Source organism: Triturus cristatus, chromosome 7, assembly GCF_964204655.1.
Source record: "Triturus cristatus chromosome 7, aTriCri1.1, whole genome shotgun sequence".
Taxonomy (NCBI): Eukaryota; Metazoa; Chordata; class Amphibia; order Caudata; family Salamandridae; genus Triturus; species Triturus cristatus.
In genome coordinates this window covers 505855344-505927432 of record NC_140590.1, presented here as the reverse complement: position 1 = coordinate 505927432, position 72089 = coordinate 505855344, and positions in this window count along the sequence as shown.

Sequence of the window (72089 nt, the reverse complement as noted above, 5' to 3'; positions counted from 1 at the left end):
CCAGCCCTCAATTAATTACCCGGCAAGGCTCGGTACTTTCATCAGATATCGACGGACCCCCAATAAAAACGGGCACCTCCTCCTCGTAAAGCAAGTCATAAAGGAAGAAACAGGGACAGGTGTGTGTAAGATTAGGCATGGTCTGTGTGTGATGAAAGGTTTTATGATATGTTGTGCCTTGATACTAATCTCATTCGGCCACTGGGAAAGGAACTGGCCGAACAGGTTTGGCTTCAGGCAGTGGAGTCAGCTTGCCCAGGTCACAGAGGAGTCAGCAAAGGTGTGTGTGTCCTTCAGACTCGTTTTTGGCCTTAGTCATTGGCCTATGTGAGGGCAATCACAAAATGGCTGCCGTTCAAATGGAACCCGAGGTTTCAGGACGGAAACTCTGATTTCAGGGTGATTTCGTCACCCGAATATGACAAAAATACTTGTGCATAGTATTCTAATCATTCTCGGTCTGCTGATACCAAAATCGTCATGATACGACGATGTTTATAACACGGGTCCAGAATTTTCAGTACCACAGACCGGTTAATATAAATATTTGTTGACACATTGTGCAGACTTCCAGTCATCGGTATGAAGAATGAAGAAACGTATTCATTGTGAGAGGTGATTAGATAACACAAAATGGCCGCCAAACATCTTCACCACATAACTTGCATTAATCATGCAGCAGCACTGTGCAGCAGCAAACCTCAGTTCTTTAAAGAGGATGCAAGCAAGGTACATATGCTAGAAAGCACTAGGAAAAACAGGGGATGTCTAATTGTAATTTGAGCCCCCTCATTTTCCATTCCTGACTGACAACAATGTATACATTTAAGGAACAGTCCGTTTTCACTGTTTAATTTGTATTTGAGAACTGGATGGATTGGCTTTTGTAATTTGATCATGAACAAGGTGTCTGAGAGCTCTTCATTCAAAAGTGAAGGCTCGCTTTGTAATATTTGGAGGAGTACCTGCTTGTTTCTGAGAAGTGCCGGTACGCTCCAATTAAAAGTATTAGGTCACTCTTGAGAAGTGCAGGTACTCTCCCTCTCAAAATAAAAAATTGCCGACACTCTGTACCGGACAGTAACGGCCCTTTTAAAGCACTGTATATATTTATATATATCACTAACAACCTACTTCCCAAAATGAGAGGGCAAGCATAAGAAGTCTGAGGAGTCCAAAGCATATCTTTATTGTCTATAGACTAGCTGCCTTTATCAATCTTAAATCTGCTTTGTTAACATTTCATTTAAATAGTGAAAGGCAGAAAACATAGACAATGCACTTCATCAATATTTGCAGTCTGCACTTCTTTAAATCAATTTAATGGTACACAAGCTGCCAGTGTTTATAACATGATAAGTCCATATGTCGATCTTAAATGTAAACATACAAAACAACTGGGCAAGGCAACGCACTATCTAGCGCGCCGTCATTATGGCGGTTGCACCAGACCCCGGCAGTGAACCGGAAGCACTTTAAGTGCTTCCGGTTCAAAAGAATGCCGGACGTTTGGGGGAGACTGGTTTAGACCAGCCTCCTGCCTGGTGGTCCCACTGCCCCCTCTTAAAAGGGGGTGGTGGGTGCAGGAATAGTCTCTTGTTCCTCGCGCCCAAACCAGGAACGCACCCGGGCCATCGGGGGCCCGTAACTTGTTTTCTCTTTTCTACTTGCAGGCTATTCGTGGTGGGAGCTGCGTCCTGGTATTCCAGAGTCAGCTGTGATCTACAAAGAGCGGTGGAGTGAATCAGCCGGAAGCAGCTGTTTTTTCCTTCTGGAGTTCGGAAGGTGCAGCAGAGGTGCATCAGCAAGACAGATCCCGAAGCTCAGCTGCTGTGGCAACACAGATCCCGAAGCTACCACGGGGAAGGTAAAGAGCACAGAAGTTTACTGACTCCTGCGCCAACAACACAATGAATTTTTCTGATTCCGTCGGTCAGGGACTGGCATTTTTCAGCACGTTTCCGACGTAGGAGGCATTTAAGATAGCCTCTCCGGATTGCATGAGTGCGCTCGTTGTCGTTATCCTTAGATAAGTCATGTGAACGAGAGACATCATGGTCTGTGGTATGGGGGGTGACTAGCACAGGGCTTTGCAAAAGAAAATTATCTGACTTCCTCATGACTGCGGGAGGCCCAGGATGGTGAGCAGGGCATGGGGGAACACACAGCGCTAAGCCATTGATGCTGGGTGTTCATAGCGGGATAACCAAATAGTTCACATTTGCCATCGCGCCTTTTTCCTGCTTTTCAGAACGCCTTGAAAAAATATTATCATGCGTGTGATTGAGGGGAAGGATGATACGCAAAACAGAAAGGCTTCATTTTACACTGACTCACAGACACTCATTTGGGGGCATTACTAAGCATTGTTTAAATTCAGGTGGTGCCGCAGGGGGTGCAAGCTGTGCCATTCTTGTGTGGATGGTGTGCACATTTGGGTTTTGGGCACGCTGTATCTGGGTCATATGAGTAGTATCAGAGGGGGGCACGTGCTGCAAAACGACCAGTTCTGTTTTCCCTCCAATCTGCAGTGATATCCGGTGGGTACCGACAACAACAGTGCATGGGCTGCGTGTCCTGCTTGCGGTAGTGAGGAGGCTTGATACTAGGTATGCGGTATGTTCACTGTTTCTTAACACTGTCAGCGCTCATCTTACAGGGTTTGGGGCAGACATGCCTTACACAAGGTATGAGCCTGTTTTTAGGCGGGGAGGTGCGGGGAATACTAACCAACAGCGGGAGTGTCTGCGCAGCATGAAGTAAGTGGAGTTTCGCGTTCTCACTTTGGCGAAGGTTCGGGACAATTCATGTCTTCCTCCGATTGTGGCCGAATTAACATTAGTGGGGACATGTACAGTATGGTGGCCTTCTAATTTTCAGGTCCCACCACGCGGAGCTTGGTAAAGTCGGGTGGTTGGGGCGGGAGATTGTCCCGCTGGGAAGTAGTCGCCAAGCCTGGGATGGCGGTAATGTGTGGGGGTACCGGAGGTTGAGGCCAAGCAGCTGATGGAGCAGAGGGTCCGATCGTCTTCGAGCGGGCCTGAAGTGTTTCCTAAGTGGGCACTCAACCGTGGTAGCCTTCCTTGTTGCGGACTCGGTCAGTTGACCTTTCCTCCAAATCAGACTCTGCCATTCTTTTAATTGCCGACAACGGGTGAATGGGCCCAGTCATTGATGTCCCCACTGGAATTCGCGTTTTGTAGTGAGGTTAGACAAAGGGCCATGTTTTCCTCGCTTGTAATTTCACTGCGCTTAAGTTGTCCTGGCGGTTTCCTGCGCCCGGCAAACGGGCACCGGCGCTGATGGTTTTTGCTGCATTGGTAGCACTGTTGGGTGATTGGTTTTAAGTAATTGCAGATGTACCTATATTTGTACAATCTAAAGTTAACATGTGGATTTGAATAAAATGCAATGCCTCGCTGCGCATATCCCCCCCGGCTCAGCTCGCTGGTCCTTGGCCGCAATCATTAGCTCTTCAGCTCTTATCTCAGTAGCTGTCCTGCTTGGAAACGACTGGCTAATGTATTAAGGGTGTTACCGTGTGGGGTGTTACCATGTGGGGTGTTACCGCATGGGTGTTTACCATTTTTTATGTTTGCCGCATTGGTGTTTTAGCGTGGGGGGGCTACCGCAGGGGTGTTAACGCGTGAACGTTACAGCAGGACTGTTACCGGGCGTTACCACGTAGGTGTTAACAAGTGGTGGTTACTGGGTAAAGTCTACCACTTAGGTCTTAACAATTGGTTGTTACCATGTATGTTTTACCACTTAGGTCTTAACAAATGGTTGTTACCGTGTAAGGTGTACCACTTAGGTCTTAACAGGTGGTTGTTACCATGTAAGGTTTACCACTTAGGTCTTAACAAGTGGTTGTTATTGTGGGGGTATTACCGTGTGCTATCACCGGGAACGCGTGTTTTGTCATCTGAGTATGAAAAATAACCCCCTTATGTAATAACGAATAGTTAATAGGGGGACAATTTATGGTGTAGCGTCTGTCTGGTTTTAGGGTAGAACGTAACCTGTAAAGGTAGTATAGGTTTGTCGGGCTTTCATTCCAGACGCTTGCAGTTGTACGCTGCATTAACTTCGGTCCCCAGATTTGATGACTTCAGAGCGTTTACTAAATAACGGAAAGGGAAGGTGTTCAGGTGCCGCAGAATATGACAGGGCGAGCACATGTTGAGTTTGCTGGCTGGAGTCACTATACATAATACGGTACTTTTAATTCACAGTGATGTAGTTACGCAGTATGTGTAAGGGCAAAGATGGTGAGCCTTGGACTAGTGACAATTGGGTTACCAGACAGCATACTGCTTGGAGGCTGCTGGTTACCAAACACGTCTCACGTTTTACCAGAACGTCTCATTTGCGGGTGTTTTTTCAATACCATGCGTCCTATCTGCCCGTCTGCATGTCTTATATGAGACTTGGAACACCTGATTTTTAAGTTAGTGCTGGTTCCGCCCGGAAAACTGAACTATTTCACGAGGGTCTTTTCCAACATTTCCACCATCGGTTTCTGCTACTGAAATGTATGCATGTTCAGCCAACTTAATGTCTTCCCAGTTGGGTTGTCATTTCCAGGTTGATTAATAGCACCTAGCTCACTCTCCTCTGTCCTCATGAGTGGAGGGTAACATTGCTGCATCAGAGTTCCAACTCGTGGCAGACTTCCTAGGATCATCAACAATGCCTACTGGCTAAACCGTAAAAAAATGCAGAGTGTGTGCCAGGCGCTCTCATTGAAAGTCACATGCAATGTTAACCATATAGGCTATGCTAAGCAGTCAGAATTGAAAGTCTGATTTCAAAAGTCTGATTTCAAATGTTCCTCAGGTAAATGCAACTGGTGCTATGCTAGGCGCTCTTAATTTGTAATATGATTTTTGATGTTCCTTCACTTAAGGCAAATGGCGCTATGCTAGGCGCTCTCATTGAAAGTCACATGCAATGTTAACCATATAGGCTATACTAAGTGTTCAGAATTGAAAGTCTGATTTCAAAAGTCTGATTTCAAATGTTCCTCAGGTAAATGCAACTGGTGCTATGCTAGGCGCTCTTAATTTGTAATATGATTTTTGATGTTCCTTCACTTAAGGCAAATGGCGCTATGCTAGGTGCTCTCATTGAAAGTCACATGCAATGTTCCCTATGTAGTCAGTTAAATGCAACAGCAGCTATGCTAGGCGCTCTTAATTTGTAATATGATTTTCAATGTTCATTCACGTAATGCAAAGGGCGCTATGCTAGGCCCTCTAATTGAAAGTCACATGCAATGTTCCTTATGTAATGGAACTGAGACTATGCTAAGTGGGCAGAATTGAAAGTCTGATGTCAATATTATGTTTTGAAAGTCCTGCTTCAGGTCAGCCAGCAAGGTATATATACGGTATATTACCCGTTATTCTTGTAGTTCCACAAACAAAGCCTTGCGAATGCGAACATATCCCTGCTTGTTAAAGTGTGCAGACAGCCTGGTTAGCTCGCTCTAATTTCATGCCACCTTTTGTGGTAGAACTTACTCGTGGGGAACGAATGTGTCTGGTCAATCTGAAGCGCGAGGAGCCCAATGCTGCACATCCATGGAAGGTCCATTATTTTGCCACGGAATGGTTAAACCATTGACGTTTTCAGGTGGAAGCATGACTGCTTGCTATGGGCATTATAATCAAGACATTTCACACCGGAGTGATGTGTGCTTACTATGGGCATTACATCAAGGCATTTCACACCGGGATGATGTCACGTCCAATACTACAAGTCTTGGATGGCAGTCTCGCGAGGTGCCTGCCTCTGTGGTCACTTACATACATTATAAGTACTTATGATGTCATTACATCCCAGACCTCGTTGTCACACCTTCGAGAGTCCCAGAGGCAAGCGGGTGATGTTACAAATATGAAATAGGAGTCTGTAGTCAAGTACTCATAGGCACGCGGGTGCAGTTACAAAATATGAATATGGGGTGTGTTGTCAAGTAGCATCTATGCACCCATCACAGGTACACATATGCATTGGAAGCTGGTTATGTCATCCTATAGCTCTACACCTGTGTGCTAGTACACGTACGCAAGTTATGCCTGTGGATTTGTCACACAGTACCTATGCACCATTTGTGCTCATATACCTATGATGAGTTATGTATTGTATCACACAATATCTCGGCACCCTTGTGCCTGAACGCTGAGGCATTGGGATGTCCGTGTCATGTCACACAGTACCTATGCACACTTTGTGCTTGTGCAATGAAGCTTTATATGCCTGGGGTTTGTCAACCCCCTTTGTGCTCGTACACTTATACTATTAATGTATAGTGCCACACAGTACCTCAGCGCCCTGGTGCCCAAACACTTATGCGGTGGATGACCGTGTTTGTGTCACGGTACATATGATTGGGCGCATTCCGGCATTAGATGCCTAGGTCATATCATACAATACCTACGCACCCTGTGTTTTTACACTTTTCGCACTAGATACGTATGGGGTGGCGCACAGTACCTATGCATCCGTTTTGTTTGCACATTCAATGTCTGCATTATCACACCGTACCTCTGCAACCTAGGGTGGGGGTGGACAAAGGAGGGTACAGTCTCATGAGGTAGTCGATGGGCCTGGCATGCACACCGCATCTTTTTCCCAAGGGCTAGTATCACTAATCATCTGCGTTTTATGTTCCTTTATGTATGGTGGATCGATGAAGTTGACACCTGCGAGGTGATCCACACCGCAAAGAAGGAAAGCTGTCAGGGCCACTTCTGCTACGTGGCGACGGGTCACGCCTCACTATCTTTCAGTTCAAGAGTCATGGGTTTCACCATCCGAGACACCGGGTTGGATTCGGCTGACTTACTGTAGCCCATTGGTTCCGTTTTATATGAATTGCAAGTTTCTTTATCCTGTAATTCAGGGAGAAGTTTGCATCAGTACACTGTTACATAGTATCATGTGCAGTAGTGTAGGTTTTTAGCCTGTCAGTGGGGCAATACACTAACAGATGTTCTACTTTCATGTTTGCCTGCAGTTTCACGAGGCTATGGTGCGTAAGTTGGGAATAAGAATAGAGTTTCATGGACAGGGCAGATTGTGCGTGGGGCAATGCAGGGACCTGGTGAGCCACGCTTTAAAAAGAAAGTAAGGGACCACCGGCAATTTGGATCCTGCTCCTAAGGGGTAACGATCCGTCTCGCCTGGGATGAAGGGTTTTTAGTTGAGTCCAGGGGCAGGCGAGTTCCAGGGCATGACCTTCCCAGTGGGCTGTGGGCGAGGACAGATAATCGGGCAACTATGCTGTCCTGTGGCGGTAAGGTCATGATTGGTAAGCATAGTCTTCGGCCCTTAGCAGCCAGCACCATGTAACTCCAGGGGCAGTGACAGCCGGTCAGTAGGCTGTTGGAGTGAGGGGGCCAGGGGAGACACTCTTTCCAGTAGGCCAGTGGCCACCCTTGCATGCGCATCAGTGCGCAAGTTTGCAGAATTGCAGACCCGTTATGGAGTTTAAGGCTTAGGGCGTAGGGGGGGCACAGGGGAAAGTATCCGTCCGATAAGCTGTATCCCCTACGCAAGCTTACTCCGGTGGAGTAGCATTTGTAGTTTACTGGGATCTGATCTGGGGCTGCCAGTCATTGACCTTGCCTTAGGCTCTAGAGGGGACACGCAGAAAGTAAAGTATATACATTTGTAGATTACGTTAGGAGTGGAATTTGTATTAGAGCATTTTAAGGTTAGACAAGTGACATGTATCTACCAATGTATCTGGACTTTCTGCGTAAAGTGTACATAATAAAAATGAATAATCAATGTTTTTAATATGTAATAAATACGGCCGGGGGGTCACTCCCCCTAACCCAAAAACAGTGTGGTTTGAAATGCTTGCCCTGGTGGGGGGAGTACCCATCCATCCGAGGGCGGATTTCGGGGTTTCTTCTTTAAAAGGGGTCTTAGGCAAGTACCAGGCCATATGAATAATGTTCAATTCACTGGCATGCTTCATGATAGATTCATTTCAGCTTCGATTTTATAAAACAGGGGCTGGATTAAATGAGGCTGCATCAGTAACATCCATCCTCGGAGTTCTTTATCTTCCAATCCCACATTGACACATAGCTAAAATTCCATAGCCCGTGCTGCCTTTAAATCTCGGCATTTGAGGCTCCCTTCAATGCACAAAAGCTTGACAACTACGCAGATTTTACTCCGTGGTGTCTGATCGGCAGCTCAGGTATCTCATTCAGTTTTCAATAAACATATTTATAAACTACCAGCCCCATCATGCATCGGTAATTTTCACCTGGGTCATTGTAATGCACCACCTCTGGCTGCACAGTTAATTGCTGTTTAGCATGTTGTGGGAGGCCTGCCCCTAAATAATAGCAGTATACAGTCCACAGACCGCACTATTTGAAGCAATACTTCTACAGTGCCCAGTCACCAGATTTCAGCTGGCCTTCTAGGTGAGGTTACCTGTCTGTGGCCGGGAAACGTGGTACCTGCGTTGAAAATCCGCAGACTATATTGTGTCAAGACCTGACCTCTTCCACAAACCACACCTCCACTGACTCTTCCCGGTGAGCAGTCTGTGGAATTGGCGATTTGGCACTTGTCATTCACACACTAGGAGTTACGTTCCCTGACACCGCAGGATCTAGCAGTGAAGATGAACACGTGCATAGAGAGGAACAGAATAGTAGAGGGCTGAATGATGAATATGTTTTTTTTTTAGAACAACAAAAAAAACAGGAGGGGGCAATTCAATGGAAAACAAGTGAGGGCCCAACCTGCACACATTCAACCTCCTCAAGAATACATACGGACCAGGAGCCAGAGATACTGGTGCTACATAAAATACCTATCATCAATTTATCTAGCAGAACCCTTAACAAAGAGGAAACAGAGGTATTAGGGAGAGCGTTTTGTTTTGTTCCTACTGCTAGGGTTAACAGGTTCCAATTGGAAAAGGATCTAAGAATGTTCTTTAGGAAGATTAGACTCAAAAGGTTCTTTGAAAATAAACCACTTAGAGAGTCAGACAATATTACTGGTTTTAAATCGAAATCAACATTCACTCCCTCTGTAGCCCAGGTGGGGAAGAATATAGATACGTTTGAAAAGACAGTAGAAATAGGCATCCACAACATTATTAAAGATAAATATCCCCCAGGAATAAAATCTCAGTAGAAGTCAAAGAATAGTTATTAGCACTTTGAAGGAGGATGTCTCAATTACTATCAAACCCGCCGACAAGTGTGGTGGAGTGGTGGTTTTTGATACTACTGATTAATGCAATAGGATTTTAAAATTATTAGAAGTGCTGGCACACTATGAGAAGGTACATGAGAGTGAACTTATGACTCCAACTAAAAAATGTGGAGATCTTTTACTGGAGGCAAAAGAGCAGAATTAGATCTGTGAAGGTGAATTTAGATGTTCGAATAATCAGGATCCTAAGATTCCAGCCTTATATGGGTTGCCAAAAATCCATAAGGATAGCATAGACACCCCGATGCAGCCCATTGTTAGCTGCTGGGGTTCCTTCCTTGAACCTTTAAGCAAGTATGCTGATTTCTTCTTCAAGCCCCGTGTTAATAAATTGAAACCTTATATCAGGGACTCCTCACATATCATAAGCCTGGTTGAAAACAAACCATTTGTGGAGGAGACTCAGTGTCTAGTCACTCTGGACATTGCGTCTCTCTACACAAACATACCTCAGCAAGCCACGGTGAAGGTTATAAAAGGAATTCTTGAAAATTAACCCTGGGCGTAGTGGGGCTACGTGGAGCATCGCGTAGTGTGGCCAAATCTACGCACACTCGCGTGCTCCGCGTAGCCCCACTATGCGCCACCCGCCTCCCACCCGCCCTCATTTTAAAATAAGTTAAAGTATTTTAAAAGTAAGTAAAATGCCTTAGCTGCGGTGCGGCGTCCCGGGGCTCCCTCTTCCTGGTTGACGGCAACTTCTTCTCACAAATGCGCATGAGCGGACGCCCGAGCATGCGCATTTCTCGTAAGTTAGTAATAAGTAATCAAACTGTATCTAATGCAGACATGTTTGTAAGTGTCTCCACTAGTCCAGATCCCAGCTGATAACTCCATTACATTAAATCTTAAAAAGAATAGATCTTTGCCACCATAAATCTGTAAGCAGATCCACTGAAATTATTCAGCTGAAGAGGACAACATTATGCGGCAGATTTGACTAAATTATGCAGCAAGAAAAGGTAAATTATGCGGCACAATGCGCCACTTTTTGTGGTTAGCATTACTTCATTATTTTGTCATTTTAATTCACGGTAACGCTGTCAGGGGAAATAATTCACCTCATTAGTACCAGTGTAGCACCCAAATACAGCAGTAAGCAACTACAAGATTACCAGTCAATCTTTACAAAGGGCCTCCCACTGCTCCGGAACACTTTGTCACGCTTTAAGTAACTTTTGTTCCATTTGAGCTAGAATCAAGATTTTTTGTTGAAATCTGCAGATTATGTAGCAAATGCAGTAAACTGATAATTATGTGGAAAACTCTGCTGCTGCTGCAGAAACTCATAATTCCATGGTTTCTTTTTTAACTTTGTACACTACCACCCACACTTCGATTTTAGGCAGAGGCATCTCAAAGTCAGTATTAACCATTCAGGGGCAGTTTTTTTGTGACAGCTAGGTCCATGGGGTGGCAGGTAGAAGGCCAGCAGGGTTGCATTCAGATGCATAGTCCTAATCTTCTCGATCCCTGGGGCCTCACAGTAATGATCTAGGAGACAGAGGAAAGGAGCGAGATTCATAGATATTGTCAAAGAGAGGCCCAGAATAGGGAGCACTGTATGCGGACTCATTTTTATGTTTACAAATGGTCAGAGACCCCTTCTTCAGAGAGATGCCCCAAAGAAGTGGACAATATAAGTGTTTTTTTTTTTTTTTTAAAGGACAGTCATTAGTGAAGCTGGTACTGCTGCCAAGTGTGTAAGTGGCTACTGCTGGTTATCATAAAGGAGCAGATGCAGCAGGACTGGGGCCCAGGGATTTTGGGGGGCCCACTGCATCACAATTATGACTGTCTACCTTTAAAAAAAGGGGCATCAGCTCGGTGAACAACCTTTACAACGCAACTGTTACAACGCACTACACTTACAACGAAATTTTTACAACGCAACATCCACTACAACGCATTCCATTACATAGCATGACACTACAACGCATGTTTAAAAACTACCTTTACAACGCATTCCATTACATCGCATACTACCTTTACAGCGCATACCATTACAACGCAATCCAACACTTACCCTACTGTTGCACCCCCTGGAGTTAGAATAGTAATTTTTACCCCTATGCTATGCGTTGTAATGGTATGCGTTGTAAAGGTAGTATGCGATGTAATGGAATGCGTTGTAAAGGTAGTTTTTAAACATGCGTTGTAGTGTCATGCTATGTAATGGAATGCGTTGTAGTGGATGTTGCGTTGTAAAAAATGCGTTGTAAGTGCATGCGTTGTAAAAGTGTGCGTTGTAACGACATACATCCCATCAGAGCTTATTGTCCTTTCAAGTATTAGGACAGAGGTGATGATCCATCCTGGAGGGGAAGAGGTAAAAGAGGCAGAGGAGATAGCCTGCTACTCAGGACTGTAGTTATCATTAGTGCAGCAGGTATAGTTGCATTGAGTCAAAGAGTGTGAGGGGCTCACACAACCCCAATTAGATGGAGCAGTTTGTTTGGGATATCAGTTTTTGTTTGATGCTTTTGCTGTGTATAAGTCTCATATTTGGTGCAATTCATAAGCTATAGAAAAAATATTCCTGAAATCATCTAATAAGCCCTGCTCCTTGCACGCAGCCATGTCCCTCCCGCTCCCTCAATCCTTGTCATAAAGTTTTGGAGGGGGGCCCGACCTCAAAACATTTTGCTTAGGGGGGCTCAGAGTAAAAAAGTTTGAAGACCTCTGTTCTAGAGACTGTTAGCATGTGTAAAATGTCATTATAATAAACTATCAGAAAATATACTGTATTACGCTGCAGCCTTTTCTTTCCTGCATAATTTAGTCAACGCTGTGGCATAATTTTGTCCTCCTTTGCTGCATAATTCCAGTGGCCCCAAAGCAGGCAGCACATTTTAAAAGTGCTTGTACATGAAGCAGAGAGACTGTGAAGTTTGCAAACTTAGGGCCATATTATCAAGGTAATATGCCCTTGATAATTCCAATAGAAGCCCAGGTTCTGGTGTTAAGGACATCAAACCTGGGTTTCTATTGGAATTCTCAAGGGTATATTATCAAGCCCCTTATAGCCCCTTTAGCGGCAGTTTCCTGCCGCTAAATCGGCGATAATGTTATTGCCGTTCTTGATAATATGGCCCTTAGTTTGGTGTGCATGCAAATCCTGCATTGCCAATCCCTGGTGATTTGCAGCTACAACTGAAACAAGGCCAATGGAGGTACCAATGGGTGAGGCGAACTGGCCTCAAGGGCAGGGCCAGCTTTAGCGTTGATGGCGCCCTGTGCAACAATGTTTGTTGGTGCCCCCCAATGACCACCTTAGCCACGGATTCCCTCACTATCACCCTTTAACAGTGCCCCTCAAGTCTCCAAAACTGCACTCTCAGATGTATTTAGTTTGATTAACAGCGCAGCTCATACCAGTGTAGGGTGTCGGAGCACTTTACATCACACACATTACACAGAGACAATCAATGATACGTGTGTAAATCACTGTATAGGAAATGTTACACAAGACAAAGGACTACAAGATGTAGGAGTCACATGACAACCATACTAGTAGGCAATATAGTTTAATAGTGATTGGTCTGGAGAAACACAAACTGAGAATTTAAAACGTAATACCATGGTTGGGGCGTTGTTGTAACATTAGGATAATCAAAGACTGGGGGGGGGACATAACACTCTAATTTATACCTTGCAGTTTTCATGCAGCTCTTAAATGACAGTTTATTTCACGGTTCTATGTTAGGATTTCAACTTATAAACTGCAAGTAACAAAAGGATCTCTCTGACAAAAGCAGTAACCCACTGACCTATTTACATTATGTGCACTTTGTGATCTGCATGGTGCATGTTCTTTGCAGCAGGCCCATTAACCCTCTGCACTACCTTTCCATGAGTCAAAACTTCCTCTAGACAAAACTCTGATCTCTCTCTCTCTCTCTCTCTCACTGTCTCTCTCTAGGAAGTACATTAATCACCAGAGTTATCATGATATTTTTATTGTTTTAGAAAATTGCTGGAGGCCAGACAGGAAGCAGCAGGTGCTTTTAAATCCATGATATACTTGCAAATACGATGCACCCACTGAAAGTCAGCGCCCGGTGCGGTCACACCGGTCGCACCACCTTACAGCCGGCCCTTCTCAGGGGTCCTGTCCTGTGACCTCAGTGACAAAGTCACTGTTGCTCTAGGGTGTGCAGCTTCATTGACCTGCCCGCGAGACTTGAGGTGAACTTCAGTATGGATTGTGGTGGACAGGCCATCAAGATTAACCCACACTTGCCACTGCTAGTGTCCACCTGCAGGTGCTAAGACACCAAGGCTTCTAAGGTCATTAATATTCATGAGGCAGGCCGCAATTTGCAACCCCATTGGGAGTGGCCAGCACTCACAGGGATGGTGACCTGCTAGGGTCAGCAGACCACCATGTCTGTGACTGCTTTTAAATAAAGCAGTTTTTTTAAAAAATACAGCCCATTTTCCTTAAAGGAAAACTGGATGCATTTAAAAAAGAAACATCAAACGTTTGTTTCATTTTAAGAGTAGGCAGTGTTCTGAGGGACCACTGCCTGCTTGTAAAAAATATTCTCACTGCTAGTCACAAAGGGGAAGGCTCCCTTGGGGACCCCTTCCTGTTTGCGAGTGGCTTACCACCTCCTTGAAGTAGGTGGTAAACTACGAGTGTTTTGCTACCGCAATTGCGGTTGCAAAACAATCGTACAAAGAAGTGCCAATCGCTGTTAGGAAGGGACACCCTTGGCACGTCCCTTTCTAATAGCAAGTCGCAAACCCTATTTTGTGAGTTGGTAATAGATTACTGACTCGCAAAATAGGGTTTGTTCATTGCACAGAGCTATTTAGTGGTCGCAAAAGGGCCGATTTCCTGTTTGCAACTGCTAAAAAAGGTTGTACATCTGGCCATTATTTCACTTAGGAGTTATGCTTCAAAACTATCACTTGTTAGTATTTCATAGTGCAGTGGTGTGAGAGAGATTTTACATGATGTTTGTTATATGATTTACATATCAAGCATTCTCAGTGCTTGGCTCATGCTACAGGCCCTGTCACGCTTGATGCACCTCTGAGAAGCATACACCCTGAGTGCCAGCACTGGGCCTAGCTTCAAAAACATAACAATAGAAATGTTTCTGATGCTAGGCCCTGCTGGCACACAGCGTGTATATTGCTCAGAGGTGCGTGACACTGGCAGGGCCTAGCTTCAGAAACATTTCTATCTACATGTTGTTATATAACATCCCTTTATTAATGTAATAACTGCACTTTCACAATTGCTTTATTAGCCTTCTTGCTTCTCAAATTTGCTTGAAAATGCACCATTTACCCACTCTTTTTTCTAAATTTTCTCAGGGGGGGAACCCCCCTGAGCCCGCCTAAAGCTGTTTGGGCTCGCTCGCTATGCTCGCTCTCCACGCTGCACTCTGACAGAAAGTTTACAGCTCACCACTTTCAAATGTCACCAGCCACCACTGCCTGTGATCCATTTTGTGTTACGCCTGACCCGTTTCATGTTACACATTATTCAGGTCTTTCCACCCACGCATATTTCTCCCTCTTATCGAAGTTGAAATGTTGGCATGTATGCTTTAGTGTCCCACTTTTTGGAGTGTGGACATAGAGAGACAGATTTCGCATGGTTTGTTTTGGAAAGAGTTAATATAAACAAAAGAGGTGGCATCATGGAGGAGAAGCGAAAAGCAAGTGAACAATGATACAGATCTGTCCTTAATACTATAAGATGCAAGAGAATAGTGGGAAAAACTGGTTAAATAATGATATTAAATTTTGTTTTAAACGTTACTTCACAACATGAGAGAATAAAACAGCTTGTTCGTTTTGCTGATGCCATTGTTTAATGATATATTTCAGTAATTCAGTGTACTTCAAAAAACGAATCATGCAAGAACCATTGCGAATATCTATACAATGATCACTATCATGAAGAGGCAATTCACCATGTATTTGTTTGTAATAGAATCGGAATAGAAACGGGATTTATGGGGTAATTTCTGCATTTTGAGTGAGTTAAGAAGTGTTTATAATGCGAGGTTGTCTATTTGTCCCAAATATTTGCACATTCACTAGAATGGCATGATTTACCTAAACTAATTGTACTGAGGTTTCGACCATTGTAATGTTTGGTTACTAACCCACCACAAGATGGCAACCACTATATATGTGTTTCCGTCAACTATGTTTACACAAAGCGGGAAGTGGGCTTGAGGTTAATTAAGCCACTACAAGATGGCAGCCGCTATAAAGGTGTTGCCGTCAACTCTGTTTACACAAAGTTGGAATTGACTAAGAGGGATGAAGTAGGAAGATCCTGCACTTTCCCCACACTGAGATGGCAGCCACGGGTGATTAACTCAAGTCCTACTTTGACTTTATAACTCCAATTTGGCACACTTCTGTTGATACCGGAAGGCTTTTAAATGGCCTCGGAAATAGATTAATAAACAAAGTAAACATAGCACGCACTGAGATTTTTGAGTCCCGGTAAGATGTATGATGGGAGTGCGTTTTTAAACATATGCAATGGTTGCAATGCATTGTCGTGCAATAACCACTCCACGCTGTTAGTTTAGCGTAAAAGGCAATTTATTAGGACAGGGTTGAACAACATATACACAACATCAATAACCCCCAACAATCCCCAACCTCATGTCTCTCATTCCTCCATTCACTCCCACACTCCAATTACTCATTCCCACATCACCCAGCGCCCTCTTCACTTATCCCATTCGCTTCCTCAATTCTCTTTCAACCACCTCCATCATCTCCAGCCATCGCACTACTGCATGACGCACCCCCACCTTGCACCTGTATCCCCCTCCCCAGAAGGGTGAGTATGCCTGTCATGGACCACCCCCCTCCCAAGTACCGCCAACCAGGAAACCCCCGAAGGGCGGTTACATGCCCCACACTTCTCAAGTGCACCTTTTGTCCTCAAATCCGTAGACACCAAATGGACTCGTTCCACAATTTACTGATGACATCCCTCAATCCCATCATTTAATACCCATTACTCATGTACGAAAGGTGCACTCCATCATCGCAAAAAAGAAGGGGCTCCTCGAGCCGTAACCCTGTGTGATCAATAACTTTGATATCATTGTGACCGCAAAAAACTCTCACTGCCCTATTCAGCTTTCGCCGTGCTCTTTCAACAGCTGCGGGCTTCAACGCCCCCCGCCAGATCCGGTACGAATTCAGTCCAAACAATACAGGTGCCAGCCAGATTGCTTCGCATTGCTTCCAAGTCCCATTGCATCAAATGTAAAAGAGACACTCCCAATTGTTTCACCAAGTCATTTTCCCCCAGGTGGATAACAAGCATGTCTAGGCAACCCCTCTGCGACACCTTTTTTGTCAGCCAGGGCAACAAGGCTCCCCAGCCCATCCCACTCTTGCCCCACCAGTGTACCTCATGGTGGCTGCTCCGCAGGCCAAGGTTACGAGCGTACACCTGCCTGTCCGCGTATTTTGATGCCCAATGAACAAAGGAATGTCTTAGCTCCTGGACCCCCAACGCAACCTATGAAAGAAAAAGAGATTAGTACCAACGAATCAACCACCAACGCACCAGCAGCCCCGCAGCCTGCCCCAACACGCACAGCAGCCGTCATTTACGCACATAACGCTCACAACAACGAGACCGCCACCTCCCAATCCGCCTGATCTTATCCCAGGACCACCCCAGCCGTGCTGCTGCCGTCGCCGGCCCAATCCGAAAATAATGCATCCCATACTTTGCTGGGTCCCTACCTACTAGTCTCAAAGCCATCCGCAAAACTGCCAGCAGCTGAAACGCCGTCACCTCCGAGAGTCATGGCAAAAAATTTCCCCTACCGGCGTCCGTGCCTGCTGACAAACACCTTCCACTCCCGTACCAGGCAAGCCCTTGCCCAACCACTCTCACACAGCCACACCCATGTGCCTCTTCCCCCCTGGTCCGTCTTGGAATGCCCCAACCAAATACCCAAACAGAGCCCATCTAATCTCACATCCTCAAACCGTATGCCAGCTGCGCCCCTGGCCTTAAGTAACTCAGACACCCGAAAAGCCCCCAAAAACATCCAAATCATGCATAAGGGGAACAAAGCCAACTCAAAAACATCATAACAACACTGCGGCAACTCCGCCAACAATTCAACCAACAAATCAAATGTGATTGCCTCCCTCAAAATCTCTCCACCAACCTCCCCCCTCTCTGTCCCCCAGCCCTTTAACATTCTGCTCAACAATTCACTCTTATCTGGGTCAAACCCCAAATACATCGTGCTGTAGAAAGAAATCCCCGCCAGTTTCCCTGCAATCGTAACCTGCAACCAACCTCTGTACATACAGTCCAAAACAAAGTGCACCACTCCCTGTTCACAACTGTTCCGGGACATGCGCCTTTTCCCCCTAGATCACCCCAGAAACGCGCCGAACTCCTACCATGCCAAACGGTAGGAGCGCCTTGTGAAATCAGCTATAGAATTCTCTACCTGACCCACGACTCTCACTCCCCCTAGGCCCAGATACCCTCTGGCACCTTGGTCTTGCAAGCCTCCACTCCGATGCCAGGCTCCTGAAACGCTGTCACTGCGAACGAGACAATGCATCCGCGATGTAATTGCTAGCGCCAAGAACATGTCGCGTGCGGAACAGCACATTGAATCGCAAACATAGCAGCATAAAACTTCGCAGCAGGCACAGCACTCGCAGGTCCCTTGCTTTCTGGTGGTTCACCAGGTCAACCACCGTCCTGTTGTGCACATGAAACAAGACTGGTCTGTTATGAAACTCCCTGCCCCATACCTCCAGAGCAACCAGCAAAGGAAAAAATTCCAGAAAGTCCATGCTCCTGCCCTACTGTAACCAGTTCTCCGGAAACTGCTCTGCACACCACCTCCCGTCCCAGAAAACACTGAACCCCTTAGCACCAGCTTCATCCGAAAAAATCTGTACCTGCCATACCATCTTGTCATCCACGAAATCCAAAGACACACCATTGAAATCGGCCAGAATACAATGCCAAATTCTCAAGTCCACCCACACCCCCATCGAAATACTGACTCTGTGATGGGGGAGCACTGCCCCAGACATAGCCATGCCCAGACGATGGCAAAAGGTCCTCCCAGCCCGCACCACTCGACACGCAAAATTCAACCAACCCAACAGCCACTGCATCGTCCGCAAATCAATTCTCTGCTCCCCCATCACGTGCAGCAAAAATTCCTGCATCTTTAGCTCCGGTAAACGTGCCGCTCATGCCACGGAGTCCAATTCAATACCCAGAAATGTCAAACAACAACTAGGTGTAAAAAACATGGGAGGGACCCCACTGCCCAAGAGACAGGGTACCACAAGTATATAAAAAAGAGAGATTCTCTTGGGTGTGTAATTCTATAAGACCACCTAAGCCACAACCATATCAAGTTCACTCCGATCATGCAAACCAACTCTACTACGGGTATAAAGTACCCACAACAATAGCCGCATATATCTCAAAGACAAAGAACCCAAAAAATTTTTTTTTAAATTTATATTGAGATTTATTAATAACAATTTGTCCACATCTCAGTGATTATGCACTCAAATTCATATAAACGGTCAGAAAAGAGGAAAACATAAACAATGTCTAAAAAACATAAAAGTTAGAGAGCAAAGATACAATGTGAAATCAATACATTCATCACAGAATGGTATAATTCCAGTTTACATTCATATATATATATATATATATATATATATGTATCACAGGTCTATTTCTGATGTAGTAGATCCAAATGTGAGACAATTTCTGGATTTTACACTAATTCTGGGTAATACAGGCGTCAACGCGTTTCGGTGGTAAGTTCTAATTAAAATCCACCTTCTTCAGGACAAAGATAAAAGCTCTCCAATATTTTAGAACAATTTAAAAACCTATCAGAACAATAAAGAAAAAGCCTTATTTAAAATCATAGGGGCAATTTGTCATTTTTATAACCACAATAATAATAATGGTTCCACTATTATAAATCATGAACATTATTACATACATTGCAAAGTGTTTAACAAAAAATTCAAAACTATTTTTAATACACAGCGGTATGTCTCATGTGTTACTCTATAGAGACTGGAATCTCGCTATTGATTATACTTCTATCGGGCAAGGAGCCCCGAAAAGTATTTGTCAATGAGTACATGCGGCTACCGGTGACTAGTTCACCGAATCTCTAATTCACGTCAATCCCAGTTATACAAATATCATGCATGCTACTTATGGTTCAGGTACCCAGCCCAAAAAGTACCAAAAGGTGCTTCAGGGTTAACCAGTGGAACCATAATCTCCATTCGTGCACTACAATCCTTGTTATGTATCAAACAACAATAATAATAATCCGTACATACCCCTATTACGGGTGCAGTCCATTCCAGAACAGATATATGAAAGTTATCTGTTGCAAGAAAATTCTTGATGTAGTCCTCAAAGAGTCCCAATTTATTCAGACTCAGGATCTAATGGGAAATATATATATATATGAATTTGAGTGCATAATCACTGAGATGTGGACAAATTGTTATTAATAAATCTCAATATAAATTTAAAAAAATTGTTTTTTGGTTCTTTGTCTTTGAGATATATGCGGCTATTGTTGTGGGTACTTTATACCCGTAGTAGAGTTGGTTTGCATGATCGGAGTGAACTTGATATGGTTGTGGCTTAGGTGGTCTTATAGAATTACACACCCAAGAGAATCTCTCTTTTTTATAAACAACAACTGGGCCCAGCCAACTTCTCCGGCGCCAATGGGACCCCAAAATCGCGGGCCAGTCGCTGAAACTGCCCCAGAGCCCTCTCGCATTCCCCCATCTGACCCCGTCCCAAAAACAAAAAATCATCCAAGTAGTGAGACACCAGCCGGTGCCCACTCCTGTCCGTGAAGGCCTATTGGAGAAAGGAACTGAAAGTTTCAAATAGAGCACATGAGATCGCGCAGCCCATGGGCAAGACCTTATCCACAAAGATCGCCCCTCCAAATTTCATCCCCAACAAGGAGAAATCCGCTGGGTGAATAGGAAGGAGGTGAAATGCCGATTTGATGTCACACTTTGCCAACTCTGCCCCCCGGCCGCAAGCCTGCACCAAACCGATCGCATCATCCACTGACGCATACAGCACCTTGGAATCTTCCAACGCAATGAAATCATTCACTGACGTCCCCTCCGGCCAAGACAAATGATGGATCAATCTAAACTCCCCCTGTTCCTTCCTGGGCACTACCCCCAGCGGGGAGACAATGAGATCCGGCAGCGGCCATGTGTCAAAAGGACCCACGATCCTGCCCTCCAGTACCTCCTTCCTCAATTTGGCCTCCACCACCCCTGGCAATTCCTTCGTTGACCTCAAATTCTCCGCCCATCGCCGCTCCCGAAGACCCTGATAACCCACACGAAACCCCTCTGCAAAACCCCAATGAGTTTTCAACGCCACCTCCCTATCAGGGTATAGAGAGAGCCAAGGACCCATCGCCTCCACATCAACCAGCGTAGGAGCCCTTAGGCCCAGCCTGTCCCCGTCCCGTAGTGATTCGCCACTGCTCGGAGGGTGTGGCCAGCGTGAAACATTGCGTGACCGGGTGGCGACCGCCGCACTTGGAGCACTTGTGCTTGAATTTACAAGGGTGCCGCGTGCAGAATCCTTTATTGAAATTCCAACAGGCCCCTGTGCTAACCCCCCCAGGTTTAGGTGACTGTCCCGTAGTCCCTGTGGGAAAGGTCTGACCTCCCACCCCCCCTGAAACACTTTCCCCCCGCCCCAGACTGGGCGGGACGCGGCTGAAATGCCCGATAAGAAACTGGAAGCCCACTGGCCGTGTGTGTAGATGCCGCCGACTGGGTAGAGGACATCCATTGAACACACAGCTCCTGATCCACCTCCCCCCAAGGCTTGTCCGGGTTAACGCTGATCCTAGCCCTGAACTCCTCGCCGTAACTAAGCCATGCAAAGCCGCCGAAATGCATCTGGGCTTTGCGGATAATATCCATATACTTCAGCAGCGCTATGGCCCTATCCAGGTGCTTCTCACAATATATGCTAGCGTAGATCAAAAACGCTGACGTCCAATTCTCCATGTTCACTGGCACTCTCGGCCGCCTAGTCAACTCCAATTCCTCCTCTTTTGAACCCTCCTTAGCCTGAATCTCCCTGTGCAAGAGCTTGAAAACGTCCGGGTATTTGTGTTTCCAGATCCTAGACCTCATTTTCTCCGATAAATGGGACCCCAAAGGCATAGCCAAGCCCATGTACGGCAACTTATTGCGATGCTTATCCCCAGATTCCTCCTTCCCTTCCACCTCCCCCGGCTTGTCAGTCTGAACACTGGCCCCTACCAACTGTTTCACCCTCCTGCCGTCTCCGCCACCTTGGCCGGCGCTCCCACCTCCCGCACAGAACCATCCCCAACACCCACCGACCGGCAGGCCTTCTTCCATCCCCCTCTACCACCGTCTTCCCACGCATCCCAACAGGCACTCTCACCTGTAAGCTTCACTGGCACCGCACGCTCCTGTCCGCCTGCCACAGACGACTTCAGGGTCTCCTTCCGGGTCCCACTGCAGCTGGCCTTCGCTGCCTGCAAAACACCAATCCATCCCTTTGCCGCCTTCTCCCGTCCCCCAGACACATCACGCACCTCACCATCCTCCAACTCTTCACTGTCAGAATCATAGTCCAATTGCTCCTCATACACCTCCTCCACAGGCACCTTCCTCACCTCACTCACCACTCTCTTTGCACCTTTCCCTTTCATGCCAGGCACAAACTCGCACTCCGGCACCGATGATGCCCGCTCCCTCGATGGAGGGCATGCCGCCACGGACCCCCCTGCTGCTTCACCCCGGCGTTTGGAGGCCTTCTTGTGCCCCGCCGGCCCATCCTTGCCTCTACCAGCTTCCACCGCTGGCTTCCACCCCCCCAGACCGTCGAAGCCTGAGGGGGCCCCAGCACCATCAGGTCTCTGCATCGCCAAGGCAGTCATCCACCCTTATCCACCCATACCCAATGGCCTCAAGCCCTAGAATGCCCCCTGCCCTGTCCTCACCCTGGCAATAAGTCAGCCTGCCGTACCGGGGGGCAGACCCCCCCTGGCGCAACCCCCCCCTGCCTGTCTCCCTAGCTGCGCACATCGCCTGCCACCTGAGCTCAGTCTCCTCAATAATCCGCCGCTGGTCGCATATGCACTCCTCCAATGTCATGGAATCCCACCTATCGGACCTACCCCGACCCTCCACTGCACTGCGGCCTGGCCTCCCACCCCTAGAAGGGCCGGGGGCATCGCATCTTAGCACCACCTTCACCCCTTGCGCTAACGCCACCTTCACAGGGCCTTTCCCCTTGCCCCCCGCTCCCACCTTGGGCCCCTCCAAGAGATCGATGGGCTGCTCCCCTCAACCCCCTGCTTCCCCCCACAGAATCGCTGCCTGATAGCTCAAACACAAACTCATCCCCAGCCTGGACTTGGCCATCACTCTCCCTCTCCCCCTCCCCCTCCAACTTACTGGCCTCACTTAGAGCAGCACTGAGACCTTCCAGCACCACCATGTCCCCTTTCGCTCTTTCCCCTGATGCCTGCAGCTTCCCCCCTTTATTCCCTACCACAGCCTCAACAAACGCGCTCTGCGCGCCGACCGCAGCTTCTCCCCCTCCCCCCACGCCCCCGCAGCATCGATCGCTACCTCATCTTCCTGAACACGCACAGGGAGGCTCAGACGCCGTCCCCGTGCTTACCGCCTCCGCCTGCCTCCGTCCCCGCCCACACGCAGCCATACCTGATCTCTGCGGTGGTGGCTCATCCTGGCACGCCACCACCACTGCCGCCACACCTGCCAATGCCGACCGGGGCGTCCGGGTGATTCCGACCCACACCTGGTCGAGCACGCCGCGCCGCAGGAGATCGGTTCTCCCGGCGCGGCCTATCACCAGTAAAGCGGCACGTACGGCCGCCGCATCAGGCTCTGCCATTCCCCCGCCTTCCGCTGCCAATCTGCCTCCACCGCCGAAGGTCCCCTCACCACGTCTGCCAACAGCCCTCCGGCCTAATGCACACCAGGACCCCAGTGGCACAAGATCAAGTTCCCTAAACCCAGCCGGCAGACCAGGCCGAACTACGCTACAACTTTAACTTTCCCTAACCCTCCATAAGGCGCTGGGGACAGGAAGAGGAAGAGCTTCCTCTCCTGCCCCCTTTTAACCCTTTCCTAAGACCCCAACCCCTAACCTCAACTAAACCCCCTGTCCTTGGTCTTGCGCAAATTCCCCAGGGGAAGACTGGTCTGCCGACCTTACTTCCCCTGGGGGCCGCAATTTGAAAATAGGGTGGGGATAGATAATATCGCATGGATTGCTACTCAATGTGAAGAAGTCCTGTGGGTTAATTCTTTGGGACCTTAGCGGGCCTTCAGGGTGACTGTAATATCGTTGCCCACTTTATGTAAAAGTAAAGAGGATTGCATCTTGATAACCTGAGAAACGAAGCGGTCCGATTTAATATCAGCGTAGAGCTTGATTTGAAGTGAGGGCAATTTAAATAGTTTAAAAAACAAACTAAAAAATGAATAGTACGAATGGAAAGGATAACATAAACGTGTACTATGCTTTTATTTTTAGGCATCTTGGCCACATAATTTATTGTGGTGGCAGAAACGGCAATAAAAGCTACAATAGTAGCGCAGTATAGGAACGAGCCTACCTTCTTAATCAAGCAGACTATCCAAACAGAACAAGGTGCCTGTGATCATCAACAAAGGTAATTTCGTAAAATTGTTCTAATAATACAAATGCTGTACTCTCTTTGAAGGTCAGATATGAATGAATATGGCATAATCACCACACATTGATAGATATTTGTTTTATTGTTAACTTTAGGACATTATTGTTGGGATGGTTTTTGCTATCTTTTCGAATATAGCACGTGGACCATATCCCTTACAGGATTTATGATTTGAAGGGATAAGCAGCAATATACCGTGACAGATATTTTTGTCACAATTTTGGCTATGTAGTTTTCTCTTGCTATGTTTATAGCGATAAGATATTTTGAGCATAAGTTGATAACTGTTCCACAATGGCGTTATTTTTGTTTATTTTAGAAGAGTGGTGAGATTCCCCTTTCAACTCTTTGATTTTACGCCTGTGGAGAATAGATATCTGGAGGAAATTATTCCCAGTTAGACAGCCTATACGTTCAGATTGTGGTAGGTACTTTTTCCATAACTATCTTTATAGTCTGGTTAAGAGGTTATTAGGACTGTGAAATGACAAGTGCAAGTTTGTATGCACTGGAGATAACTATTTGGTCAGAGCTATTCTTATAGCCTGGAGATTAATGAGAGATATACTCCTTTGGTGAATGAACGTATATGAGTTATGGTACTGTAGAGAACCACCTTTTGGTGAATGAATGTGTATGAGTTGTGGGATGGTAGAGAATCACTGGACAGAGCCAATAGTCTAATATGGGTGTTTTCTGAGGTCGATGTACTAAATGCATTGTTATATAGATACAATGAAAATATTTTTCAAGTTAATTTTAACATTCTGAGTGGTACCTTTTAACATTTTTTATTTATTTATTGTTTTTAAACTATGGTATAAGTTTATTAAATAAACATTTCCATATTGGGATTTTTGGCTACTGTTATACTCTCTAGGTGATTGGTTGTTTTTGAATGTGGTGAGTGAAGATTCTGGTATGCTGCTGAGGTACCCCAAAGGGAATCTATTTTAGACTTACTTGTCATACACATATGCACATGCACCCACACACACACACCCACGCACACACACACACACACACACACACACACACACATGCACACATATATATATATTTTGTTTCACTTACCTGGTATATATATATACATTTTTGTTGTAAAGGCATGAGTTATAAAGGGTATGAGTGGCAAAGACTTGAGTGGTAAAGATCATGTGGTAAATGTTGTTTACCATAATATGCAAGTTTGAGGAACTGGCTGTGGTGTTCCTAAACTCCTTGTTGTTCGTCAATGGACTTTATAGAGTCCAATGTAGAGTCCATTTCCATAGCCGGTCTTGATGTCACGAATGGCAGCGATCCCTCAATCCTTTGTAAAAACCTCAGGTAGGGGTAAATTCTCCATAGAATTCTTATAATGAAAAATTAGACTCATATCACCTTGTTCAATTTTGATTGAAGAAAGAAATTGGTGTCCACAATCACTCAAAGATTTGCACGGGAGTTGAAGTGGTAGATTGCTGCATACATGGCTATAGTTTTGCCATTATCCATAGGTGAGTATTTCTATTTTTGAGGAGTTGGTTTTGAGAGGGTTCCTCCACAGTTTCATACCTAATAGGCACTCAGTGAATCGTGCTCTCACTTTTCATACATGTTCATTTCCAATCTACACACCTCAGGTTTCACTTGTGATCCCATAATTACTTTCACAGCTTACCAGAAGTCTCAGAACAATTGCGAGACAATCAAATACATCAATAGTTGACAAGAGGCTATCACTACTGTGAGGGGATATTTAAAGTGTTGCATGCTTGAGGACATTAGTCATTGAATCAGCTCCTAAATCAGGACTGTGATGAGACAAGCTTATGTCAAGGAATCTCCTTATCTATTTAGCTAATTGTGTTATATAGCTCTCCTCTAGCATAAGGCAGACGTAGACTTTACAATAAACTATAAAGGGTATGAAAACACAGCTAAAAAATATAAATTTTATATTAGTTAGAAGAGCCATATCATAGTTTCTACAACATACTTTTATTAGCTGATTCAGACTCTTATTTGCAAAAGAAACTGCTGCCAAAAACTGTGGCAGGCATTCATAATGAAATACTTAGTACTCCACAACTCCAATAACAAAATGCACCGTTTCGTCACATAACTTAATATAATATAAGATAAGATAACAAAATATATGCAATCCTATTTTTGGTTCCAGCTTGGATTTGTCTTCTGAAAAATTAGAGTGGCAGATTTATGGGTTCTGACATTAGCTAATCAGCTTCAAGGAGGCGTCATATTACTTGGAAATAAAATGATGGCTGGAATACTTGAATTAATCTCAGCCACTGGCATTACTTATTATAGCCTTTTAGCCTACCGTAGCAGGCTATACCGGCAGTTAAAGACGCGCTACAGCGTTAAATGCCTGAACTGAAGGCGAGGGACTTTAACAAGGGAGAGGGACTTTAATAGCCTGTATAGCCCTGCTACGAAGAGCTATAACGCTATTAGAACATTCTGCCACCAGAGGGCAGAATGTTCCAACAAATAAAACAAAGGCCTCTCGGAGTTCGAGGGGTTTAAATTCCCTCGGGCTACGAGCGCCCTTTGAAAACTACATTGGAATGTTGCTTTGCGGGCCTTTACCGGCCCGTAAAAGCATGGAGCACTCCATTGTCTGCAATGGAGCTCCCAACATTCCAATGTTCTAATCTTCTTTAAAAACAGTTCATTCTAAACTGGCGGGCCAGGTCCCCTTTATACAGGAGTCAAGAAACCCCATACTGATTCAATCTTTGGGACTTTATCACTGAGGTGCATTTTGAATCCTGCACCAGTGAGCTGGGGAGCCATGTCTGAGCACATCCTCTGCAAAAGGAGAATCTCACTGATGAAACAAACAAGCATTTGCAGTGCAATAGGTCTCGCATTCATGCGAGTTTGAGCTATTGACATTGTAAATGACAATGCATTTTATTTATGTTTCGGGTTTTAAAACATAAATAAAAGGCATTGTCATTTACAATACTAATAGCTTAAACTCTTGCAAATGCAAGACCTATTGCATTACAATAAAGGGCTTTCTCGACCGCTTGTTAGATTGTAAATATCAGAAATAGAGACCGGCCTGTGACGCCTTCAAAGTAGTGATAAATAGTGCAGTGAATAAGCTATGTAAGTGTTCTAAATCACACAGACCCAAATTTTGAAGTGCGAGCTACATATGATCAAAGCTATAAACACTACCAAAGCGCGCCAACACCTTTCGCTCTGTGATTACACTGTCGCGGTTCAGGAGGAAGAGTGGGGGGGCTAGTTCCTGCCATCTCCGTAATTTGAGTGTGCAGTGTGGCATTGCGTAATGTCATTGCTATCTTTGGCCTGATAAAAACACTGCAGCTGTAGTAGGGCCTTGGCTTCACCTCCTGGTGCAGAGCGGACTGTGCTTTATGACAGGCATGGAGGGAGGAAGGGATGGTTTTGGCTGCAGTGAAGGGCATGGAGATGGTGGTATTTGTATTGGTGGTGGTGGTATTGGTTGTGGTGGTGGTGGTGGTATTGGTATTGGTGGTGGTGGTATTGCTGGTGGTGGCATTGGTGGTATTGATGACAGTGGTGGTATTGGTGATGGTGGTGGTATTGGTTGTGGTGGTATTGGTGGTGGTGGTAGTATTAGTATTGGTGGTAATAATATTGGTGGTCGTACTGGTATTGGTGGTGGTGGTATTGGTGATGGAGGTATTGGTATTGCTGGTGTTGGTATTGGTGGTGGTGGTATTGGTGATACTGGTATTGGTGGTGGTATTAGGGGCAATGGTGCTGGCGGTGGTATTGGTGCTAGTGGTGGTATTGGTGGTGGGGTTTTGGTGGTGGTATTGGTGGTGTTAGTATTGTTGGTGGTGGTATTGGTGGTGGCAGTGGTATTGGTGGTGGTATTGGTACTGGTGGTATTGGTGGTGGTGGTATTGGTGGTGGTATTGTTATTGGTGGTATTGTTGGTGGTAGTGGTGGTGGTATTGGTGATGGTTGTATTGGTGGTGGTGGTAATGTTGGTTGTATTGGTGGTGGTGGTATTGTTGGTGTTGATGGTAGTGGTGTTGGTGGTGGTGGTATTGGTGGTGGTGGTTGTATTGGCGGTGGTGGTGGTATTGGTGGTGGTGGTATTGGTGGCATTGGTGGTAGTGGTATTGGTGGAGGTGGTGGTATTAATGGTTGTGTTGTTAATAAAACAGGCTTTTGAAAACAACCGGTCAGGTGGCTTTAATACAGATGATATGTAACACAGATGTGCTGTTGTGAGCTTCATCCCATTAGAACAGGATTATGTGCTACCTGGAATTCACATGACTTAATTCCCTAATCATTTCTAAATCCATTTTACTTGGGGGGTTGAAACAGACACGACATAATGCGTGGTTAAAGCGATTGAAAGCAGGCGCCAGTTTTACGGGGTCGGCTGTGCTGCTTAAAAAACACACAAGCGGTTTCAGCTGAAGCAGCCCATGTCCGGCCTGCAGTAAGAGAAACTCATTAAAGTAAGTAGTGCTTACAGACTAAATAACCCGTGCAACAAGTGAAGTAAATGGGCTAGTCACCTTGGGAGGGTACACTTGAAGACAAGGCCATTCTAATGAGTGACTAACAAGCCAATCAACGAATCCGAAGGCAGCATTTACAAAAGACAATGATACAAGGGAATAAAAAATATGGGAGGAGAGTGGGCGTGTCTTCTTTCCCATACTCTACGAAAGCAGTCTCTCAGAGCGAGAAGCGCATGTGAGCTGCTGCAAGGCTCGAACTAAAAAGTGTTGGGTGAAATACGTAAAGCTCACACTACAATCCCAGGTACTATTAGTAGTGTGCAAATCGATTTACCAAGGCGACGTCACAATGGGCCACATACACCCACAGGACGGACAGCCACAGCTCGCCCAAATGAGATAGCTGCTTTCCTTTAATTTAAATTAGTAGAGCTGTGGGATTCCTGCTTTTCTTTTGTTTAATATAAATTATCAGAGCTGCAGGATTACATCATTTGGAAAGAATCGCAGGTCGTTGAGCTGGCACGAAGGTTTGAACCCTAGATCCCCAGGTCGAAGTCAGCAGCTCTGACGCTGCACTACACTGTACTCCACTAAGGGTTAGCCATCAACACTAGTTAGAGTTCACTGTTTCCATTACCTACTCAATGTTGAGAGCGCTTAAAAGTACATATTACATTTGCATTACTAAAAAATCCGTAGGTAAATAACATTAGGATTCCCTTGCCCCTTGCATCTGGTGACTAGCGATGACTTTACAGAAAACGTGAGCCACAGAAACCACACATGTGGTCTGTAAACACATTTGAGGGTCAGGTAGCTCTGCATGTAGTTCATGAATTATGTATAGTTCTCACTTGCACAACGATGTCCAGTCAGATCTATATAAACTACCCAAGTTTTACATAGAGAATATGTGGCGTAAGGGCCAGACCTCCAGACCTTGAAACTGGGAATCCAGGCTCAAGTCCCACTGTCAGCTTAACATTGCAAATCATTTAATCTCCCCAAACCTACCAAATAGAAATGTTCTCTTTTTGAGAAAATGCATTGTTTTTGTTTAGGTTTTCACTTTCTCCGGCCATTTTATGTGATATTTAATGTTATGTTATGTTATGTTACAATGTATTATAAAGCGCTCGTACACCGAGTGGTTTCTTGGCGCTGAACTTAAGAATTTTCAATGGGTCCTCATGTGTTAGTTGTCAATAGAGTCTAGTTAAAAGCTTGTGTAAATAGCCAGGTCTTAAGAAGTCTACGGAATCTAAAAAATTCAGTGCAAGTTCTTATATCTAAAGGGAGAGTATTCCAGAAACTGGGGGCCAGTACTGCAAACCTGCAGCCTCCTATTCATTTCCATTTGTAGGAAGGAATGATTAGAAGGTTCTTATGGGCAGAGCATAAGCTCCGTGTAGGTAGGTATTTCTGGACAAGTATGGATAAAAATTTAGGGCTAGCACCATGCAAGGTTTTAAAAATGAGGCAGCCAACTTTAAACACACATCTTTGTGGGATGGGAAGCCAATGTAGCTCTTTCATAGTGGGGGATATATGTTCCCATCTGCATTGTTGGGATATCAATCTTGCTGCCTGGTTCTGAACCATCTGCAGTCGCTTGGTGAGATAGAGCGGAATGCCAAAATATAGAGAGTTGGTATAGTCCAGGTGTGATATCACCATAGCTAGGACTACCTGGATTAGGGCGTGAGTAATCTCGAGTTAATGGAACATATGTTCATGTAGCCCATCTCTGGGGGGCTGTGGCTAACCGCCAAGCATGGCGGATGCACCTTAGACAAGCTCTGGCCCGGGCCCTGCATCCTGCCCTAATCCTTGCCGCTAACCAGCCACCAAACTTCCATCTCTGCCTGGTGGACCCCCCGGTGACCCCTCTGCGCTGCTTTTGAGGGTCGAGGAGCCCAGGACCCGTCTGGCTGCCAAGCACCAGCGTTGGGGCCAAGCAGTAGCTGTTATCCCGGTGGAGTGCGCCCGGACCGCGCTGTGCCGCTCCTGCGTGTGGCCATCGGTGCCCAGCCGCCGCCCAACTGAGCGGAGTACCGACCCAGCGACGACCTCGGATGACATTGGTCGACTGGTGGTGGTTTTCATATTGGCGACCTCCCGGGGCCCAAGCCAATGCGGTTGAGTGGGGACGCCGCTTCCGGCACTGAAGAGTTGCGGAGTGTACCGGCCCGCTCTGCCTGCGTACAGAAGGAGCTGTGAGTTGTGCCTGCATCCTGTGGGGTGATCGTATCCCTCCCAGGTACCCCTGTGAGAGCTTCCTGTTGGTGTGTGGACGCGATCGCCCCTGACTTAATGCGGAGTGCCTTATGTCCCCAGACCGGTGCTGGAGATGCGCGAACACCGATCCACTGACTGTGGTGTGGCAGAGGGGCCTTGTCGGATCTCACCCACGCGCAGCGGGAGCAGCATACTTGAACCAGTGTCCCAGGCGCTGTGCCCGCTCCTCCTGAATACAAAGGTGAGCGTGACCTACTCGAGTGTCTGCAGTGGGCGAGAATCTGTAAGTAAGTTTGTAAGTTTCTAAGTCTTCTTTATTGGTTCCAAGTCAAGTGGTATCAATCAAGCCACCATTCCTTTAGCAGTAGATAAATCCAGGAAGTGGTAGGGTGAAAGTCAGTCCATTCATACCCTAACATACAGACCATACCTGTGGTCAAAACCATGAAGTAAGTTCAGGCTGGACACACACGTTTGTTGGGGCCGTCCGATGACAGGACACTGGTGGGGCTGGCTTGCCTTTTACTCCATTCTGCTTCAGGTATTTTTCTTTCTCTTTCCCAGTCTCTGGGTTTCTGTACAATCCATAAGCACGCTTGGGTCCAGGTCCGCTCGTCACCAAAATTATGTTGTGCTCTGTACATGAAGACACTGGTAGCCATGTTGTAAGTTTCTAAGTCTTCTTTATTGGTTCAAAGTCAAGTGGTATCAATCAAGGATCAGCCATGTACCAGCTCCTACACCAGACCCACCAGGAGCAGCCTGTCTAGCTGCTCAGCCCATCTCCAACTGTCACCACTCATCCACACAGGCACTCAGGCATTCCATTCATCACAGTCACACCAACATTCCATTACCATCTCTCACTCTTGCTGAGCAGCTAGGAGGACCTAGGCTGATTACAATTAAATGTAATACTCAGGATATAACATTAAGCACAAATTGTTTTCCTGCAGGAAACACATTTGACACACTCTGAGCCACTTAAACTCCGGAAAAAATGGCGGGGCAGTTGTTTAGTACATCTTATTCAGTCTTTGCTAGAGGTGCTGCTATATGGATCAGGAGCGGGACTCCGTTTGTGGTCTTAGAGTGGAGGATAGATGAGCATGGAAGATATGTGATTCTTCATGGCACTTTGGACGGAGAACCACTTATTTTGGACAGTGTCTATTCCCCCAATACGGATTAAGACAAGTTTCTAGAGACACTAAATGCAGCACTCATGGGCTGGGAGGTTCACCCCTGGGTTGTTGGAGGAGACTTTAATGCCACTCTGAGTGTAGAACTTGATGATTCTCATCCACCTCTAGTGGGTGCAATTGGCCGCAAGCAAGCTGAAGCATTGTCTAGTTGGGCGAAGGGATGGTTACTAGAAGATGCATGGCGGATACATAACCCGTGAAGCAGGGAACACTCCTATTATTCACATACACATTTGTAATACACACGTATAGATAGGGTGTTCTGCTCTATTTCATTGCTGGGTAGTATCTCCCTTGCAACATACCTTGGGAAAACCCTCTCAGACCACAATTCATTAGAAATGCTGATAGAATGGGGCAGGAGTCCTGCCCCGGTCTTGACTTGACAATTGCAACAAATCTCACTGGAGGACCCTGTATACCGTGATGCTCTTTCTACAATGATAACACAATATTTTGCCGAAAACGCCAACACTGCCAGTACAGGACAATTAGAGTGGGAGGCGTTTAAAACAGTTATCCAAGGGGTTGCTATTGGTACTAAAGTAGGAGCCCGAGCCATGGTGGATAGGGAGCTGCAAGACTTAGAAAACAGGCTGGGTACCTTGGATTCTGCTGCAGCTTTAGATGAAACACAAAAGGAGGCTCTACAGGAGGCGCACATTAAACACGCAGAGCTACTGGAACAGTTGCGGACAATAGACCGCACATACACGCAACGTCAACAGGCGGAAGCAGACAGGGCTAGTGCTTTACTAGCTAGAATAATGCACGATGCCTCTAGTAGTATTCCTATAGCCGAGATCACTACGAGAGAGGGAACCCTAGCTACCACACAACTCGACATTAACATGGCGTTTCAACAATACTATGAGTTACTACATGCTGCCCCGCTGGCGCTATCACTGGAGGAGCTAATTGGCTTCCTGGAGGGCCTAGAATTCTCACAGCTTACCAAGGCGCAGATACACGACTTGGCGGTCCCAATCTCAAAGGCAGAAATACGTTCCGTGATTAAAGACCTACCCCGAAACAAAACACCAGGCCTGGATTGTCTACCCGTGGAATTCTACGAGACCTTCTTGACTCAATTAGCCCCTCACCTTGAAAAGTTATATCACGCAGCTCTGGAAACTGGAGCATTACCTTTGACCACGAGTCACGCATTGGTGACATCTCTGCAGAAGCCAGGTAGAGACCCCAAAGATATGGCGGGCTATCGGCCCCTTTCCCTTCTAAACACTGATTATAAAATCCTCAGTAAGGTTTTGGCTCGTAGGCTACAGCAATATCTACCACACTTAATGCACATAGACCAGTGCAGATTCGTACCGGGTAGGAGCACTTCCCTTAACATTAGGTACCTACACCACATAATCTCCTTGACACCACCAGAAACTACATCTGCCGGTTGCATCTCCTTGGACCTGACACAGGCATTTGATACGCTTCACCGGGACTATATGCTATGAGCTCTTTCCTTATTTGGCATTCCCCAGGGCTATATCCAGTGGGTGCAGCTCCTGTACACAAATCCTATGGCCCACGCCAGAACCGGGGCGTATATATCACGGCCATATGTCGTGGCCAGAGGCACACTCCAGGGATGCCCTTTATCGCCCCTGCTTTTTGTACTGGTGCTGGAGCTGCTTGCCATTAAGGTGCGAACGGCGGCGGGTGATAGGGGTATCAAAATGGGGATCGAGATGCAAATTCTCTCAGCCAATGCTGATGATATTATTTTGTACCTCAATGATGTACGCAGACCCCATGATCCACTCCCTGATATATTTAAGCACTTTCAAACATTGTCTGGCCTTGCTATTAATAAATCCAAATCAACTGCTTTTTTCTTTCACGACTCCGATTCTGTAGACCCAGTCAGATTTGGCCACTGGTCATTTTCTATGGCTCCCGTTACATTTAAATACCTGGGTATCCAAATTTACAGGCAGCCCCATGACTTATTGGATGGTAACCTAACCCATGCACTTAAATCACTCAAATCACAAATCTCCTTTCGGATTTCGCTGCCACTCTCCGTGGCAGGGAGAGTGGCCATTTGTAAAATGGTTATGCTACCCAGACTGCTATATTTTTTCACTGATATACCGGTAGTTATACCGGCTCACATATTTAAAACGCTAAACACACTACTTACTGATTTGATCTGGGGTAAGGGACGAAGGAGAGTGGGGCTTGCTAAGCTACAGTTCAGCACTACTCAGGGAGGTTTGGGAGTCCCGGATTTCCGGGCATACTGCTATGCCAGTCAACTGCAGTGGTTGTCCTACTGGACTGCCGGCCGCCACCTGCAGGAGATAGGCATGAAGCAGATAGCATGGGAGAAGGGAGCACTACATACGCTGTTACTCCCCAAGCGCGGGCCACCCCGTTCCGCACCCCCATTACTCAAGGTGGCCATGACGTATTGGAAAAAAGCCATTCAGTACACCAAAGGGCTCAACCCGTACTCCCCTAATATCCCACTGATGGGGCTCCCCACACGGACCAGTATCATTTCGGCTAGGCAATTGTCTAAGTGGACTGAGGAAGGTGTACCAATTGTAGGCATGTTATTCACAGACAACCTGCTCCTGGATCATAATGCTTTTATTAGAGAGCAAGGAGTCCCCAAATCACTCTATATATTCAATGCTAGGATACGTAGATACATTAGAAGCACCTGGGTGCCGGATGATACCGAGCCCCAAACAAATGCATTGGTTCACATGACATATCTTTTGGGGACGGGGGACACCTGACCAGATGGCTATATAGAAGTATCCGTGCGCATGCTTCGGTCACACTTCAGAATCTCCGGGATAAATTGTCAGCAGACCTAATGTAGTAGTCTCCTATATATATATTGACAATTGTATTATTTGCATGTGCTTCTCCATGGTCACTGTCATGTCAGTGCCATGGTGATGGAGTGTTATACTTTGAATCTCCAGGCTGACCAGTTGGTTCCTGGGAGCTGTGGAGACAGACAGACATTAAACCTTTCTGCTTCATGTATACTGTCTGCAGAGTGATTACTACAAAATTGGCGACGAGGATGGTTCCATGGATGTGTTCCATGGATGTCTGAATGTGTAGTACCTTGACTTTATCTTATAATTATCTATAATTTCGTAAACTGTCATTTAATACCACAAAAAAAAAGAGGAAAAGAGGGGATGAAGGTTATGGGTGTTCATTTGATTTAAAGTTGTATAGCGAATAAGCTTCTTTAGACCTGTAAATCTGGTCAAGTTCATTTGTTGTGCGTGGTTTTGAAATAAGGCAATATGCAAAATGTACAAGCTCCTCCTCCTTTTTTACAGCTTCCAGGAGATCCCCCAGTTAAGTGGAAAATTTGGCACAGAGCTTTTGAAAAGTATCTTGGGGCAATTGGGGGTTCGAGATTCAGCGCTGAGAGGAAGAGATTTATTCTCGAACACAATTTAGGATTTGAAGGACAAGCTGTACTTGAACATTTACCTCCGATACCTGTAGTAGTAGGTGAAGAAGCTTTGAATGAATACGATCAAGCGTTAAGAATGTTAGAAATACAGTTTGATGTGGAGAGCAGTTTAGTAGTATCCAGGCATAAGTTCTTTACCAGGGAACAAGGAAGTGGAGAAAGTATAGTTTCTTATGTAGCAGCACTACGCATATTAGCGTCTGAGTGTGAATTTGAACATTTTTGTTCACAGTTAATACGTGATCAAATTGTAGTTCATTGCCGTGAAAGGAAAGTACAACAGAAATTACTCACACTAAAGAATCCTTCCCTAGAAGAGACAGTTGGAATTGTGAAAAGTATAGAATTGTCTGAGAAATCTTCTAATGAACTCAAACCTGAGAAAAGTACAGTAAGTGTTGTAAAAGAACACAATGAGGACAAAGGGTCAAAAGATTTGAGAGAAAGTAGTGATAAAATTAGAGTCAGAAACGATCAGAGAGGTGTTAGATTTCCTCAGAATAAGTTTGCGTCAAGAAAATTAGGGAAGAAAAGTAATTATGCGAGGAACCTGTGTAATAAGTGTGGCTTCCCTTCGCATTTTCCTGATGCACGGGTGTGTCCAGCCAAGAATGCTATGTGTCGTAAGTGTGGGAAACCAGGTCATTTCGCCAAAATGTGTATCTCTCGTGGGAGTGTCAATGTAGTTTATGCAGAAGGTACGAGACAAGATGTTTGTGATGAGGTTATTAGTTCTTTAACAGATTTTGTGGTGGTTGTGAAGGATGATTTGGAAGATTGTGTTGATCCTGTGATTGATATTTTGGTTGCTGGTAAGTGTCTTAAATTATTGGTCGACTCAGGGGCAAGAATGACTATGATAACAGAGGAACTTTTTGAGGAAGTTTGGGGAGATAAGCCTCTGAATCCACCGGACAGAAGCCCCGTTTCGTATGAAGGGAGACGTATTGATTTGAAAGGGTTTTTTGATGCTTCGTTGGTTTTCGAGGACAAATGCATTCAAGGGAAAGTCTATGTAGCAAGTCGTCTTTGTGGTTGAGTCCCTTGGTTGTGGCCAGGAAGAAAAATGGCAGTCTCAGGGTCTGCATTGACTTGCGCAGCCTCAATAGAGAGATTTGGGTGGATTCTCATCCTCTTCCCCGGATTGATGATATTCTTTCTAAGTTCGCTGGAGCTAAGTGGTTCTCTCAGATAGACTTAGCTTCAGCTTATCACCAGATTGAACTGGATCAGAACTCCAAACATCTAACTGCTTTTGTGTCTCCACTTGGGACTTTTCAGTTCCGGAGGATGCCCTTTGGATTGGCTTCGGCGGCGTCCGTTTTTCAACGGGTTATGGAAAAAGTATTAGATGGGGTCCCAAACACAGTAGTGTTTCAGGATGATATTTTGGTGGCTGGCAAAGACAAAATTGAACATGATGAGAATGTGTGTAGGGTTCTAAAACGGCTAGAAATCAAAGGGATAGTAGCGAATAAGCTCAAATGTACGTTTGGAGTGCAGTCAATAGAGTATTTGGGGCATCGTATTTCAGGCGAGGGTATAGTACCTAGGGAAGGTTTGATTGATGCAATATCCAATGCACCTTGTCCTGGATCTAGAGATCAGGTATCTTCATTTTTGGGGATGTGCGAGTTTTATGCCAAGTTTACTCCGAATTTTGCAGGGAAGACGGCCAACATGAGAGAGTTATTGAGGAAAAAGACAGTTTTTTGTTGGAGTGCTGAGTGTCAGAATGAGTTCGAGCAAGTAAAAAAAGAATTGGCTACTTGTCAAATTCTTACCCCTTTTGATCCGTTGTTGCAGTGCACAGTATCGGTGGATGCTAGCCTTGATGGTTTGGGTGGCATGATATCTCAGATCAAAGAAGGGAAGGAGTATACTGTGGGGTTTGCGTCCAGAGCTTTAAGACCAAGTGAAAAGAATTATTCAGTCATCGAGCGTGAACTGTTGGCGTGTTGCTGGGCGGTCGAGCGTTTTAAGTGTTTCATCTGGGGGAAAACGTTTAGACTACTGACGGATCATAAACCATTAATTCCTATATTAGAAGGGAAAGTAGTAAAAGACCACACGCCTAAGATTGCTAGGTTGAGTGCGAAATTGTTGCAGTACAACTTTCTTGTTGCACATATTTCGGGTGGCAAGAACACAAGGGCTGACTATTTGTCGAGATCACCTTTACCTCTAAAAAATGATGAATGTGATGTAGACATAATGGATGAGTGTATCATTGCAGCTGTTGATGCTTGTTGTATTGGTACTTTTTCTGAAAGTGATTGGTTTCGTGGGATGGAGTCTGATAACCTTCTCAAGAGAGTAAAAGAACTCATAGAGTTGGGGTGGCCTAAAGAAAAACATCTAGATCCTGATCTTCATCCTTTTGCAAAGGTTGCTGATGAACTTTCAGTAGAAGAAGGTGGTATGATCATGCGGGGAGACAAGTGTGATGGATCCTTTCCCCCGGTCCCCAATCCCTCACGCCCACCGCCCGGATTACCTCCTCTCCAGCGCTATCCCTTCCAGGACCCACAAAACCGAAGGATCACCAAAGCGTCCGTGACAACGGAGTCCCCGCCCCTCTCTCTCTTTCAGGGTCCAATCAGGAGTGACGAAGGAGCGGAAGGACTCGCCCGGTGCCCCGGAAGTCCCGCCCACCTACAACCAGACGACCACAGAAAAGGCGGATCCGAAGAGACTGGAGTCGTCGAAAGATCGTGGCAGGAACTCTCGGCTGGCGATAACGCGGAAAACGAAGACGGAAGCGGAGAACTCGAGGAGTGGTCGGAAGACTGGTGGAGTCCCACGGAGGTAGCTGAAGAGCGGCCGTAACTCGGAGGAGAGTTACGGTGGAGCGCGTGAGTACCTTCCACCATACCCTCAGTCTGTTACAGTGCTCTATGTACATACGAAACCCCCCCTTGTATATAGCGTCTCTCTCTCTTCACAATCACATCCAGCCACCTTGTAAATTGTATACAGCACCCTGCACCGTGTACATAGCTTTTTCTCACGACCCTTTCCGAGCATCCTTCCTGTACCAATCCCTTGCCTTTCCCCTTCTTACCCCTTTTCCCACACGGTCTGCTTCCTCCTCTTCACCTTTTGGTCTCGGAGACAGTGTCTTCATCTGAGTCCCTGCAGGACTAACGGCTCCTCTTTCTTTCTCTTCCGGTCCTCCGAGGAGCACCTGCCCTGTCTACCGTCGCCGGTTGCAACCAAGAACGGAGACGTCCCGGAAGTACCGACCCCGACGACCGCGACGAGGGAGTCTTCCCCAACTACCTCTAAACCCTCACCCCCATGTAAACGGAACTTCTGTTCAATAAAACTACACTATAGCCCACTATATCTGGCCTCCTCGTCTGACTTTCCGGCCCGCAACACCCACACGCCGACAGGTGGTGTCAGAAGTGGGATCAGCTGGAGACATGGAGGCCGTACTACAAAGGATGGCTGCCTCCCAAGAACAATTAGGGACATTGATGGAGCGCTTCCTGAAAACCGCCAAAAACGACCGTGGACAGCTCCACGATGTCCTGAAAGGCCAGGGAGACACCTACGAACAAGCCATGGGAAAACTGACCACGGTCCTGGAGCAACAGAGACCCACAACCTCATTACCCTCGGTGGTCCTCCAGAAGTTCGTGCCGGAAGAAGACCCGGATTTCTTCTTTACGAATTTTGAGAGGTTAGCCCAGGCTGCGTCATGGCCTATCGACCGTTGGGGCCATTACCTGGGGCCATTACTGACTGGCGACTTACAGGCTGCTTACCAACAAGCCAACGTACAAGGCACCACTCCGTATGCGGATATCAAGACGTGCATACTGGAACGCTTGGGCATCGATGCAGAGGCCTACAGGGTGAGGTTACGTCAGGTCAAAGAAAGACCACAAGAGACTCCCCGAACCCTGTCATTCCGAATCAAGGACCTGACCTCTCGGTGGCTGAAACCCGAAACGTCCACTAAGGAGGAGATCCTAGAAAAGATACACCTAGAACAATTTCTCTCCTCGCTACACCCCGATACCCAACGGTGGGTACGTCAGCACGCCCACCCATCCTTGGATACCGCCGTGGAAATAGCAAGTGCCTACAGTCGAGCACAGGAGACCCCACGAGGCAAGGAGGAACATCCCCAGAAACCCCCTCTCACCACTGGCATCAGACCTCTCCGCCCTCTTCTACCTAAAAGACCAGTAATGACCCCTTTGTTTCCTACACCGATGCCCACGCGACCTACCAACCCTGGACCCCAATGTTACGGGTGCGGAGGCTTTGGTCACATCGCTCGAATGTGCCCCCACAAAGAAGAACCCATGGAGATTGGCCTGGCCAGGAACTATGTTTGTTCCGTACCCGGTTCTGACCCGCTCTCCTTCCACCGACCCGTGAACATAAACGGACAAACCCTCACAGCTCTGGCAGACTCTGGATGTCGACAGAGCGTTCTCCGGCCCCAGGTCCTGCAGACCCCAGTCGAACCCCCCTCAGGAACGGTCGCCATTCAATGTGTGCATGGCGATACGAAGAGATATCCAACCACCCAAGTCCAAGTCCAACATCCAAAGGGTCCGGGAACCACTCTCACCGTAGGGCTTATTCCCTCGCTTCCAGAAGAAGCCATATTGGGGAGTGACTATCACGGTTTAACCGGGCTTCTTCAGGACTCCACGGATTCCCTCAACCAATGGTGGGAAGAAGCCCCCTTTCCTCAGGGGCTATCCTTTCCAACAACTCAACCCAAGCTCCCGAAAACCAAAGCACAGAAAAAGAAGGAGAAAAGGGACTATGTCGACGTCTTCCCAGCGATCCCGGACGAACATCCCTGGCAGATAGACCAAGAATTTAGAGCAGCTCAACAAGAAGACCCCGTCCTGCAGGAAGCCTGGGCTAAGGCGTTAGAACACGAGGATCCTCTTACCGTAGGTCCCTACTTCTACAAAAAACAGGGGTTATTATACCGAAAGGGAGGGGCACAACAAAAGGCCCAACTGTTGATCCCCGGCCCTTTCTGCGAGAAGGTCCTGTTTCTCGCCCATAGCCATCTCCTGGGCGGACATTTTGGTGACGAAAAAACCAGCCAAACCATTCTGGAGAGATTCTACTGGCCCGGGGTCCACCAACAAGTAAAAACATACTGCCGGGAGTGCCCGGTGTGTCAAAAAAACAGCAGGTATCGACCCCCTCGGGTACCCCTACAACCTCTCCCTATCATTGACATCCCGTTTAGTAGAGTAGGGATGGACATCATAGGCCCCTTGTTGCCCTCTCTTAGCGGCTGTCGATATGCCCTGGTCCTCGTGGACTACGCCACACGCTTCCCGGAGGCTTTGCCCCTACGACAACCTACTACCCAGAACATAGCGAAAGCCCTCATCTCCGTATTCTCTCGGGTAGGATTTCCCCGAGAGATCCTAACCGATCAGGGCACCCCCTTTGTATCGGCCTTAATGAAACAGGTCTGTTCACAACTGGGGATCAAACAAATCCGGACTTCGGCATACCACCCACAGACCGATGGGCTGGTGGAGCGTTATAATGCTACCTTGAAACAAACGCTGAAGAAGTTATTGGGGTTGGAATCCAAAAGGTGGGAAGATATGCTGCCCCTAGCGGTGTTCGCTATACGTTGCAAAACCCAGAGTAGCACCGGCTATTCGCCCTATGAGTTGCTATATGGCCGGCCCCCACGTACCCTGTTAGACATGGCCCAGGAAGCCTGGGAAGCCGAACCCAACCGCACTCGCCCCCTCCCAGAATACATAACCAACCTGCAAACCCACTTGGCAATGATGAGAGACATCGTACACCAAAACCTGGAAAACGCCCAGAATAAACAGTACAGTATGACAAGGGGACAAAAACCCGGAACTTCTCCGTGGGGGATTTGGTACTGTTGATGATGCCATCCTCCGATCATAAACTCCTAGGGCAGTGGCAGGGCCCGTATTCCGTGCTTCGACAGAAAACCCCTGTCACTTATGAGATAGAACTCGATCCTACACGAGCCACCAAACATATCTTTCACGTGAATCTGCTAAAAAATTGGGAAGGCCCCCGTCCCGTCCTCTCTACCACCGTAAAACAGGTACCCCTTTCCTTTGCCACCTGTATAAACTCGGAGCTACCACCCCAACACTGTCACGACCTCAAAAATCGCCTATACCCCTTACGTCACGTGTTCTCCTCGGTACCGGGTCATACGACCATCACCGAACACACCATACCCACGATACCCGGGAAGGTGGTCAGACAAAGGCCATACCGAGTCCCTGAAGCCCGTCGGGCGATTATAAAAGAAGAAACCGAACTAATGCTGCAGATGGGCATAATAGAACCCTCAGTAAGCGACTGGAACTCTCCAATCGTCCTCGTTCCCAAACCTGACGGGTCAGTCAGATTTTGCATTGACTTCCGGGAAGTCAACAAAATTTCATCCTTTGACACGTATCCCCTGCCGCGCGTTGACGAGATGATCGAACGCATAGGGAAGGCACAATTCATCTCCACGCTAGACCTCTGTAAAGGGTATTGGCAGATACCCCTCAGGCAAGAGGACAGGAAGAAAACAGCGTTTTCCACCCCTGAGGGGTTGTACCAATTCCTTGTTCTCCCGTTCGGCCTTCACGGGGCCCCCGCCAAATTTCAACGAGCCATGAACCACGTCTTAAGACCCCACACCCAGTATGCGGGGGCATACCTAGACGACATAATCATCTATAGTGATAGCTGGGAACAGCACTTGGACCACCTTCACAAGGTCATCACCTCCCTGGGGTCATATGGCTTCACAATCAATCCCGCCAAAACCACCCTGGCTGCACAAACAGTACAATATCTGGGATACCTCCTGGGAGAGGGCCTCATCCGACCCCAATATACCAAAACCGAAGCCATTCGTTCCCTCCCCTTCCCGAAAACGAAAAAAGACCTCCGTGCATTCCTAGGGCTCCTAGGGTATTATCGGAGGTTTGTTCCCAATTTTTCACAAAGAGCAGCCCCTCTCACAGACCTGTCAAAAAACTCCGCAGCCACGGAGACATTGCTCCGAAACCCAACACCCTTGTTATGGGAGGCCTTTTCCGACCCCAAACATGCTTTGACCTCTGGTCCCGTACTTGTGAGCCCTGATTACACACGGCCCTTCCTTTTGCAGACAGACGCCTCAGAACAGGGGTTGGGGGCAGTATTATCCCAAAAGGACCCGTTTGGTAACGAGAAACCCATTCTCTACCTCAGCCGGAAGTTATTTCCCCGAGAACGCAATTATGCTGTGGTAGAAAAAGAAGCCCTGACTATTAAGTGGGCAGTAGAAAGTCTCCGCTACTACTTAGAGGGTCGTGTATTCACCATATACACCGACCATGCCCCTCTGGAATGGATGGCCCGAAACAAAGGACATAACGACCGGGTCCTTCGCTGGTTCCTTGCCCTACAACCCTATCGCTTCACCACAGTACACCGAAAAGGGGCAGACCAAGAAAACACGGACTACCTGTCCCGTTATCCCATGTCCTCAACCGGTACACGAAAGACACCTAGGGGAAGGGGATGTGATGGATCCTTTCCCCCGGTCCCCAATCCCTCACGCCCACCGCCCGGATTACCTCCTCTCCAGCGCTATCCCTTCCAGGACCCACAAAACCGAAGGATCACCAAAGCGTCCATGACAACGGAGTCCCCGCCCCTCTCTCTCTTTCAGGGTCCAATCAGGAGTGACGAAGGAGCGGAAGGACTCGCCCGGTGCCCCGGAAGTCCCGCCCACCTACAACCAGACGACCACAGAAAAGGCGGATCCGAAGAGACTGGAGTCGTCGAAAGATCGTGGCAGGAACTCTCGGCTGGCGATAACGCGGAAAACGAAGACGGAAGCGGAGAACTCGAGGAGTGGTCGGCAGACTGGTGGAGTCCCACGGAGGTAGCTGAAGAGCGACCGTAACTCGGAGGAGAGTTACGGCGGAGCGCGTGAGTACCTTCCACCATACCCTCAGTCTGTTACAGTGCTCTATGTACATACGAAACCCCCCCTTGTATATAGCGTCTCTCTCTCTTCACAATCACATCCAGCCACCTTGTAAATTGTATACAGCACCCTGCACAGTGTACATAGCTTTTTCTCACGACCCTTTCCGAGCATCCTTCCTGTACCAACCCCTTGCCTTTCCCTTCTTACCCCTTTTCCCACACGGTCTGCTTCCTCCTCTTCACCTTTTGGTCTCGGAGACAGTGTCTTCATCTGAGTCCCTGCAGGACTAACGGCTCCTCTTTCTTTCTCTTCCGGTCCTCCGAGGAGCACCCGCCCTGTCTACCGTCGCCGGTTGCAACCAAGAACGGAGACGTCCCGGAAGTACCGACCCCGACGACCGCGACGAGGGAGTCTTCCCCAACTACCTCTAAACCCTCACCCCCGTGTAAACGGAACTTCTGTTCAATAAAACTACACTATAGCCCACTATATCTGGCCTCCTCGTCTGACTTTCCGGCCCGCAACACCCACACGCCGACAACAAGTTTGTGCCCCCAGTGTCTATTAGGAATCGTGTAGATGAGTATGGTCATGAAGGACATTTGGGTCAGACCAACACAAAGAGAAGGATTAGGGCGGTATATTGGTGGCCTTCCATGGATCAACAGATAAATGATGTTGTTGAAACGTGTTTGACGTGCTGTACGAGAGACAAAGTAATAAAAGTGTCATCACCGCCGGTACAGCATATTGAGAGGCCTGATGGTCCTTGGTTAAAATTGGCCATAGATTTTGTTGGTCCATTCACCATTTTGCCTAATAAATATAAGTTTGCCCTGGTGGTAGCTGATTATTTCAGCAAGTGGTGGGATGTACATTTTATGACGGATCCAAATTCTAGAGAGGTTATTAAGTTTCTTCAGGCTCTTTTTGGTAGAGAAGGATTTCCTAAGGAAATAATTTCGGACAATGGAGTACAATTTACATCGAAAGAGATGTCAGATTTTTTGTCTCAGTCAGGTATTACCCATCGACGAGTGGCGTTATATCATCCTCAAGCCAATGGGTTCATTGAACGCAATAACAGGGTGTTGGTGGAATGTATTCAGTGGGCTGTCTCGGGTAAGGTGGACATCATGGAGGCGGTCCAGAGCATGTTGTGGGCTCATCGAACGACTCCCAACCCATCAACTGGGTCTAGTCCCTTCGCTTTATTGCAAGGGAGGGAGGCTTCGTTTTATATGTGCCCAGCTTGGATGAAAAAGTGGGAAGTGTTGTCCAAGAATTGTGGAAGTGGTGTTAACAAGGAAGGTGTACGTGGTCCTGTTGCTGAATCTGAAAGAGATTGTGAAGTTTACTCCAAACCTAGGATTAAGATAGGGGATTGGGTTAGGATTAAATCTCCTTTGCATATTCCCAAGGGTTTGTCTAAGTTTGGTTCACCAGTTAAAGTAGATGCAGTGTCACGTTTTGCCATAAGAGTGAATGGGAAAAATTGGTGGAATCTTTCTAGAGTCTATAAGGTACCAGTGAAAGTGGTAACACGTTTGGGTTTAGGGTCAGATGATTTGAGCCAAGCTCAACCACAAGTGGGGGAGGAGTCGTTGCTTATGAAATATGTCCCTCCACGGAGAAGCAATAGGACAAGTGTTCCACCCAATCGTCTAGATCAGTAGTTTTAAGTTTGGGGGCAAAAGCAATAGGACAAGTGTTCCACCCAATCGTGTAATTCTGAACTATGGAGTTATGTGGGTTATACCTTTGTGTTTGCTGTTCTTTTTTATTTATGTTGTACATTTAGGAGATATTATTTATGTGTTAATGGTTATGTTTAGATATATTTTGTGCATGTTTTTATTATGTTTCTTTTTGTTTTATGATTTCTTGGGAGAAGGGAGATGTTGTAGTAGTCTCCTATATATATATTGACAATTGTATTATTTGCATGTGCTTCTCCATGGTCACTGTGATGTCAGTGCCATGGTGATGGAGTGTTATACTTTGAATCTCCAGGCTGACCAGTTGGTTCCTGGGAGCTGTGGAGACAGACAGACATTAAACCTTTCTGCTTCATGTATACTGTCTGCAGAGTGATTACTACACCTAGGCCAAGATTTCTTGGACAAAGAATGGGAGAAAACACTGGAATGCCCCAAGAAAGTGTCACGCAACCCTACATTTAAGCTAATTCAATTTATGTTGTTACATAGATCCTACTTGACCCCTCACAGACTGAGCAAAATGTTCCTGGATATGTTAGACACATGTCCCAGATGCCACACCCAACTGGCAAGACTGCTTCATATGATATGGTCCTACGCAAAATTGGCACCCTTCTGGGACGTGGTATATAAACTCCTCGCCAATATGACGCCAGGTGTGGGACACAATGGAGCGGAATTTGGATTGCTGGGGCTTTGTAAGTAACGCAAATCACACGGGACGCAGACCGGTTTGCCAACTCAATGCTTATTCTGGCAAAACGATCTATCACTGTGAGATGGAAATCTCCCCAGCCCCTGTCAGTATTGACTTGGCATGCTGAAGTGGTACGCTGGGGGGGGGGCGAAAGTAAGGCATTACGTAGGGAAGAAAACAGAGGCCTCAGGAAGAACCCAATAGCTCTGGAATGGGATATGATGGTAGACCAGTTTGTGGCCGCTGAACCCTCGCTGGGCTGGTACATTGAATGTGTCTACTATTCTTCAATTGTGGATATGATGACTTAACAACAGACCCCATCGCATCCCCCACTTGTATATAACCGGTATGCATACAAACTTTACCTCACAACTACCCCGCATGGTTTATAGGTGGATGATGGCTGCACAGTTATTTAGGTGTATTGTATATCCCTAGGCAATTTATTATATTTGTGACAGATCTATTGATCTATATGCTTTTCTATTGCAGACGATATAAAACTGAGTGTAACAACCAATATATTAAAAAAAACAATAAGAAAGTATTTGAAATAATTAACAACTGCAATTTTAACACAATATGTTAAAAAGACAATATATTACACAAAAATACTCTGTTACATATCATGTTCTCATATTTATACCTTAAACATGTTACTAATACAACAACAACTAAGCTGTGGCAGAAAAAATTAAATATCTTCGACGCGCGTTTCGACGCAAACTGCGTCTTCGTCAGGAAAGAGGGGGATGGGATTGTTGGGTTGCTTAGTAGGTTCAGTCTATATTAGGAATGTTAATTATTGATTGCTGATCAATGTGTTCTTTCTATTGCAATGCTGTTGTTCTGATACCATTGTGCATATTGATTGTATTGCATATCGCTGACACACCATGAGTGTGTAATTACTTGCTTTAAACTAATAAAATATGTTTTAAAAAAAAGAAATGTAGCCCATCTCTGTCATTGTGTGGGCTGAGATAACTTTGGGCGTCATTTGTAAATTATTCTTACTTTTTGTTCCCGTACTTTTGCAGGGTATCTCATTGGATGGGTTTTTACTTGGTGTAAGCTGCTTATTTTTAGCGCCATCTGTTTGAAGTCCATGAAAGTTAAAACTCTTGTCTGAGGTAGTGTAAGGGAAGGTGGCTCAGCATTCTGAGGTCTGAGTCTGCGCACTTTCTGTAATCTGAGGCATAGCTCTAGTGTTTCAGGGCTGTTTGTTCAAGATCTGTGTAACCTGACCTCGAAACCAGTGGGATTCTATGCACTCCCTAACGTAGTTGCCTAGGGCCGGTGACCTGCCAAAATCCCCTACTGGATGATCTGATTCCCCATTACCTGAGGGTAAGTGTCTTCAGGGGCCATTCTTGGTCACAAGTTGGACAACCCTCCTCACAGAGGAAAACAGGAACAGCTGGAGTGGAATTCTGACAAGCAGCGACCTCGCAATGACAGTAGAGTGCTCCTCTGACCTGAACACTGAAGTGCTCATGTATATAAAAGAAACATAGCCATGCTACCATGCTAAGACCTCAGCCAGGCTGTCCTTGTTTATCCTCTTATGGTAGCTATGTCGCCTACAGGACAATCAACAAACAACAACATTTGCGCTATTAACTTTATCCCTTTTACTAGATGTTCAAGGTGTCGTGATTATGTGCAGATGAAGTTGAAATGTAAGCAAATGTGGTTTCTAAGAACCATATCCTGTACAGCCATGCAAACAAATGTGTGTCAAAAGTCAATGTGTAGAAAGATGGCAACTTAAGGAACATATGTATGTAAATGGCAGTGTTTCTCCCCGGGCCTAAACCAGCCATGTAAGTACCCTGACGTTACCTATAGTGTATGGGAATAACAATTATTGCTACAGTGAGAAAGAAGAAGGAGTGGGATACACAAAACTTGATCCCCTACTACAGAAGGACTGAGTAAATGTTTATGAATGTTCTATTTTCTTTTGTATTGTTAGCTGTAATGTAACATTCATTTTTTTATACTGATAGTGACTATTTGGCTGAATAATCACATGCACGGTTGGTGGAATTTAGCCAGAACTCTGCATTGCATGCGCAATGCGGAGTGGCCAAACTCTGCCAACTCCTCCGGTGGAGCGGAATTTAACTCTCCTCCCCTAGTTATAAAGACATTAGTAGAGATTGAGATGGGCCCTCTGAGCACTACAATGGCAATATTCCTACTGTTGTGTCCTAAGCATACTTATTCATCATTATGGTGGTCTGGGTAAAAGGCAGCCCTCCTTGAGCCATTGTGCATTATGGTTTTTTGTGGCATTCTAAGCAACAGGATATCATGGTCCTTTCTGGCATATTGTGGCCTTTGTATGCATTTTGATTACTCTGGCTTAAGGCAGTCCTTTATGGCATGTTGTGGTATTTAGGGTAATAAGTTGGAATTCAAATAAGATTGCATTCACTGACATAGCAACATGGTTCCCATCTCTTTGTATAATTGTTCTCTTAAAAATATTATCAGCATTTTTGCCGATATCATACATAGTTGATGGCTATCTCTGTCTATCTCTGTCATAGTGTATCAAGCCTTGGCTTCTGATGGGCATACTGGAATATGGTAGACATACCTGGCATTTAGAGGGATGTCTGGGCGGTGAACTCCACTCCGTTCGCAGAGTTTGCATAGTTTTCTACAGTACGCGCTACACGGAACTCACGGAGTGCAGAAAAGTCTGCTTCGCATAGTGCAGCAACGTTTTTTCCCCACTTTCTCTCGTTAATTGTAAGTTTGTGAGTGTGAGCTGCCACTCGGGTAGAATTTCTACCCGAGCGGTAGGAAGACCAGCGCGAACGACAGTTCGCACTGCACTCCGCCACTTGTGGAACTCCAAAGAGTTTTTTGTCACTTTGCTGAGTTCCACGTAGAAAAAGTCCTTGAACTACACCCAGACCTGATTTAGAGGTGTTCACTACAGTATGATGTGCATACGTGGAATGTGTGTGTGTTACTAGTGCACACAAGGTAGATTATGTTCATTTCTGGAAGTACATGTGAAAACATGATGAAAAAGATAAGCTGGTAAACCTCTAGATTTGGTAAAAATGAAAAACTGATATTTGCATGACAGGAAGGTAACATTATTTTATATCCATGATAAAACTCATATTTGTGGGATATTTCATGCGGACTTAGGGATGGTTATGGCTGATTCTATTCTCTTGGTGCTTAAGGGTTATGGCTGCTTTGGTTATTATTTCCTAATCATGTTGAGACATTTCATAATTGTTGTTGCTAAAGCTATTTATGAAAATATCATTTTACCATACTGCCCTATTCAAGTAGATTTTCAGTCATAGCAGGAACTTGTCAAAATGCATTCTGAGATTTCTTTAACTGTCTATAAGCCCTATAGAGTTTTGGCAAATTGTAAGAAATCTCCATTCCTATCACTATTTTAACAATTATGTTTTTATTAAACGCTCAGCAGCCTTGCGGATGGTTAGACTTGCGGGGCACAACACTAATGTCAAATCATATGTTATGCGCGCCCCCTCAGAATGCAAAGGAAAACCCATTAGGTTTTTACCAATGTATTTTGAAATGTTTTGCAGAATAAACACTGTAGATCCATTTTTCAATATAATGTCAGCTGGCACTCTACCTCAGTTGTGCGACTTTACAAGATATGCTTTTTCTACCCATGCCTTTACCATGGACATGCCTTTACCATGCAAGGTAAGGAAAGCTGAGAAATACGCACACAACCAGATATATACATATAGATATATACATATGTATATAGATACACATATACATACATATATACACGTATATATGTGAGTAGATATGTATATATATATACAAATATACACATACATATACACACACACACATATTATATATATGTATATATATATATATATATTAATATATATATATATATATATATATATATATATATATATATATAACTTCTTTCCAGCAAGATTCCGGATAAACAGGAAACCAGTGATGGACACAGACCCAAGATAGGTGCTTATGAAGTATTTATTCTTCCATTGTCGTCAATACGCGTTTCAGCTCTTGCGAGCCTTGTTCACTCAACATGGATACATTTTTTTCGTGAATTTAAAGTGACCGTGCAAAATAGTCTTACCTCACGTGATCGGTGAATACATAGACATAGACAAAATACTCATACGTTTTTAAATGCATAAAACCTGAGTTTTGAATGGTAAAGCATGAAAAAGAGATTTCAAATTGTTCTGGGTTCAATAAAAACCACCAAAGTTGTTAAAATTCAATTGCCATTTTGTTGTGCTTATTTGTCATTTTATATTTCTTATGAGTGTTATTAAAACCAATTGTTGCTCATAAAATCTCAATCACCCTGGGGAAGAACAAATGTGCAAATAACAATAATAAAGTGTTGTGGATATATATATATATTCTTGCTCGGGGATTTGTCCAACTATAGAGAAACACTCGGGCACAGAAGAGCTTTACCCCAGCAGCTTTATTTAGGTAAAACAATTGCATTCGCCAGTAACCTTCAAGCATTATGCGGTTATCCGGAGGTGTTTCAGGTGATTCCCTTCTTGGCGGCATGTGAACTCAGATTCTACCTACCCAGTTGTTCGACATTTCAAAGCCATCCATTCAAATAAAATCTGTGATTTTAAATATTTTGTCATTGGGTCAGTTCCCCCATCAATTTGTGGGGGGAATAGAGACAGACAATTATGTCAGTTGGAGTCTTCCTTCATTCTTTTACTCGATACTAGAATGCCCAATGGATTGAACACCAGTGAAGACCTCAACAAATTCTTATAATATCGTGTATGATATGTTATCATCTTTTCATTTGATAGGCCTCGCCAATGTGTGAAATTTTTAAAATATGTCACAATCTAGCAGTTAAGAATTACTCTTTGCTATCTAAGTTCTTTCATGTGAACATTGATGTGATCACATTGGATTGTTTGTTGATGGTCCCCTCTCTGCTCATTGACAGACCTTCTAGGATTAATCCATTGCACTTTTTTGCACACACTTTTTCATTGGCAGCTATCAATAGAAGCATTTACTCTTTAGTGAGCATTGTTTACAATGAACAGCTACCTCTGGTTCCAGCCCCACCTCTTTTTATATTTGTGTTTTATAAATAGTATTGTGTTTTTTTATAATTCACAATTTTGCACTAAAGTTTGGGGTATACCTTTTGGGAGCACTATCGTATTTGTTCACCAGCAGCCATTAATTAACATATTATCCACATTTTAACTCATTAATTGTTAGAGTAGATCGCTAATGTAACTACTCTTATTATGTTGCATTTCTTTATATATATATATATATATATATATTGATATAAGCATTTGTGAATTGTCTTCAGCATTATCGGGCACTTGCCATTATTTTAGCTGTTGTGGCTACACGCACAAAGAATCTAACATGTAAGATAGTTTTATGATTCCATCTATTTTTGAGTAATCTTTTTGATCCTCACAATTACAATACGAGTTTTTATAGGTTGGCTAGCATTCAAATTATTTTTTGTAACTGCATTTTGTCAGTCTATTTTCCTTTGTGATTTTATGCTTCCTCACTCTTGAATGTTTTCTCTGTCTATTATTGCACTGCCACTATTTTGACTTTCTGATTGAATGAACATAATTTGAAAAAGGAGGTCCGGCATCAGCGCGTCATGTGATCAAGATCGCGGAGGCGATCGAAAAGCGTCTGAGGCAGATACTTGTCTAATTCAATATAACGATTAAAACAGGAAATATGGCACTTTGAAACCTCTGTGTCCAAATCTCTGGGTAACAGTGTGTGTGTGGTCCGTACCTGCTCTACATTCACTCCGTGGCATTGGAGGGTCAGGACTTTGTTCTCGTATATATATATATATATATTCACTGAAAAATCCATAGGTTTCACACATGTTATAGTTAGCTGGACATTTCACTCATAAAAAAACAATGAAATTCCCCCGTTATAGTTAGTGCAGGCAACTATAACTCACGCGACCGCAATCCTCTGCTGATGATGTCAGATATTACATCACTGTATTTAGACACTTATTTACCCATGTCTTCTTCCATTAATCTTTAGCTATACATATATTACAAATATTTATTTTTCATAAAGACACATATGTCATCAGTGATGTAATATCTGACATCATCAGCAGAGGATTGCGGTCGCGTGCGTTATAGTTGCCTGCACTAACTATAACGGGGGAATTTCATTGGTTTTTTATGAGTGAAATGTCCAGCTAACTATAACATGTGTGAAACCTATGGTTTTTTCAGTGAATGTGCAAGGTTTTTTAAATGCTAATTCCTAACTATAACGTGTGTGAAACCTATGGTTTTTTCTGTGAATTTGTACGGTTTTTTAAATGCAAATTTTTTTGGGAGATTTTTGGTAAACCTATGTATAAAATAATATATGTACTATATCCTGCATTATGGAATGGTTAATTTTTTTTTTTATGCATTTTTTTCCGTGCGCGTACGGTAAGCTGATGCTACGCGCTCCGTACGTCATAAGTACGGTGCGCTTACGTGATACGATGCACGTACGGTAAGCTGACGCTACGCGCTACGCACGTCATAAGTACAGCGCGCTTACGTGATACGTACGTGATGTACGCGTACACGCGGAAGCAACGTCGCGGTTACGCAGGGGCGTGTAATGCGCATGCGCGAGTGCGTCTTACGTACGCGCTCCGTAAGCGCTCCGTAAGCGTCACGTTCGCGCATGCGTACTTGTTTCCGAGTGCGTACCGTAAGCTTACGGAGCGCGCACGGTAGGTCATGTGATCCACAAAGAACACTTTTCATTGGTTGAAACTACTTTCAGTTCCAGAAACTTCCCACACCACACCCATTCCCCTCATTACTGCTTGAGATCCCCTAGGAGAAGGAGCTGAATTGACATTGAGATACAATGGCAGAACAGCAGACCTCTTCTGAGAGTGAGGCTAGCAGCACCACCATCATCCAGAGAAGGAGGAAACAGAAGAATTCTTTTGCATGGGAGTATTTTACTTTTCCAGAGGGGGAGAAAAAGGTCAATGCTCCATTGGTCACTTGCACACTTTGTGACCGTGTTTTATCTAGAGGAAATCCAAGGAAGAAGTATTCCTTTGGAAATCACTCTATGATGAGACACCTTAGGGATAGACATCCCAGGACCTTTGCTCGACATACTGGAGAAAACTCTTCAGTAAGTCACCAGAGCCCAACCTCAGAAGCTCAGCCGAGTACATCATCGGCAGCTCAGCTGAGCCCTTCCTCTGAGGTGGGAGCATCACCTTCTTCTGCTCCTCTGGACGTTAACCCTCGATTTGGGAGGGTTGCAATGAGGTGTACAATGTGTTCTGGTCTTATTGTTTTTGGGGAGACCAGTGTTTCCCTTATTAACAATAAGATAGACCAGCACGTTTGTAGACGCTCATAATATTCCCATTCTTTCTTTCCTCCATCCCTCTATTAACCCAACGGCTCTTTTAAGAGCCAACCTTACCTCACAATTTTTTTTATTTTTTTTTAAGCTTTCCTTTTTGAAATTTTTTTTTTGCCGTGCGCGCACGGTACGCGTAATTACGCGAAGTTCGCGGAATTCTTCCTCACGGAATTTCTCCGTTTACGCTGTGCGCGTACACTGCGCGCATTCGGCGATTTTTTGTAAAACAATTAAAATTAAATTTTTGCCCTTGGGGGTCCTTCTGGGACCCCCTGACAAAGGCTAGGGGGTCAGGAACTGTCCAGCCTGCCCCCTTTTCACGTTATCCACCTTTGTTTTTCACCCCCTCAGACTGCGAGAGACAAAATGGCGGCCGACACTTCCTGGTTTCGACCGATTCGAATGTTTACTGAGATCTAACAACCAATCAGAATCGCGCTCGCGCACGGCAGCTTACGGTACGCGCTCAGAGGGCGCCTATAGATATATATATTGATTCAAATGCTATTTTCTCAGGAAATACTGAACAGATTTACACGAGACCTTCAAAAGGCACATCCCTGACCTGAGGGCTACCTCTCTGCCAAATTTCAAGTAATTCTGTTCAGCCATTCGAACTGTAGCTCGGACTAAATGTCCTATGGAAAAATGCATGGGGAAAACGCGTTTTGGGACCCCCCCTTTTTCTCAGCCCCCGCTTGACGAATCCCCCCGAGACTTTCAGGGTAGGAGCGGAGCGTAGCGCCCCATTAGTTTTGAAAATTTCGCGACTATAACTCACGCGACCGCAATCCTCTGCTGATGACATATGTGTCTTTATGAAAAAAAAATATTTGTAATATATGAATAGCTAAAATTTAATGGAAGAAGACATGGGCAAATAAGTGTCTAAATACAGTATTAGCATCAGCAGAGGATTGCGGTCGCGTGAGTTATAGTTGCCTGCACTAACTATAACGGGGGGATTTCATTGGTTTTTTATCAGTAAAATGTCCAGCTAACTATAACATGTGTGAAACCTATGGTTTTTTCACTGAATTTGCAAGGTTTTTTAAATGCTAATTCCTAACTATAACGTGTGTGAAACCTATGGTTTTTTCAGTGAATATATATATATATATCATGTGATCAAGGCCGTTTGCCGGCCGAAACGCGTCATGACATAAGGGAGATTTGAGAACTGAATAAAAACGACAGTATCTACCGACGAAGAGGAGTTCGTGCATTCTTTCTTTTCCTTGAGAAAACTGGTGAATGCTCAGTGTTCATATATATATATATATATATATATATATATATATATTTATATTTTAACCTGCCCCTATCTTTAGCGCAAGTTGGCGAAATAAATTGTGCCGGTGATTCTTGTTGCAAATAGAACAGCTGATGGGCGAAATGCTGACCAAATAAAACATTTACCCCCAGTCACAGATCTGGGTTTAAACCATTGTTTTCTTACTCACTACGCCACCCCAGTTTAGACAAAGCTATATGCAAATAAGATTTGACCCTGCTCTCCACGAGAACAGTCCAGCCCGAACTACCAGGCCAGGTCCTCCCTGGATCAGAAAAAAGCATTCTGGGACCAATTTTGGGGTGGCACCCCTCATCAACCAGGCTAGCTTGAATCCAGTGGTGCAGTGAGCACCAGAGACATGTCTGGGCAAATCCTTCCTACTTAGGGTGACAAATGCAAAATGAATAGTTGATGGATGGAATGCTGAAGAAATCAAACATTTACCCCTAGGGGGCGTGGCCAACCGCCGAAGAACATGGCCGCTTCTTGAGGCAGCTCCGACAGAGCGCACCCGCTCAGCCACCAATCCGTCCACTGATCCACCACAACTTGAAGCAACGAGTCCAGTTTCGAGCCGCAACACCACTGATTCCAGCTGGTGGTGCCAGTCTTCGGTTCGTACTTGCACTTTGTCTGCAGCAGCTGTTATTGCAGCGGAGGAGGGATGAGCAGGCTCCGATCCCTAATGGTGCCTCTGATCCTGGTTGTCGACCCCCGTGTGTGCCGTGGTGCTTGAGATCACCCAGTGCACTGATATATCGAGGGGGGCGGCTGGGGGTTCCTAGATGCCTCAAAAGACCTAATTGCCTGCCCGGGCGCGATGTGGCCATCGCAGGGCTTGGTGGCTGGTTGGGCCCAAGCCTCAAAAGTGCTCAGCAACTGTGGTGACTCGCGCCTTGGCGGTGGATATGCCACGGCTCCTGCACCCGGTGCTGTGCCTGACTGCCCCCCCCCCCGGCACCACTGAGACGGTGGCCGGGCGCCGCGGGGGCCTGCTGTGTGTCTCGCTGAGAGAGGAGCCCCTGAAAGAGGAGTCGATAAAGGTATTGGGACAGTGAGCACCCTGGGGACTAGTGTTTCGGCTCTGCAGTAACCTGGCCGTTTCTGGGCCCTACCCAACGGCCGTAATAGTCGGTGACTATCCTGGTTTTGAACACTGTGGGGCTGGCAGGATCTTGGGCCCTCCTTGCCTCTGTATCTTTTGTTTTCACATTGAGGTCCCTTGTCATCCACCAGTGGTGGAGTGTTGCGCCCCCCCCCCCAGGGTACATTGAATCCTGCACCCGGCCTGCTGGATTGTCACTGGCATTGATATTGTGCTGGTTCCCCATCTGTACTACCAGGTCTGGAATTTGTGTGTATTTGGAGCTTCGTTATCCTCTGGACTTGGTTTAGCCTCCCCCCTCGGTGCTGTCACTGTAGTCCCTGCCAAGAGGAGCTGTTCGGCTGGGATATTGAAAGTGGGGCAGTTCCCTCATTCCTCATGCCGTACTGAGGGGGTTTTAATGTGGGAGTGCGGACGTGGTCGGTGACCATCGGGGACTATGTTGTATGGCCTCACATTTCAATTTCACGCTTTGTCTGTCTCACGTCTTCAGTACACGGCCCATTTGGTACAACGACGTTTGGGCCGCCGACACCACTACTTGCCCCGGGGGGGGCCCCACCGCGCAGTGTGGTGCAAAGCGATGATCCTGACCCACCTGTTTGCTCCTTTACTCCCTGCTCGCACCACGCCTAGAGAGCTCTGGTCATGGCTAGGGGACGCAATTCCAATGCCGCGATGCAGGCCAAGCTGGAGAAATATGCCTGGGACAAGGGCCTCGATGCAGCCAAGAAGGGGGGCGAAGTACGAGATCTGGCACTTATTACATTTTGTATTACCGCTTTGGTGGGCGGAGGGTTCACGGGCATGTTTTACAATATGGACACTGGCAGAGGGCCCCTACGGCTGAATCTCTACACTTCAAGTTATGGCTGGAGTAGCATCTAGACAAGGGCTTAAATTGTTGTTGTGTAATGTGAATGGGCTGGGGGATAAAATCAAGCAGGGTATCGTGCTCCAATTCTTAAAGCGACACTCCCCCAATGTGGTCCTGTTACAGAAGATGCACCTGCCTGGAAATGCCTGTAAGGCTATTTCAAGATGGGGATTCAAGTTGGTGGCGCATTCGGCTTTTGGGTCAGGTTCCCTCGGTGTGGGTATAATGTTACGGAAATAGTTTCATATGACAATTGACCTTGTTCACACACATAGTTTGGGTAGGTTTATATACATTTCTGGGACCTGGCAGGGGAGTAAATTGAATCTTCTTCCTGCTTACGTGCCGCCGGGCCTACACGCCCAGGCATTTGTGGATCTCGGAAATTTCCTCTTGGGGTTGCCAGAAGGTAGAGGTGATTTCAACTCCATAGTCTCCAACTGCCTTGATCGCTTGCCCCAGATGGCCCTGCCCTCCTCCTGAATGCAGATTCACGGCTTCCTGGGAGCTCTGGGCCTCGTGGACGTTTGGAGGAAACTGCACCCGGCTGAGCAACAGTTTACATTCTATTCTGGAGCGCACCGCAGTATGTCCCGGATGTCCAGACGATTGCTCACCAAATCGACAGTGTTAAAGAAATACAGCATTTAGCTAGGGACATTTCTGACCACTCGCCGATCCTGTGTTGTGTCGAGGTGGGGGAACCCATTATAGGTCGCACGGGCCCGATCAACCTCTGGTACCTTAAGATTCCCCAGATTGGTGACAGGATCTTGGGTGACTCCGACCTTTATTTTCTGGAGAACGAGGGGAAGGTTGATTCATCCGTGACGCTGTGGGAGGCCTACAAGACTGTCATTCGGGGGGTAGCCCTGGCTCAAATCGCAGGCCTAAGGAAGGAAAGACGCGTTGATATGACCCGCTTGGAGGGTAATATTCTACTGTTAGAATGGACACTTAGAGGGCAGCACTCTGAGCAGACACGACAGGAACTGCTAATCAAAACCAAGGCATACACTGACTTGGCCACTGAGGCCTCCAAATCATATCACAGAGCAACACTCAGTAGGATTTATGATGTAGGTGACAAAGTCGTCAAACTGCTGGCCTGGTTGGACCGTAGAGATCAGGCTCACCGAGTTGTGGTTGCAATAGAGATGGACACCAGTAGCCATCATAGTCGATGCCTTTGGCCAGTACTAGAAGACCCTCTACACATCCTAATCCTTGCACAAGGAGGAGGAGGCATCCTCCTTTCTTCAGGACATCTCCTTACCATCGCTCACCGAGGACAAGCGTCTTGACCTTGATCTCGACATTACTGAGACAGAGGTTGAGAAAGCTATCTATGACCTACGTGGGTGGGGGGAGTCTTGGGCCCCAACGGCTTACTTATTGAACTATTCAAACTCACGGCGCGTACAATCACTCCTCACCTTACCAGAATGTTCCTCAAGAGTAAGGAGGCTGGGCTATTGCCTATTGATCATAGACTTGCAACTATTGTACTCATTCACAAGGAGGGCAAGCCGAGTAACAGGTGCTCCTTGTATAGACCAATTTCCCTCCTCAATGGTGAGGCTATGGTTCTGGCGAAGGTCCTTGCCTCTCGTTCGTTGAGGCTGATTGCCTGCCTAGTTCAACTGGACCAGTCGGGATTCATGCCGGCTAGGAACATCTCCCTTAATCTGCGTTGACTTCATGCTGTGCTATGCCGTGCTTCTACTATTCGCGAGGGTGCAGTAGTGGTTTCTCTTGACGCGGGTGCGACGTTCGACACCATCGAGTGGTCCTACATGTTTGCAGTGTTCCACAAGTTGGGTCTGGGTCCTAAATATATTAGTTGGGTTTATCTCCTCTACCAGCAGCCACAAGCCCAAATAGTGGTTACTAATAGGAAATCTTACACTTTTGTACTTGGTAGGGGTACTAGGCAGGGTTGCCCTTTGTCCCCACTTGTCTTTGCCCTTACTCTCGAGCCACTGGTGATGTGGGTCTGAAGGGACCCCATTGTCAGGAGCTCAAGTGGACCTCTGGTTGGGAAGACCGCATATCATTATATGTGGGTGACATCTTCCTCTATCTCGCATCCCCGACTGTATTCCTAAGCAGGGTCCTGAATAAATTTCGGGTATTTGGCAACTTTTCCAGGTACAAAATTAATTGGACCAAGTCTGTGCTCTATGTCCTCAGTGGGGTGATGCCTCGGCTTCCCTGTGGGTTCCAACTAGTGGAGGCCACGGATGGCTTTAAGTACCTAGGGATTTGGGTCTCTAGGGACCCATCCAGGTTCCAAGTGCGTAACCTCCTACCACCCCTGCAGCATCTTAGATCTGACATCCGACACTGGAAAGGACTCCCTCTCTCACTTTTGGGGCGTGCGGCGCTCTTTAAGATGATGTCCCTCCCTCGCTTTCTCTATGCCTTGCAAAACACTCCCCACTACGTTAACTCCTCATACTTTAAGGAAATAGACTGCCTTCTGCGGGACCTTCTCCGGAGGGTAAACCCCCCTGGATAGCCACACACAAGCTCACGCTGGGATGGTTCGATGGGGGTATTGCACTGCCGGACATCAAGAAATACTGTTGGGCATCTCATCATGCTGCAATTAACCAGTGTACGTACCGGCAGCACGGCGATCCTGCCTTCCAGATTGACAGGGAGCTTTGAAGGGGTGCTTTATGTGCATTTGTTGAAGCCAGTCTTGACTGGGCCCATTGGCCATGCGGTGCAAGTGTGGAAAGCAGCTATGAAGAGTTTGGGGTGGGAGGGCAAGATTACCCTGGCCACGCCACTGTGGCATACTGAGCAATTGGGTAGGCTGATCCACTACAAGGGTTTCGATCATTGGAATCTTATTGGTATATCCAAGGTGGGTGACATGTGGAAGTCAGGCGCTATCATTCCCTTCACGGAATTGTAGCAGGACTTTCAACTGGTGCGTTCTGAGTATTTTCGGTATCTACAGATTAGGCATGCCTTGCTCGCCGTGCTCCCTTGAGGAGAGTCACTTCCTGAGTCCTCCCCACTTGAAGACAGAGTACTTGACGGCGACTTGCCAGAGAAGACCATATCACCAATCTATAAAAAACTTATCAATAACATGTCTGATCCCCTTGTTCAGCTCAGGGAGAGATGGGATCACAATGTAGCAGGCCTGGATGATGAGGAGTAGCTGGCAGCAGTGGCCTCTCCTCGAGAAGTAGCCATTTCTTCAAAGCTTTGATTAATTCAATTAAAGATCCTTCACAGGTTCTCCCTTTCTGGGCCACTATTGGTTCGGATGGGGTATAGTATAGATGTCGGGTGCTCCAGACAATGTGGGCAGGAGGGTACTTTTGTTCACATACTCTGGGAATGTGCTACTATTCAAAGGTACTGGGCGGCAGTGGTGGGACTCATAGAAGGGGTGTTGGGGCAGAAGATTGACTGTAACATCAAGCTTGCTATCTTAAACGCCTGGGGCCCCACGGACTTAAACTCCAAAGAGTGTATATGGGTTACCTTGGGGCTGATGGTGGCGAAGCATAATATTGCAAGATTGTGGAAGGCCCATCTCCCGCCAAATATAGGGGACTGGTGTAAGGACATGGACTAGTGCATGGTCACAGAGAGAGCGGTGTATGAAGCTAGGGGTTGCCCTGCCAAGTGGACTCAGGAATGGGATAAATGGAACACCCACAGGGGAGGTATATGTGTGCCCCGAGGGCGAGGGAAGAATCTGTCACATGAAATTTTAATACGCCCTTCTTGTAATCTCTGCACTGTTGTTTTGCTTTCATTTCGCCACGTGATACCCCTGTATCATAATCTTATTGCCACTATATGTGTATCACTATATGTGTATATGTGTATTGTACCTTTTTTTAATGACATGCCTTGTCTTCAATAAAAATAATTGGAAAAAAAAATATTCACCCCCAGTCACAGATCTGGGTTTAATCTATTGTTTTGTTGCTTACCACGCCACCGCTGTTTGGTCAAACCCATATGCAAATCAGTCTTGACCCTGCTCCCCATAGAAACAATCCAGCCCGAACTGCCAGGCCAGATCCTCCTTTCCTCGCTGTGCCACTGGATTCAAGCTAGCCTGGCTGATGAGGGGTGATATATGTGGACACATCAATATACATGTCAAAAGACCCAGATATATGCGGGTATCATATGCGTGAAGTATATGTACATTAAATATCTAAAAGCAAAGTGATATGCCAGCAGGCCTGAATCTTCATGGACTACGTAGAAAGATTTGGACTCTGAGATAAATGGTTAACTGAGTCCACTCCACACATACATTTTTGGGGGCACTTTATCGACAATTTTCTTTGTATATGGTAAGGTGACATGGATCTACTTGGGACGTTTCTGAGCAAACTAGAGGATAACACTTTAAACATCAAAACTACTTCTCACTTCTTGAAAACAGAAATCAACTCCCTTGATTTAACACTCTACATACTCAGCAATCAGATCCAACCTAAAGTCTTTCAGAAAGAAACAGCTGTTAACTCTATCCTTCATGCTGACAGCTGTCACCTAAAACATAATATACACAACATAACAAAAAGTCAACTACTGTGGATGAAACACAACTGCAATGAGGAGGCAACCTACCTTCAGAAAGGAGAAGAATTATTGACTCGCCTGCAACATAGGGGGTACCAACGTCAGTACCTCATGAAAATAATGAGCGAGTTCTTGAAAATCAGTAGACCAGAAATTCTTCAACCCAAAATGTATTCCCTTACTGACGACACTGAGCCCCTATATTTCATCACCAACTACCACAAAATACTACATACAATAAGTAAAATACTGAAACGACACTGACATCTCCTCAAGAATAATCCATACATCTCTGGTAACAATAAATTTGCAGATAAAAGATACACGGTAAATACATTCCTGGCTAGACCTGAGGGTTTCTACCTTTGCCACAATTGGAGCATCTGCAAATTGGGGTTCAACAAAACATTTGAGGTAATGATACACACTGGTCAACATTAACCCTGGGCGGGTAACTCCCCTCCGCCAACGGAGTTTGAGGAGATTTGCCTACTCCGCGCACCGTGGCGAACGCGGAGTAGGCAAAAACTACGCCTCCGTAGCGGAGTGGAGATAGCCGCTCTCTCCCCACTGCCAAAGCCCTTTAAAAAGGCACTTACCTGTTGTTTGCTGCCTCCTCTGCCTTCGTGCTCCCCGTCCTGCTCCTTGTGTCTTCAATAAAAGAAAAAAACTACGTTGTACGTCTGACGCGCGTGGAAAAAAACATTAAAAACCAAGGAAAGGGAGCACAGTAGAAATACCCTGACCCCCTAGGCCTGGTCAGGGGGTCCTGCAAGGACCCCCAGCGCCCAAAAAAGCATTTTTTTTTAAGAAAAGAAATTAGCCAAATTCACGCTGGGTGCACGAATCTGGCCCCCCAAAAAAACAAAGCGCGGACTCCCACGCTTTGTTTTCTATAAGCCTTTGGTTGGGCAAGGTCCTGGAGGCAATGCCCAATTATTAAGCAGGGGCCCAAGGGGGCGCCCACAGCCCCAAGGACCTGCCACCTCCCCAGGGCTTAGAGAATGATATGCAGAGGGAACGAGGCCTCACAGGGCCCCCCAAGTCCCGGGTCTGCTACCTCCCCGGGGCATTTAATATTTTAGGGAGGGGGGCCTCGCGGGTCCCTGCAAGCCCCATGTACCACCACCTTCCTGGGGCTTTATGCTTTGAATGCGGGGGGCCATGCACCCCCCGCAGCCCCAGGGACTGCCACCTCCCTGGGCTACATTAAAAAACTCTGGGTGGGGGGCTCGAGCCCCCCCACACTGCACCAGGGACCACCACCTCCCCAGGGCACTTAATATTGAAATACGGGGTTGCATTGCAGACCCCCAACCCCAGGGACCACCACCTTCCCAGGGCTGTGAAAATGTAGGGAGGGTGGTCAGTCACCCGGGCCCCATCCTGAAGCCCTAGATGGCCCTTGGGACTGCCACCCCACAGGGCAAGCTCCTGCAATGTCCCAGGTTGCCCACTCCCAGGACATTGCAGTTTGCTATGACAGTGTAGGAGCATGGCTCCTTCCCAGCCATAGCAAACACTGCTTTGCAGGATTGCTTTTGAGCAAGGGAAGGGGCATGTTAGCAGCTCCCCTTGCCCAAAAGCAATGCCTGCTCCCGCAGGAGGCGGGGAGCTGGCTGGGATTGTGGGAGCATCGGGGCTCCCCCCACAGTCCCCAACTTGAGGGCTGGCCCCGGGGGATGGGGTACTCGGGCCATGATTGGCCTTAGTAGGGGGGGCCTGCAGCCCCTCTCCCCCAAAAAAATCCAGGTTGGCCAGGCATTGGGGGATGGGTTCCCCGGGGCCAAAAGTGGCCAAGGGAAGGGTGAATAAGTCCCCTTCATTCCTGAGGGTCCCTGGGGGCGAACTAGCCCACCAGGTACCTCCAGTAAGCCCCACACAGTGAGATTGCAGAGAGGTGGTCCGAGGCCATGCCCCTTTTTACACCACTCTGCAAACGTGCCTCTTGGCGCACTGCTGGTGGGGCGCTGAGGTCTTCTTGTGTCCTGAGGACCTCAGGACACAAGTAGACTCCATCCCCCAAGCAGAGGTTCACCAGGAGGCGCGTTTGCAGAGTTGTGTAAAAAGGGGGTGTGGCCTCGGACCACTCTCAGCAAACCAGCTGTATGGGGCTTGCTGGAGGTAACAGGAGGGCTAGTTGGCACCCAGGGACCCTCAGGAGGAAAGGGGACTTCATCCCCCAGCCAACAGTGCGCCAGGGTGTGGCCTGTGTCCACCTATCAGCAATCCCACTATCTGGGGCATACTGGAAGTATCAGGTAGGCTAGTTGGCCCGGAACGACCCCCAGCAGCAAAGGGGACTTTAATCCCCATCAAAGAGCATGCCAGGGAGTGCGTTTGCAGAGTGGTGGGGAAAGGGGGTGTTGCCTGCTATGACAACTTATCAATCCCACTGTGAGAGACTTACTGGAGGTAATAGGAGGGGCAGTTGGCCCCCAAGGTTGAGAGAGAGAGAGAGAACTCTGTTTATTTAGACCATAGTCTTTTAACACAAAGAAGATCTCATAAACAATAAAACCATACACAAAAAGATCACATGAACAGATAAAACCATCTGATTCCTTACAACTAATTCATCTTAATACTTTGTTAATAGGGGACCGGTAACCACCTTCTTCCCTGGTAGCATCAACATTTTCAATATTATATACACAGTTAAATAATTAAAATAGAATTAAAAATGAATAGTCGGAGGTATTGTTGATACTCTCATTAAAAGGGGATTCATTATCCACATCCTTCCTCATTAGCAGCAGTTGATTAAAACCATTGGATCTATAACTGTTCTTTAAGCTTTGTTGCTTATATACTCAGTGTTGGACCTGGCCCTTTTTGCAGGGTCATCCCTAAACTTTTTGCCTTCCTTCTATATTTTTTCTGACCTGTTGTTGGCTGTTTTATGACTCTGGGCACCTTACCACTGGTGATCAGTGCTAAGGTGCATATGCTCTCCCTATGGTAAAATGTTGATGTTCATTGGATTCCATGTTTGGCTTATTATGTTTACTATCAGCCCCTAGTAAAGTGCAACAGGAGTGCCAGGGCTTGTAAATACAAATGCTGCTGGTGGGCTTGCAGCACCGGTTGTGCCACCCACAGAAGCGGCCTAGTAAAATGTGTCTAGGGTCTGTCACTGCAGAACCTGCGCGCGGTCTGGTACTGTCGCACTGATTGCGCAAGTGCACCTACTTGCCAGTCCCCAAACCTTCACTTAACTACATATTAGTCATCCCTCTGGTAGGCCCAAGGGCAGGGTGCATTGTAGGTATAAGGTAGGACATGCCCTGTGTGGTAAATTTAAATTACCTAGACTTAATTTATGCGGTAAAATTCAATAAGAATAACTCAGTAAAAATAAGAGGCAGAATCCGTTGTGTTTGAGGTTATAAAAGGGAATTTATTCCTTACAAAGGAATTGGTTCGAACCAGGCAATCGGGTTCCGTCACCACGAAGGTTCAGGAAGGGATCGGCAATACATTATTGACAGGTTATAATATATATAGTAAATGCATTACAGTAAAGACAGATGCAGGAGGCGTAACAGCTGATAGGAAAGATAAGAATACACATACGTAATAAAAAAGGCGTTACAATAGGCGTGCATAAAGGCGTATACTAGAAACGTCATTAAGAGGATGTCACAGGTGGGTGGATCCATAAGAGAATCCTGCAATGTCAGCAGAAATACATGGCAGAGATGCGCGCGCAGCCGCATGACGTGTGATTGACGTGTAACTAGAGGGTGAAGGGGGCTTGACATTTAGCCCTACATGAGGAGACAGAAGTCTGAGATGTCAGAACAACCTAATCCCAAATCGTATCTAATATCTTGTGTTTAAGGAACTATATTATCTGGAAGGAAAGGTCTCTCAAGCAGAGGCTATTCTATACTGACTGCTAGTGCGTGTACAAGCGTCTAAGTGTCTACATGAGATGCGAGGGGGCATGGGCCTACCATGGCAACAGAAGCCATGAATTACTTGCACGGAGACAGTGAGGCCGGGCCCTTTGCTCTGCAGCTAGAAGGATGTTTACCTAAACTACTAGACAGGAATGTATTTCTCGAGGAGCGGAGCAGATAACTTGAAGGCTGAATACAGTCTTGGCAGGCAACAGGCCGGGCCAGGCACCGTTAGCCGCGCAGGAAGTAAGACAAAGGTCATGGATACAGATACAGGTCCAGGCTGGAGCATTCAGAGGCAGATGCAGGAAAAGGCTCGATGGCAGAATTCAGGGCCTACCTTGCCAGAGCTGGAAAACGTGAAAAGTATACCATATAAAGACGGTGGCAAAGCATACTTAGGAACGGAATATCTGACCCATTCATGGCAGATCTGAAAGAGGACATGTTAACGTTGGACGCATATGTATTTGCGTCTTCATAGCTTGAAGTGGAGGGAACATACATGTACTTGTAGCATGTACATGGAGCCGTTGGGGTCTAAGATAGGGGACACAATTGACCATAAAAATTCATATTTCCTCATTCCCTCCTTGTCCCCTACGGACTCTTCATGAAATATCGATCCTCAGGAATCCATCAATCTGTTCATGTAACATCATTTGCTCTTCTTTCTTCTTCCGGGATTTTGAATGAGAATTTGAACGTGGAATACATGATGTGGCACACAGGCCGCAAATCGCTGGTCCACATTGTAGACACAGGCAGCAACTGAATACTATGAGAAGGCCAATACCTAGGAAGGATAGGACTTTCCATCCCCAGGCTCCAGAACCAACCGGACCATGTCCAGGTGCCTGGATTCTGATGTATCTGGCTTGCAATCTTATGAAGACGAGTTATGGCTTTATATACGGATGGCGCGTTTTCTGGAATGAAAACACAACAACTCGATCCGATGACCCTACAGGCTCCGCCCCTATCGGCTAGGAAGACGTCAAGGACAAGACGATTTTGGAGAACAACAATCCGCATCGCAGACTGCTCCTCTGTTAAGTTGCCTAGGGCAGAGGTAGTCTCATTCACTACTGCTTCAAGGGTTCTGGTTAATCTACGTATCAGTTTACTATTTGAGACAACACCTATGTAAGGAAAGAGACCTTTATTGAAGTCTGTATATTGTTCCCATGCTGTTTCAGTGTAGTCAACAATCGGGAGATCTCTCTGGGGTCTATTGTGTACTAAATGGGTATTTCTATGATAATCAGGAGGGGCTAGGAAAACAGGTGGCAGAAGGAATGCAATGTAACAGGTACCATCCCAATCTAGAGGTAAACGTATATATGCGGTATGACCACATATGAAGTAGGAATGACGGGAAGCTCTAAATGTAGACTTGCCTTTATCACTGAATTCGATCACAGTAGTACATTTACTATGACCCAGGTGTACTGAACCATTCTTTCTTACACATAATTCACCTTTGACTGGTAATACTGACATAGCAGGCAAGACTAGTGCAGCTTCGGATTCAACATTCAGAATCATGAGGTTGAGTGTAAAATTACCTAATCCATATACTTCATTTTCTAGGTCAGTTCCTGTCCTTTTGGGAAGTCCCTCCTTGTTAGGGTAACAGGCTTTAAGCAAAACTAAGTTCAGGTTTCCCCATACCCAGTTGCTCTGGTAAACTACAGTGTTTGAATCTAAAGAATTAATCAAACTAAACCATGCTCCACAGGAACCATTGTGTGTGAACGGGTACGGAAAGAGAGGCAGAACTCCCTTGTATTTCTGATAGGGAGGGAGTCGGCCACGTATCCAACAATTTGTAGCGTTGCTGGTCTGATGGGAATGATGTAACATACTAATGAATGTGTTGTTGCGCAGCGCAAATCTGTAGGACAACTCATGTGGAGGTAATTCACTAAAAGAATGTTCGGCAGTAACATTGTAAGCAGAATGAGCACGCTTGAAAATAGGATAGTACATGTGCAACAGTATACTTGCAGCAATGATCAACAAATTTAGAAAAAACATAATCAACAATGTCACTATACAGTGACTATGAAGTGATTTACAATATGCACGTTTCTTGAGCTGTTTCTGTCTATCTCTCTCTCGATTTCGGTCTAGAGGATACATGTCAGAGACTAATTCAACCGATTCACCTTGGAGAGGACTTAAACAATCAAATTGTCTGACTTGCTAGACCTTAGTTTCAGTTTGTATTCTTGTGATTCGGTTTTCTCAACCAGAGGGAGTTTTAAATCAGTCTGTGGAAGGGGGCAGGGCTGAGAGTTCAAATCAGAAAGTGGTCCATGAAATTTCTTGATATGGCTCGAGTGTAGCCAACCCTTGCGACCCTCAATCTTCACTGCTGTCCTCGTGGTCAGAAGTACCAGTTTCGGCATTTGCCAGCGAGGCTCCAGCGGGCTCCTCCTGTCGAAATTTCTTATGAAGACAAAGTCTCCAGGAACCACTTCATGGGGCTTCACCTCGGTGTTGTCGGGAAAGGCTGCAGCTACCTGTGAACGGCAAGATTGTTGTGCAGACATCAAGGAAGCAAGGTAATCTGTCAGCATGTTACAATCAACATCAGTGATTTTACGGGGTATAGGCGTCCCCCACATATTTGGTGGCCTACCGAAGACCACCTCGTACGGGGATAGCCCTGTGCGAGAATGTGCTACCATTCTCATGTAAAATAGTGCAACTGGTAAGGCTACTATCCAGTCGACGCCTTTCTCTCTACAGATTTTTGAAAGTCGAATTTTCAGAGTCTGGTTGTGACGTTCCACGAGACCTGCTGCCTCGGGATGCCGGACACAGTGGAATTTCCATTGATAGCCTAACAAGAGTGAAATGTGTTTCATTAGCTCGGATGAGAACGGCTGGCCGTTATCTGAATACACGATACGGGGCAAACCATACCGTGGGAAGAATTCACGAACTAACTGTTTGGCAGTAGTCGGGGCAGTGTAATCTGAGACGGGATATGCTTCTGTCCAACGGGAAAGAGCACATACAACTACGAGGACATATTTGAATCCTCGACAACGTTCCATCTGGATATAATCCATCTGGAGGACTTCAAAAGGGTGATCAGGAGGTTGAAATCCACCTTGCTCTACAGGTATGCTTTTACCTGGGTTGAACTGACAACAAATCATACAAGTTCGGACTTTCTGTTTGGCTGCAGCTCGTAAGTGTTTATTAAACCAAATGTTTTGAATACTGTCTAACATAGCTTTTTCTCCTAGATGTGCTGGACTATGTATTGTGTTAATGATAACTTGAACCATTGAGTCGGGGAGAAACCATATAGATTTTCCCTTCGTCATCCATCCCTGATCTGTTTGGATCCCTCCTAATTCAGTCCATTTCTTTATTTCCTCTGGTGTAGCATGTGTCTGTATGTCAATTACATCAAGGGCGGGATCCCTAACTGTCATGCAGTGTGTCGATGTCGGAACTATTGTCTTTGTCAAGTCAGTTGCATGAGTCCTATTCTGTGCTGTTTGCTTAGCTGTTCGGTCTGCTAGATCGTTACCCTGGGAAATGATATCGGTGACTTTCGTATGGGCCTTACACTTCATGATAGATATCGCAGTAGGCAGATGTATGGCATCTAACAGAGCTTGAATGAGGGGACCGTATTGAATGTTGGCACCGTGAGAAGTCAAATAACCTCTCTCTCGCCAAAGGACTCCGAAGTCGTGTACAACTCGGAATGCATAACGTGAATCTGTGTATATGTTAACTCTCTTATTTTTGGCTTGAATACAGGCTTGTGTCAGAGCGATGAGCTCTGCTGCTTGAGCTGACAAAGTGTTAATACAATTCGTTTCAATGACTTCAGTGTCTGTTGTGACTGCATAAGCGGCCACTAACTCTCCTGTACTTGTTCTCATGCATGACCCATCCACATAAAGTGTCAGGTCTGGGTCTGGTAATGGGACATCTGTCAAGTCTTGTCTGGGTTTTGTCGTAACAGTAATGACTTCAATGCAATCATGTGCCAGTGGGTCTGTTCCACTTAAAGGCAAAAGTGTGGCAGGATTTACTGTACTACAACGTCTGATTTCTATGTGTGGCTGAAACAATGTTAGTTCATAACCCGTCAGTCGTGCTATAGTCAAGTGCTGTGTTTGTGTCCGGTTCAAGAGAACCTCTACTGCGTGTGGTACTTGTACTGTCAATTGATGTCCTAATAGTATGGAATCGCTTTGTCTGATCGCTAAAGCTGTCGCTGCGACTGATTTCAGGCACGCAGGAAGAGCCTGAGCTACGGGATCTAATGTGCTAGAAAAGTAAGCACACGGTTTGTGTGATCCTGCTTGTTCCTGAGTGAGTACTGACAAGGCAGTACCTTCACGTTCTGTAACAAAAAGTGTAAAAGGCTTACTGTAACATGGTGTCGCTAAAACAGGTGCTTGGCATAAGGCTTTCTTTAAGTCTTCAAAAGCTTGTGTATGTTCTGGAGTCCAAGGGAGGACAGTCGATGTCGCTGCCTCCTGGGTTGTCAACTGAATGAGTGGTTTTGCTAGAAATGCATATTGGGGGATCCACTGCCTACAGTACGAAGTGAGGCCTATGAAGGCCCGTACCTCCTTTTGTGTCTTGGGTGGTGGCATGTTTACAATTAACTGGATGCGATCAGGTGTGAGCTGTCTCCCCCCTTGGACAGCAAGTGCCCAAGGTACACAACTTGCTGAACACAGAATTGCAGCTTCGAAGGGGACACCTTGTGCCCCTTGTCGGCCAGAAAATGTAAAACCGTCAATGATGCTTTTTCACATTCGGGTTCGCTTCGAGCGGTGATCAGCAGATCATCGACATACTGAAGCAGTGCAGTGTTAACTGGCATGTGGATACTGTCAAGTTGTCTTTTCAGTGCTTGGCTGTAGATGCTGGGGCTTTCTGTGAATCCTTGAGGTGCGCGTGCAAATTTAAAGCTTCGTCCATTTAAACTAAATCCGAACAAATATTGGCTTTCCGGATCGATTGGGACGCTAAAGAAGGCGTTCTTGAGGTCAATTACAGTAAAGAACGTTGCTTCTGAATCAATAGCTGTCAGTAATGAAGAGATATCTGGGACCACGGGATATTGTGGTACAATGCATTTATTCAATTCGCGCAGATCAATAACTAATCGATATACTGGGGGTGCTTTTGGATCAGTTCGTTTAAGAATCGGAATGATCGGAGAATTACATACATTGGAGTCGGTTTCCACAACCACTCCTTGTGCAATGAGCTCGTCAATGATTTGCAGTAAAGCCACTACAGCATCTGGAGGTAACTTGTATTGTCGCATTCGTGGTAATACCACTCCTGCTTTGAGTGTGACTCGATATGGTGTAATGTGCATACAACCTACATCAGTGGGACCTTGTGCCCATAAATGTGCAGGTAGATTCTGTAACCGGTGATCCATGTCTCTTGACACGTAGTGACCTTTAAAGTCACGCAAAAATAGTCGTACTCCGTCCGGAGAACAACATATTACAGCTCCTAGAGCTTTCAATGTCTTTATACCTAGCAAGTTTTCTGGGCATGATTTTGTAAGCAATAGATCGGTAGTCCGTGTCAATGGACCAACTGTAAGAGGCAGCGGTTGCGATACTTCGTTAATAGTAGGCTTTCCTGAAAATCCAAGGGAAACATTTTGTGAGCCTGAGAGGGGTGCCCCTGGAACCTCGTCGTGACTTATAGTTGTTCTGCTTGCCCCTGTATCAAGTAAAAACTTTCTGTCTTTCCCTAATACTTGACTCTGTACATAAGGACCCTCTTGATCTACAGGAACCTCAATAAGGGGTAAGCCAACTTCCCTCTCTAGGCTATTTCATGTGTATCGCTGATAATCTGGATAGTCATTTTGGGCATACTGGTACATCTGTTGTGTCGTGTTTTGTGTTGCGGCAATAGGCTGTGGCTGTGGTACCGCTACGGTCTGTTGTGGAACCGGCATAGGCTGTACATGCTGAGGTGCTTGTTGTTGGATCTGATCCTGTCTAGGCGGACGTGGTCTCTCCTTGGTTTTACCCGTAGAGATATTATGTTTCAGAACTGCACAATCGTTTATATAATGACCTGGCTGTTTACAATAGTTGCATGTCCCTTTAACGGGAACCGCTGAATTATTGGACTGTGTCGCACCCTTCTTATGACTGTCAGCTGGAACTGACTGAGCGACGAGCATTTTCATTTTCGTGTCTTTCATACGTCTTTGTTCGTGTTCTTGTTCTTCTCTAATTCTATTCTGGTGATACTGTAACATTTGTAACATTTGTGATGGAGTGTTAGCTTGCCAAGTGCTCTCAACTTTCAATACTCTGTTTTTAACCTGGGGCAAGGAATTTTCAACTAGTTTCGTTACAAAAAGATGTGGATATGAATCGCTACTTGCTTTCAGGCCGCTATTAATACCAAAACATTTTTCAAATCGGGAATAAAAATCACTAGTGTCTTCATCGGGTTTCTGTTTGCAGGCTGATATTGCTCCCCAGTCTTCCTTTTTCGTAGTTAATAAACGTGGCAATACTTGTACTAATAATCCTGGTAATGCTTTAGTTTTGTCCCCAAGCCCTACGCCTGCAGTACGGGCATTTTCTTCGTTTTCTAATGCTGTCCAATCAATCTTTTGGTCTCCCACCTCCCACTCTTTTTCTTTGAGTTTCTCGTAAATACCGGCAGGCAATAATACTTTTAATATTTTCATAATGTCAGGATAGGTATAATCACCCATGAGTAACATGTCCTTTAGTTCACGGTGAAAACCTGCTGGATCTTTGTCATGGCTGGGCACTAATTTTTTCATTTCCAATAGTTCTATTTTAGTTATGGGCGTGTACACCAACACGCGTCTAAAAGTATTATCATCATTCCTAACTGGGTGTACTTCGCGTAAGGGATTCTGTCTGTCTATGTAATACATTTTTCTTTCCATGGAGGGAGCTGAATCATGTTCTGGACACAAAAAGGCACTATATCTGTGTCGATATTCTAGAATTACTTTAATTAGATCGGTACCTAGACC